This window comes from Euleptes europaea, chromosome 7, assembly GCF_029931775.1.
Source record: "Euleptes europaea isolate rEulEur1 chromosome 7, rEulEur1.hap1, whole genome shotgun sequence".
NCBI classification, from domain to species: domain Eukaryota; kingdom Metazoa; phylum Chordata; class Lepidosauria; order Squamata; family Sphaerodactylidae; genus Euleptes; species Euleptes europaea.
In genome coordinates this window covers 36,740,922-36,795,961 of record NC_079318.1, presented here as the reverse complement: position 1 = coordinate 36,795,961, position 55,040 = coordinate 36,740,922, and the positions used below count along the sequence as shown (strand labels likewise).

Genomic DNA, 55,040 nt, shown 5'->3' with positions numbered 1-55,040 from the left:
ATCCAACTTCATTGGGTTTTCTGGGGAAGGGGTGCATAACCAGTTAGCAAACGTCACTGAACTTCTTGCAAAGTGCACCCCACACACTTCAGCACAATGTTCTCTGAAACAGAGACTACCTGTAAACCTCAGCATGTAATAGTTTAGCAGAAGCTCAGGAGCCTGACGTAAGGGGGAGATGCCTTGATAGCAGGTCACCACTACATCCCACCCCAGTGTGGTGTCAAGTAGTGGTTACAGTGTTGGACTAGGACTGGGGGGCAGCAGAGTTCAAATCCTCACTGTTGCCCCAAGGACCCCCCTGTATCCTCTGGCCTAACACAATCAGAGGCTTGAGGATCTCCATCTTTGATATCAAACCATACATACATTCAAGGTATGTGTCACCTTGGGTACTAGCCAAGGAAGTAGTCTGACTGCCATGAGAACTCTGAAGCACACTAATCAAGGTTCTTTTGCATGACTCTCCAAGAAACCCCACATCCTGGCATTGAGTAATAACCCATGCTTGTAGGACAACAACCTATCTTCCAGAATCACCCTTACAATGCATCTTTTTCAGGAAATAAAATCATATGCTTAGTCAGGACCATCTACTCAAAGAATCAGAGTTGGAAGGGACCACCAGGGTCATCTAGTCCAACCCCCAGCACAATGCAGGAAATTCACAGCTACCTCCTCCCCACATCCCCAGTGACCCCCTACTCCATGCCCAGAAGATGGCAAAAAAAACCCAAATCCTCCAGGATCCCTGGCCAATCTGGCCTGGAGGAAAATTGCTTCCTGACCCTGAAGTGGCAATCAGCACTACCCTGGGCATGCAAGAAAGGGCCATGAGAGCCAAACACTGATGCAAACCTTCCCGCCCTCCCTCTCATGATCTGCCTAAGGTCATAGAATGAGCCTTGCTGACAGATGGCCATCTAGCCTCTGCTTAAAAACCTCCTGGGAAGGAGAACCCACCACCTACCAAGGAAGCCTGTTCCACTGAGGAACTGTTCTGTTAGAAAGTTCTTCCTAACGTTTAGACGGAAACTCTTTTGATTTAAGTTCAACCCGTTGGTTCTGGTCCGACCTTCTGGGGCAACAGAAAACAACTCAGCACCATCCTCTATATGACAGCCTTTCAAATACTTGAAGATGGTTACTAATGGGATAATTCAAAACCAGTGCTTGAAAGAAAGGAGGGCCTATGTGCCATGCCCCCCCACCCAGCAAACTAGCTTCTCCTGCCTTTGGCTCAGATTAACTGTAGCACGCTGCAGCCTAAATTCCTGCTCCCCGCCCCAGCAAATCCAGAAGGCCCTGCTTCAGGGAAAGTAGAATGATTGTATTGGAGGGAGGTGGCTCTTCATCTCACTGCACTAGTTATGCATTAAAGCCTAGGTTAGCTAATTTAAATAGGTAGCACTCTTTCCGTGCCTTTAACAGTTGTGCAGAAGACAAAATTTTAGAAGATGCAGCTTCTCCTAGCATGGGAGTAGTATGACAGGGCAAACTACACTGGCCGTAAATTTCTTTTCTACCAGAAGTTTAGTGCTGCATAAAGCAACCTTATGGTTCAACCTGGAGAGTTCACAAAACATTCAACACCATAACAAAGAGAGTTTCCTAAGCACATTTCCCCCACCATCACCACCCAGCAGATCAAGTAAACATTGCTAGCTGTAATACAATATCCAACTTGTTTGCGTTCTCCTATACAGACAGACAGACAGACAGACAGGAAGGAAGGAAGGAAGGAAGGAAGGAAGGAAGGAAGGAAGGAAGGAAGGAAGGAAGGAAGGAAGGAAGGAAGGAAGGAAGGAAGGCATATCTGTGACTTTTGAGACTTGCAAGCTTGCTGGCAGTGCATTTGGGAGCTGCATTTGAAAGGAGGCCTTGAGGAGTTAGTGAAGACTTTTGTTGCACCATGCAGCTATTCTATAAGGCATGCGTCCTGCTCCAGCTATTTTACCTCTTCCACATGCTGGTGGGGTGGCCTTTTCTTTCTCTTTAAACTACCCAAAGTATTTCCTAACAGCCCCTGGCAACGTTTCCAAAAGGTTTTATAGGCTGAGGGTTTAGTTTCACAGAGCTGGATTTGAGGAGAGAAAGAGAGAACAACAACAAATAGTGATGGAGCAGCAAGGATAATCCTACAAGCCTGAAGGAAAAGGAAGCAGGGCGTGATGAGGAGAGACAGCAGAAGGTGCTACAGGTACATGTTGCAGCAGTTTATAAAAAGAAGCCCAGGCTGCAGGGGGCTGATGATCTCCATGATCCAGACTGTGCACATCCTGCTGCTTGTTTGGGAGCTTCCAAATTCTCCTCTGGGAAGTCTTGACCAGTAAGTCTGATCATCCCCGACTGAGATCCCTGCTTTGTCCTGCCTGAGCACTTCAGAACTGCTTTGCATCCCTCAGAAAATCTCATCATGGCTCTAAGGGCATACCGCCCTTGTATGGAAGATACCAAGTGGCTCTACCAATGCTCCACCTAGAACATGACAATACCTCACCTTGCGCAAGCCTTCCTCTTCCACTGATGCCGGTAGTACCACTGATGCCGGTACTCCTGCCTTGTCCTCTCCTTTCTTGCCGATGCTCAAGATCAAATTCACGGTCCCTCCCAGGAGCCCAGTGCCTTGTTGTGGCATCAGAAGCACAGGATTCTCTGTGGGTTTTAGGCCCAGTGTTTCCTCGGGGGTGTCCTTCTCAGAGGGCATGCAGTTGACGGTTCCTTCCAAGTTCTGTTTACGCACTGGGAGAACATCGGCAGTAGACAGGACTGCAGCAGAGTCCTCTGCTCTCTCTTGCCCATAGTGTTGTGATGCTGAACCGTCTCGGAGGAAGAGTAGCGGGAACGGAGGCCCTTCAGGGGCACTGGGCCTTGGGATGCCATCTGCATCAGGCGTGTCTACTTCAGGGGCTACTTTCACCTGGGAAGCAAGAAAATATTGTAAAAAAGCCGAGTTGCAGCAATAACAAACTTCAGTACTTCCTTCCATCTAGGATCCCTCTTGTCTTTTCCCTTCCTTCCGAATAGTGATCTTCACTGAATTTGCCCAGGCTGTATAGTCTTATTGTAGCTGGCAAGAACATCACTGGTTAAATTTCAGCATGTTATAGCTGAACTAGACATGAGGTTGGGAAATGTGTGAACAGATCATAACCTTAAAATGTAAATTGGAGTTGCTGGGGTGGGGGGAGAGAATGGGAATTCAGATTGGGGCTGCAGTGCACCAATTTCCCATCCTGAAATTGCACCTCCTTCCCAGATCCAAATCAAGCCCCTTCTCAGTTGCTAGATTTAGTTTTAAAACAACAATATAATAACAATGGAGATCCTTTCACAATTCTCTTAACATCACATCTAGTTTGTCTCCCAGGCGGCTGCTAAAGGAGGAAGGGGACTTTTTTGTTTTAAGTGGCAGAGTTAGAAGCCATATGAAACAGGCCCGAGAGGCCGGGTGTCAGGAAACCCAGGAAGTGGCCAGATTAACAGAATTTCTGCATGGAAAGGATTTGGAAGAATTTAAGCAAACATGGTCTAAGGCCACCTCATATTGGGATAAGTTGGCAAAAATGGATTTTACTTTGTTATTTAGTGAGTTATAGAAAAATATGTTTTAAGTAGTATTATATTTTAGATAACTATTAATAAAGCTACCGGACACTTCTTCGGAAGTCATGGTGATGGGTCACTTTTGGTGGGTGGGGGGAAAGGGTATTTTTTGATGACTGTATTAAAAAAAATGAAATGTATTGAATATGTTATGTGAATACCTCTTTATATATATATACTTTCTTTTTTCTTTTCTTTTTTCTTTTTTTTTGTATTGAAAAATTCAATAAAAAATTATATATATAAAAAAAAGGAAACCCAGGAAGTGGAGCAACTAATCTACCGGTACTTTAGAACTTGCACTCTGTTCCTTTGTATCCTGCCCTTCTTTCAAGGAGCTCAGAGCAATGCTTTTATCCTTACAATAACCTTGCGATGTAGGTTAGGCTGACAGGAGGATGATCAGACCCATACTATTGAGAGAGCTTTATAACTGTATTTTAATCCTTGGATTTCCAGAGCTCCTGCATCCCATTTGATGAAGCTGAGGTAACAAGTGAACTCAAACATGACTTCCAATATCTGCATGCTGGGAAAGCAGGACAGAGCAGGGAAGCGCGCCCAGTGTAGCTAGCTGGGCGACTTGTTGTGATTTCATGGAGATGGAGTGCTAGGCTTGTGCCAAGGCAGGAAGAAAACTCTCTTTCCTCTCTAGAAGAAGCTAGCTGAAGCTATTAGAAATGCATCTGAGGACAACCCAGTGGACACACTCAGTTACGCTTAAAAATTCAAAAGGAGGAAATGTTCTAGTAGTGGAGGACAAAGACTAAAGAGGTAGTGTGCAAATTCAGTCAATTATCAATGGCCGGGTTCAGGGACTTCAGGAAATATCAATCCAAACATGAGCAAAAGGCATCATGGCAAAGACTGTACATGTTTAGTGCTCTGACTTTCATATGAGGAAAATGGGAAGTGAACTGCTGTTCAGGTGCAACCATGGGATGATGCGCAAACTGTACAACGCTGTTGTGCGATTTCCCATGATGATGAAGAAGAAGAGTTGTTTTTTATATGCCGACTTTCTCTACCACTCAAGGGAGACTCAAACCGGTTTTCCCTTCCCCTCCCCACAACAGACACCCTGTAAGGTAGGTGGGGCTGAGAGAACTCTAACAGAGCTGTGACTTGCCCAAGGTCACCCAGCTGGATTCGTGTGTAGGAGTGAGGAAACAAATCCAGTTCACCAGATTAGCCTCCCCCGCTCATGTGGAGGAGTGAGGAATCAAATCTGGCGAATGATAACCATTTGAGGCTGATATTCCCTTCATAGATCCAGCAACACAAGTTTCTGCAGCTTCACACAAAAAAAGACTGGTTAGCATTCTTTTGCAGATCAGAGAAAGGGAGGTTGAACTGGGATAATGACTTTGCTTTATCGACCTTGATGCATGGAAGGGGACTCAGTCGCCAAATGGCACCCCACACTATTAGTCCACCTAGAGCATCCATCCCAGATCATTCTGCTCTACACTGTTCTTGGGGCTGCTTTGTGAAAGGGCTGTTTTGTCATTTCCTCGCTCTGACAAAGCCACCCGACAGCTTCGTACTAACTTGGTAATTCTTGGGCACACTCTGGGTGTCATCTTGACTCTTCCAGCCGCCATTCTTGGTGCCAGGCTCCTTCTGAGAACTCTGTGCTCGCCAACGCACCGTCACCCATCCCAACATGCTCTGCAGCTCCTCCATTCGCTCCTTTATCTAAAGGTGGGTGGGGGGGAGGAAAGGAAAATAAAAAGGTAGAGGCGTCACATGAGAATGTCTTACTGATATTCTGCCCCTTCTCCTCTTCTCATGGATTCCATAACCTCAAGAGGAGGAATAAGGATGCTAGATTCCTTTGAAATGTGGCGTTGGAGGAGAGTTTTACAGATACCATGGACCTCCAAAAAGACAAACCAGTGGGTTCTAGATCAAATCAAGCCTAAACTGTCCCTATAAGCTAAAATGACTAAACTGAGGCTATTGTTGTTTGGTCACATTATGAGAAGACGAGAGTCAATAGAAAAGACAATAACGCTAGGAAAAGTTGAAGGCAGCAGGAAAGGAGGAAGACCCAACATGAGATGGGTTGACTCAGTAAAGGAAGCCATGGCTCTCACTTTGCAAGACCTGAGCAAGGCTGTTAATGATAGGATGTTTTGGAGGACATTAATTCATAGCGTCACCATGAGTCAGAAGTGACTTGACAGCACTTGACAACACAAGCACTGATCCCCTTGGACTTAAACACCGTGGCTGCCACTGAGCAGTGTTGTTTGAGCTTCCTCCACCTCTGGGTCAAACTAACAAGAGTGGTAGCTGATGTGCCTCACTGAATTAATAACTCACTGGTAAAACTGCCTCACAGGAATCCTCTAAGCCACAGATGGCAAACTGATGTCCCAAAGTACTTTATTTGGCCCCTGGCAATGCCCCGTGGCACAGAGTGTTAAGCTGAAGTACTGCAGTCAAAAGCTCTGCTCACGACCTGAGTTCGATCCCAATGGAATTTGGTTTCAGGTAGCCGGCTCAAGGTTGACTCAGCCTTCCATCCTTCAGAGGTCGGTGAAATGAGTACCCAGCTTTCTGGGGGTAAAGGGAAGATGACTGGGGAAGGGACTGGCAAACCTCCCCATAAAACAAAGTCTGCCTAGGAAACGTCGGGATGTGATGTCACCCCATGGGTCAGGAATGACCCGGTGCATGCACAGGGGACCTTTACCTTACTTAATGTCATCGAATAACAATCAAGTGTACCATAAAACATAAGTTGTGAGAGACAGAGGTATTCTACTCTTGATTATCACCACTGTCTTTAGGATTGCCAGTACAACTGTGAAGCTCATACTGTTATTTATTTAGAACCACATTCCTCAAACTTTAGCAACCTGTGGACAGGATTTTTATTTAAATTGTTTGTGGACCCCACCCTCCCCGCTGCTAGCCACCATGCACTGAAACATCCCTTTTAAAAGTGTGCACAACAGGCCGTGTATGTTCCAGAGAGGCCTCTGTCCTCTCACATCCTTAGAACAATGCAAAGTGAATCATATCAGCTACACTTCAAAAGCGCATATGAGAGAAATATTTGCATTGTTTGTACGTAGCCTACACGGCCAGGTCTCAGAGGGTGGTTGATTCCACTGGGGCCCCAATCAAAAGGCCTTGGTCCAAGTTCTCTCCTTCCCTCTCATGACATTCCTTGCATTTGCAAACAGTGAAATCCAGTTAAATTTTGTATCAGATGTAACCATGAGGACTGCATTAGGACTGCCCCTCCTTGGTGTCACTTGGCCAATTAGAATTCCTGAGTCCTAGCAGTTGGTTCCCAGCAACCAATTAATGTGTTTTCCGGCAAATGCTTTGATGTGATTTGGATGCCAGGTGACTGAGAGAGGCAGCAACTCAGTGGGGGCCCAGAAGGTTGAACATATGAAGCTGCCTTATACTGAATCAGACCCTTGGTCCTTCAAAGTCAGTATTGTCTACTCAGACTGGCAGCAGCTCTCCAGGGTCTCAGGCAGAGGTCTTTCACATCACCTACTTGCCTAGTCCCTTTAACTGGAGATGCCGGGGATTGAACCTGGGACCTTCTGCCTGCCAAGCAGAGGCTCTACCACTGAGCCATGGCCCCTCCCCATGGCAGCAGCCTTCCACACTTACCATCTCGCTGAGGTCATGCTCCTCAGCCGACAGTTCACACCCTGCCGCCGCCAACTCTTCAAACTCCTTCAGCTTAGTTTCAATGTTGCTCTCCAGCTCCTCCCACCGATTCTCTGACAGACCCTGAGCGCCGCTCAGACTCTCTGAGAAGATCTGGGCACGGGTGTCTTCTGTCCAGGAGCTAGGGAGCCAAGGAAAGAGAGGCAGGCTGACCACCGAGGGACGGCGAGGGACGTGACCTCACAAAACTGCAGCGGGCAGGAACTTCATACAAGACTTGGAGCGGGGTGTTACAACGGAGGTTAACATTGCTGGGAAGGCCCTGGAGCCCCAGGAGAGACCGCAGTCACCCCCATCACCACACTGCACTGCCACAGTATTGATAGCTGGATTAAACCCCTCAATGGTGTGGGGGCCTCCTCTGGTTTTGACGCATGCACGGCCATCTGTTTCTCTCCCCTTGTTTCTGCAGGTGCCAGACAGCAGAGGGCAAGGCGACAGCAGCTGCTTGCTGACAGTACAGAGCACCAGGGTACCCAAAGGTTGGGTGGGGAATGGCTCAATTATGTATAGAAATACATTTATTTTAAGGCGCTGATTATCTATATTAAAAACATTACAATATTATATTAAAAGAAAGCACAAATGGCAACTAATAAAGGTTGATAAACTAAAACTACAAACCGAACGCGTTTCGGCCCCCTGCCCTTCATCAGTGGTCTAATAACATCACTTATAATGCACACCAATATATAATATCCAATAATAATTGCCCCAGAAGGTCGGACCAGAACCAAAGGGTTGAAATTAAATCAAAAGAGTTTCCATCTAGACATTAGGAAGAATGATCTAACAGTTAGAGCGGTTCCTCAGTGGAACAGGCTTCCTCGGGAGGTGGTAAGCTCTCCTTTCCTGGAGGTTTTTAAGCAGAGGCTAGGTGCCCATCTGACAGCAATGCTGATTCTATGACCTTAAGCAGATGATGAGAGGGAGGATATCTTGGCCATCTTCTGGGCATGGAGTAGGGGTCACTGGGGGAGTGCGGGAGGGAGGTAGTTGTGAATTTCTTGCATTTTGCAGGCGGCTAGACTAGATGACCCTGGTGGTTCTTTCCAACTCTGTGACTCTATGATTCTATTAATACAACCAAAGCTACGTGGTGTGAGTGGTACAACGCTTTATATAGTTGTGATGCATGTGCATACACACGAACACCCACACTGTGGAGCGGTGATACCAAGAATTTTAAAGCATGTTTCAGGCCATCCTTCAACTAAAGATTCCAGAGATACAAAGTGGCTGCTAAGAGACTACTGACTTACATAATGGCCAAATAATCCCTGAAGAATTGTCGCAAACGAACAGCATGCTGTCCACGGACTGCGTTTTCCAACACCAGCTTTCGCAGCTCCTTCCAAGCCTCTAGCATTTCTTGAATCCCCTTGGAGATGCCACACGTCTGAACCAGGGAGGGCTCCTCCAGGTGAGCAGCTGCTCTCTCCAGGTCCTCCACGTCTACTTCCAGGTCAGACATATCGCTCTGTGGAACACAGGACAACAGCAGCCAGAGTGGTAAGAAGAGCCAGCGATAGGGACCTCCTGTCTCCTTCCCTTGCCACAGTCTGAGAACGCAAACTCTGCCAATCCCTTGACATGCTCCCTTCTGCTTTTAAGAGGCCAGGAGCATAACATCTTTACTGAACTGAAAAGCAAGAGCAGAGAAGGGCCGTGGCTCAGTAGTAGAGCATCTGTTTGGCATGCAGAAGGTCCCAGGTTCAATCACCGGCATCTCCAGTTAAAGGGACCAGGCGAGTAGGTGATGTGAAAGACCTCTGCCTGAGACCCTGGAGAGCTGCTGTCAGTCTGAGTAGACAATACTGACTTTGATGGACTAAGGGTCTGATTCAGTAGAAAGCAGCTTCATGTGTTCATGAGAGCCAAGGGCCAAATGTCATGATCTCTGGGTCACGATCTCTGAGTGTATGCGAGGGTCCCTGAGTGGAAGGACAGATGCTCAAAGCTCTCTCTGGCACTAGAGGTTGTAACACTCTCTGGCTGTTCACAACTGTCATGTGGAAATGGAACTTATATGTGATGTGGTGTCAGATCCCCTCCCCCTGATCTCAAAGTCTACAAGCGCCAAACTGATTCTTTTTTGGTTGCTGCCAGCCATTTATCTGTATAAATGGGACCAATACATCTCAATGCCTGGCTTGGATCCAGATGTTGCCAGACAAATGGCACTCAGAATGCACCTAGTTCTTTGAGCTGCTGTCCACCACAAACCATCAAGAATTCCCACTCTGATGGATCCAAACATGCCAGAATGGGATATTCAAATTAGAGGAAACCTTTTCCTTGAGGATAGTGTTCGACGGACAGCGCCGAGTGAGTCTGAATGCATACAACTGGACCAATGTGATGCAAAAGAAGCCTCTCTCATCCCAAACCTAACATATATTTTGAGGTCAGCTCAAACCCAAGTTGGAGCAACAAACAAGAGCAAGTTAACCCGAGGCCAGAGAGATCAAACTGAAGGGTAAAAGCACAAACTGGTCCTCCTTCGGGAGAAGTCAAATCCAGTGCCTCTCTCACCTCTATCTCTTGCTGCCTCCTCAACAAGCCCTGCAGCTCCAGCAGCTCTAGCTCACTCTTCACGGTGGCAAAGCTCCTCTCTGCCTGGAGGAGGTCCTGAGCCAGTGCTTCTGCATTGACCCTCAAGGTCTCCATCTGGGAGGCGATCCAGGACAGCTGGGAAGAGAGCAAGGAAGCTGAAGGGTCACCCGGGCCGCTGGAGGGAGCCTCCTTTAGCCTTTTCCACAACTCAGACATACAAGCCTCTGTTTAGCCACAGGACAGAAGCTGGTGGTTCCTGAGTCCCATCCTTGAACTCCTGCCCCATGCTAAAAGATGGGTTTTGCCTGGTTTGTACATCTCAAAATGCCCCAAGTGGTTTTTAACTGCATGTACTTCACTACTCTAATTTGTACCCTTCTGCAGGAGGAGGAGGAGGAGGCGAAGAATTGTTTTTTACATGCTAACTTTCTCTATCACTTAAGAATCAAACCGTCCTATAATCACCTTTCCTTTTCCTCCCCACAACAGACACCCTGTGAGGTAGGTGAGGCTGAGAGAGCTGTGACTAGCCCAAGGTTCCCCAGCTGGCTTCATGTGTAGGAGTCAGGAAACCAACCCGGTTCTCCAGATTAGAGTCCACCGCTCCTAACCACTACACTGTGCTGCTAAACCAGCTGGAATATGCTTCATGCTATTCAAGGAACATCTGGTGCAGAGTTTGCATCTCAGCCTAGAGGCCACTCCTGATTGGGTGCTGTTGCACAGTTTGTTGCAGGGCATCAATGCTTCATTAAGGAAGGCAGTTTCCCTTGAAATGCCAGTACAAAGAAAGTGCAAAGAATACCGGGCCCTGCAATTCTTACTCCACAACATAGATCTACTTGGGTAAGCATGCCAGGCTGCTCCTTGTTCCAACACAGTGGGGTGTTTGCTCATGATCAGTTTTTGTGCTGCTACTCTTTGCATGCATGGAAAGCTTGCCAAGATAGTGTATTGAAACAGAGAGGAGCAAACAAAACTAAACAGGAACAACAGGTGGAGTGCTAGTACAGATATAGCCTCAGCACCATATTAAGCACCTAGTAGCTTCGCCCCAGGACTTGTTTTGGCTGGATGAGATGTTCTCTCATGTCCTCCATTTATTGTCCAGTGGCCAATCCCTTCTCCTTCACTATCACACTTCCTTTAAAAACAACAACACATTAATCCAAGTGTACATGTCACACTCTTTCCAGTACTCCTTGCTCACAGAGACTCTGGCTTATTTCAGGGAATGGAGTTCTTCCTGATCTTGCACGACCCAAACAACTACATTCCTTTCAAGACCTCCCCTATTGCCTCATTTGAAGGACAGAGCAGGGACAAACCAAAGCAAAACCAGAAGAGCAGCAACAGGGGAATGCTGGTGTATTATGAACCCTGCGAGAGACAGAGTTCATCCCTGTGAAGCAGGAACAAAATCCACCTCCCAGTTCCTTGCTCCAATAATTACTCCCCTCACCGCTGCAGAAAGGCAGGAACACCTCTAGCTACTAGAAGACACTGCCTTCATAGCACATGGCTTCTGTTAACCCTCTCTTACCCTTGTTTCCTCCCCATCTTTCAAAGCCTGTGCAAAGCAATCCAGGTTATCTGTCTCCACTGCTGCCTCCACAGCCCGCTCCCGTTCTTTCACCACGTCATTCAGCATCTCGACTGCCTCTTGGAGCTCCTCCAGTGGTTTGCACAGGTCCTTGCTGCTCAGCTGCTGCCCACCATGGGCTATGAGGAAGGGCAAAGATTCCTGTGAGCCTGGCTGGTTAGCCTCTGCCTAAACCAAAGCAATGCGCAAACAATATGGTTAGAGATCTGTCTTATGTAATTTTTTAATTCATATTTTATCTTCTTTGTGACTGACTGTAGTGGCCTTTGGCTATATGCAATAAATGCTATCCTACTTTATACAACCCGCGAGATTTATACATATAACCCATGTCCCTGGCTTTATATATTCCCAGAGCAATCTTGAGAAGAAGATTACCATTACTCCCAGGTGGGGGATTCAACATTGAAAACCTCTGATTTTCCCAAGGGGAAACAGGGAGACTTAAATGGGATTTCTACCAGTATCTTTGCAATGAGCTTTAGGCAGATACTTCCATAAGCAACAGTAGCCCTATAGTCGTCCATAGTCTAAACTAAACCTACCCTGCCCCATTATATGAAAAAAACCTTAAGAACAAAACAAGAGTCTTGATGGATCAGATCAGTGGCCCAGCTAGTCCAGCAAGTTCTGCAGAGGTCAAGGCCTTCCCCAGACATTACCTCCTAGTTCTGGGTCTCAGAGGTTTACTGCCTCTGCATATGGAGGTCACTATGACTCTGACAGAAAATCCCTCCTCGGATTTTCCCCACCATCTCACTCTTTCTCCTTCTCACCAGGGTGCGGTTCCTCTGACTTCGCATCTCTTCCAGCTGCACGTTCTGTAAGAATTCAGTTAGAACCAGGGAATCACGCAGCTCTGAGGCCCGGCGCTGGAGGGCTTCCTGAACGCAGGTTAACCTGGTAGGAAAAATATATGGATCTGGGTAGCAATCTGTTCCACAGCACAGGAGAAAGTGTCATCTAAGACTGCTGATTCCATAAAACAGGAAATCTGTCAGGGATGGAGGATAAATATTCAACCATAAGTGTAGCCTTATTAAAATCACCCTGATTCTCAACTTAAACTTCTCTTTCCTGGCTGCCCCCATCCCATTCTTTCCAAACTATGCATCCCTGAGAAACACTGTCACGTTTTTTTTTACAATCTCCTTTATTGGCATAAAATTGAAACATGGAATGTCTGCATAGTAACATAGAATTGTTGCAGTTGAGCATTTCTGACAAGGATAAAGCATAATAAAGGGATGGCGGAATTAATAAAAGTCCTCTACTTAACTTGCTGACGAACGTTCATAGCAAGTCTCAGAAATTGTGCTACTTTCTCCAGTATAGCAGGAGAGTGATTATTCAGCAAGAAAAGAGCATTAAGACAATCAGGTAAGTTTGACTTTTTTGTCAAAATAGGGCCTAAACGTTTGCTGCGAATTTCTGCATAAAATCTGCAGTGGAATAGGACATGTACAATTGATTCAGTGCAATTATTACCACAGGGGCAAAGTCTCTCTGATAGGGGGATTTTACAAAATCTTCCTTTCAAAATCGCAGATGGCATGACCTTGAATCTGGCCAGGGAGAAGGCTCTGCGTTGCTGAGGGTCATAAAGGTGGTACAAATACGGTGTAGGCTCATATATTTCAAAGGGAATCCCTAGACTTAATGGAGAGCAAGTCCTGTTAGCAGCACTATTAAGATTTTGAAATCCAATCTCTAATAGTCTGCGTTTAATTGTTTGAAATGCTTCTGTATCTGAGAGCATAAGCAGCGAGTCCAATGGAAGGCCAATGGATTGGATTTCACTCCCAATGTGAGCACTGTCACATCCTCCACTGCTGGGACCCCCTGCCTTCTTAATCTGATTCCTATGATCCATGCAGAAGCCCCCCTCCTTGGATCTTAGAACTCACTTTTCCTTCACTCTTTCCATTTTTCTCTGAATCATTGCAGCTGCCGTGTGTCCCGGGGAGGGTTCCATCTGTACTTCCTCCTGCAGGGCTCGAAGCTTAATGCTCCAGGCCCTAACCTGGTTCCCCAGACTGTCAATCTTCTGCAGGTCCTCATGAAGGTTATCAAGGCTCTTCACCGCTGTTGGCTCCGAGATCAAGCCTGTCACAGTTCCAAGCCAACACTCAGCCTCTTCTAACTCCCCAACCAGCCGCAGGGCCTACAAACAGTAAGGTGTAATTTAGGCAAAGCAGTCATACACGGCCTGAGCATTGCCCCCGAGACTGAAGACGCTCTGCGGGAGGAAGAGAGGGTACCCCTAAACACGAGGGTTAAGTTTCTTTGTGGAAGAAAAATGGAACTCTCACATCAGAACCAAGCTGGTTCTGGTTTTTCTAAACCTTATACTGAATGCCACACAAGAGCCTCGTCTGACTACAGTGAATAGAGCAGAAGTCCCCAACTTTTTTGAGCTGTAGGCACCTTTGGAATTCTGACACAACGTGATGGGTGCAACCACAAAATGGCTGCCACAAAATGGCTGCCTCAGGAGGCAGAGCCAGCCATAAAATGGTTGCCGCAGCTTACCTTCAGTCACAAAGTGAAGATCCTTTTGCTGCGGTAGAAGCTGCTGCCAAAACAACATTCTTAAAAATGTGCAGTCAATCAAATCTCTGATGGCCAATCAGAAACCTTCCTGGGCAAAAGCCCACCTGGCCCCATACACTGTCTAAAAACACTTGGTGGGCATCAGGAAAGGTGTCAGTGAGTGCCATGGTGCCCACAGGCCTCACGTTGGGCACCCTTTGAATATAGGTTTCCTCAAAAGACACCTCATGAGCAATGTGGTGCAAAGCTTTAAAAACGTTAGCACCTTTTGCTAGTGCATGGAACTACACATTAGATGAAACACAAAGCTTCTGTCAAAAATAGAAGCTGCATGACCTCCCTTTGTAACATCTAGTATAACTCAGCTCGTGGCGTAACAACAAAACACTGTGTGTTTTTCTTTGCCGTGCTCCCCATCACTGTTTGCTTCTGGTAGAGTGGGGAAACACAATGTCATGCCATCGCAGTACATGGCATGTTATACTTCATATATAGAAGAGAAGAGAAAAAGGAAGTCACTGCTTTCAACAGCAACTCATACTCACTGTATCAATCTCCCTCAGGGCCACGCCATTCTCCCGATGCCTTCTTTTCAGCTCTGCCCAGAGATCCTCCAGCTCCTCAAGGGCATCTTCCATTTGTGGACTCCACTTACGGCCAGTATGCAGCAACTGCTGTAGTTCCTAAGAAATACACACAGGTACCATCAAGCCATGTGAACATACGATGTAACTATGTATTGAGCCCATCTAGCCCCATCTACACTAACTGGCTCTTCAGCAGAAACTTCTCCCAGTGCCCTGTTAACCAAGATCCTTTTAACTAAACATGCCATAAATTGAGCATTAGATCTTCTACATGTAAACCACGCACCCCATGACTGAGCTACAGCTTCCAGCAACCTGTTTCTCTCTTAGACATATCCTAAGAGTTGAGCTGATTGTCACTGATGGGGAGCTGCCCTTATCCAACTGAAAAGGGTTGATTTATTTAGATATTTATACTCCATTTTCCTCCCCAATAAGGACCCCCCAATAAGCAGCTTCCAACATAATCTCTTCTCCTCCATTTTATCCTCACAACAGCAGCTCTTTGAGGTAGGTTAGGCAGAGAGAAAAAGAGACTGGCCCTAGTGAGTTTCCATGGCAGAGTGGAGATTTGAATCTTAGTTTACCAGATCATCATCTGCCACTCTAACCACGACACCACACTGGCTCTAACCACTACACCACACTGATATGCCGCTTACAGATATTCACAAGAAGGCTCTCTTCATTCACCTAATCTTTCCTGTTATTCATAACAGCCCTCCTTCCATGAACAATGCAAACTGAAAAACCTATTTAATTCTATTATCTTGGCTCAGATATTTGGGTGCTTAAATCTTAAGAATCCCTATTAACATAAGATTAAAACTAATTAACTGAATATTTTCAGTTAATTCACTGATTAAAACTAATTCATTGAATATAAGAGACTTACAGTTGCAATCCTATCCTTACTCTTGTCTAAGTCTACTGAATTAAATCGCTTTAGACTGGAGAAACTCTGCACAGGATTGAACTTTCAGAATTCCATAAAGTTTGCGCAGGGACATTACCACATCAGCAGTCTGGCAGAAGCCCTGAAAGTGTGCTTTTTGCTGGGGTGGGTCCTTCAATGTGTTTGGCTGTTTGAGAAGCTTCCTGCTCCTGCAGCAGACAGAGAATTAGGGGAAGGTGGTACATTTCGGCTCATCAGTCAACAACGGCAAGATGAAGACCTTTTCCACACACTGGAGTTACACCTAATTTTCTTGGAAGTCAAGCAACAAGCATTAGAATCGGTTTGGGCAGGGTTCTTCTGCACATCTCCCCCCCCCCCCCCCATTGCATTTTTATAGTTGTTGAGTCAGTTTATTTTCTTCCACATGTGGCTTCAATAATGAGGATTTTCAAGGAAGGGTGCTGTCGTCATCAGTGGTGTTACTGGTGGAGTCAGAGTACCTCCCTTTAAAAAAAAACCATCTTAAAATAGCAATATAATGCTGCAGTGTTACAATGATAGTTTAAGCAGGTTCCGTAAATTCCCAGCTTTCATTTTTAAAAAAGTAAGTTTCTGTTCCCTTCCCTTGCGGAGATATACCTTTTCCCTTGTATCTCCAAAAGGAAGGATGCTAGAGACTTACTTAAAAAAAAATGAAACCTGGGAATTCAGAGAACCTGCTTGAATTATCATTGTAACACGGTAGCATTATATCCCTCTTTTAGGACTGTTAAAAAAATGGAAATCACAGCTGGGGGGAGGGAGTGGTTTACCAATGACGACAGTCTGATCATTGAAAAGTGGGCTGGAGATGGGTGGAACAAATAAAACTGACAGAAATATTACACACCAGGAAAAAGCTGTAAGAAAAAGCTAAGTGAGAAGTCCAGTGATCCATGTAGCTATTAATATAAACAAGGTACTGCAGCCCCAGGAGTCAACTGAGAGGAAGGAAACGTGGGAAACATCATGAATGTCAGTCCCGTCCGCTGATGGATCACTGGCTCCAACCCACAGCCTCTTAGGCTCTACCATAAAGCACCACTTTTTTTTTTATTGGGATTTGCAGAATGCAGCCAAAGGGGTTGGGTTCCTTGGTGATACCCAGTTCTGACCTATCTCTTAGGAGCAGCCCCTTTGATGGGAGCTAGGCTGAAACTGTAGCCTACATGAACTTGTTGCTAAGCATTGAAGCAGATCCCAGGAAGGTACCTGGACTGCCCCATAGCCACTTCCCACACTATTCTTTTTGCTTTAGAGCTCTTCTCCTAAGACAGTGTTCTGTGTGTCGATACCTCTTGCTGTCATTGTGAATGGACTCTCTTCCTGCTGAAGCTGGCTTGCCTTCCAGGCCTCTTGCACGTTCTGCCACCCTTCCTAAGACGTCCTTCTGCACCTAGGGCAAGACAGTCATCGCTCAGAATGCTGCTATTAAGGTGAGTGAAATTTGCTGGGATGAGGCAGGACCAACTCCCGACCTTACTGAGTCAATTTCTGGAAATTTTCCTTAGTCCACCACTACCGTCACACACAGACTCTGCAAACAGTTTATCAGTAGCTTGTTCCAGATCATATAAACATTTTATTGTAGCATGAAATTTTTTTAAAATGGGAGGGGTGAATGACACTCTGGACAACTCTGACCACTTGGAACGAAGGTCTTGATTGTGTTCTTGTCACTCCAGGATCCCACAACCAGAATGCGTCAGTATTTATGTTATGGTGATTGAAAAAGAAGACAGGCTTGGTGCCAAGCGTTCGGAGCCATGGTAAGAATATTTTGCATTCTGACCAGGCACTACCTGGTAAGGGTACGGTATGCGGGAGGTAGGAGATTATCACTTCCCGCCCTCAGCTCTTCTCTCCATACCGTTTCATGCTGCAAGCTTATTATGTGAGGCTGAGACCTGGATAAAAGGCCCAGGCTGGCCCTGAAGTCTGTTCTGGGAGGCGAGCAAAGCAGCCAGGCAAGCTAAATGGGCCATTGCCTAGCAACCCTCCAGCCCTTTTCTTCTCTACTGCGTACAGGTGACTCAACCACAGTGCAAGGACAATGTGGCATTTATACTCATTTACTCAACGGCTAAGCTATTATGCTGGTTTAGGGCTTGTTAACCTCACCAAACTGTAAGCAGAAGGCTGCAGCAACAGATGCTCATTTCTTCCCCTGCAGCACCCTGGCTACTGTATCTGGTCCAACAAGACAAAGGCCCCTTCCACATAGGGATCATTCTCTGTGTAGCTCTCATTGTCACTGCAAAATGCAGAGTCTTTCACAGTACCAAAACAGCATCCACACAATAGTTTTCCCCACAAATTTTCTTCCTCAGGCCATTTCCTCCCTGCTTCTACCATATAACTTCAGGGCTTTTCAGGCTTAAAACCAAACAAAACGCCCCAAAAGATAATTCCTTGATCACTACAGTGCAATAATGACCAGTTGCCACCATCAACTAGCTCCTCAGAACTCACCATTTTCATTAATTTTTCAAAAATGGAAATCTCTAGCTGTTTGCATGATGGAGATATAACCGGCATACTTTCTCCCTTATATCTTCACAAGAAAAAGGGCTAGAGACCTTTTATTTCAAAAATGAAAGTTGGAAGTTCACAAGATCTTCGCCATAAATGGTGGAAGCATGGGCTGAGGGAAGGGAAAAGGTGCCATTGTGGGTGAAACCTTCAAAATCCACACAGCATACAAAGATGGTTTTGACTGCAATCTTTCCAAAAAGATCATATCAAACCAGGTTTGGAAAAGACTGCATCAAAGCAGGGAACAACCCAGAAAGTGGATAGTTAGATGACAATGTCATACTGATGCTCCCAAAAAAACTGCTGCAGTTTAGATGTCAAACGGGAGAAAAACCTCCATATGGAAGCAACTGCAGGATTATTATCTTACTGCTCAACTATCCAAGATGTTAGGGATCTATGATTGGGTCTCCAGCTTCTCTAAAGTTCCATTAACAGGGTGCTTTCAATGGAGGCCACAGAGTCAAGAAAGAAACTGAACACATTTTTTTAACCTTTTCACCCATGTCATTTCTCCAACGCAACGTCATTTCTCTTCCTGTGATAAGGTACGACTTACTCTCTCGCAGATTACCACATACACAGTTACTATCAGTTGACCTTTAAAAGAGAGGGAGATCCAGTCATGTAACTGAGCCCTGAGATCAATTAAGTCTGCTACCATGGATTCACAGTAACACCAGCATTGTGCTTCTGCATAAACTGGGCCTTGCAAAGAAGTAATGCAGATTTAATTAGGCTGATGATTAATATGCGGATCTGACACACAACAGAGGTATTTGCTTACCCCCCATCCTGAGACTATCCTTGGTTTTTCTTCAGCTTCTCTCCCTGCACCGTTTGTAGCGATGGCCTTCGCCTTCTCGGGACCTAGAGCAGTCATTTGTCTTGTCAAAGCCACTGAGGGGGGCTTTTCACTCCTATTAAGTAAGTGACAACAAAAACGAAGGAGAAAAGTGGCTGTGATAAGGTGTGGGAAAGGGATGTTAAATGAAGGAGAGGGATCTCTTCCATTCCCATGTGACTTTTGCCCAACTGGCAGAGAGGAAGCTACTGTCTGCACTCATTATACACACACATAGAGCAAATGAACACACATGAAGCTGCCTTGTACTGAATCAGGGCCATCAAAGTCAGTATTTTCTACTCAGACTGGCAGTGGCACTCCAGGGTCTCAGGCAGAGGTCTTTCACATCACCCTACTGCATGGTCCTTTCAACTGGAGATGCCGGGCATTGGACCTGGGACCTTCTGCGTGCAAAGCAGAGGCTCTTCCACTGAGCCACAGCCTCTCCCCAGTCCCTTTAAAAACCACAGTACTTTTAGAAAACCCACACTCAGAGGAAAATTTATGTTAATCTTTTGTATATTGCGTTCTGAAAGACAGAAGCTTTAACATTTCCCCTATTTTTCTACTGGCTCGGCATTTGTGCCTTTAAATTAACAACAGACTGACTTGCAGAAATCTAGCCATGCTGGCAACACAGGTGAGGCTCTTTTGGCATGACAAAAGTTTCACTTACTTAATTTCTGCATCCAACACTCCTGATAAAAACACAGTTAAAAAAAAGGTAGACAATTGTACATTCAGCAATCCCCCTACTAACAGCAGAGGGAGTTCTTATTCAAACTTTGGGTAAATGGAGTTTATACCCAGCTCAGAATCTACCTCCTGCAGAGAAACAAGTGTGAGACACTCAACAATACCTTAGCAGCTGCTGGAGCTGGGCCCAGCTCTCCTTGACATCTTGGTGCTTGAGAGAGACTCGTGCTATCAGGCTGGGATGCAGGCTAGTGAGCTGGGACACAGTGACATCCAGCATCTGGAATTGCAGAAGAGGCACCCGGTGAGGAGTTCATAAGAACATAAGAAAAGCCCTGCTGGATCAGACCAAGGCCTATCAAGTCCAGCAGTCTGTTCACACAGTGGCCAACCAGGTGCCTCTTAGGAAGCCCACAAGCAAGATGACTGCAGCAGCATTATCCTCCATTCAGCTGGTCATCAAGCCCACCCAGATCAAGTCCGAACAACCTGTGACCACCCAACTAAGCACATCCCACCTGCAATATGTACTGGCATATGCTTGACAATCCTGCCCTGCTTCACAGTCCCAGGCTGCTAGCAAAAACAGGAGGTTTATCCATCCCATGACGGGCTACCACATATAGGCGATTGCCATGCATGTCTGTTTTAGTCTCCAAACAACAGTGTTGGATTAGCCCTTCAGGTACCAATGAATGGCAACACTTTCTTGGAGATCAGCTGTTGCTGCCAAATGCCTGTCTCAGGGGTGTTTAATTCATTTGTGTTGAACTCAATTATTACAAGGGCTGGATATGACATAAATGTCACTTGTTTGGCCTGGACCATGCCTCGCCAGGCCAGACTAGGACTGTGGGAGGTGACTCGCAGGCCCAGACTGGGACTGGGCAGGGGGGCTGCCTCGGCTGGCTTGCAGGCCAGATAAGAGCTCTCAAGGGGCCGGATCTGTATGTTTGACACCCCTGGCCTATCTCCTTCCAGAATACCAGGGTAAACTCTTAACTCTGGATGCAGCTGCTCTTGAAGCCGAGGGCAAGGCACATACCAAATACTGGCACTTTAAATGGATACAAGTTTGACCTCCGGTCATCTCATTTAATTAACAGTTACAGGCCTGAGAATCTGCTGTCTAAACAGATGAACGAGAGGGAGAGGACTCGAGAGAAGGATCTCCAACGATGGCTTCTCACTCTGCTATCTTTATGACACTGCTCCTGGGGGGGGGGTGCCCCCTACTTACCATGACCTGGCTGGCAATATCCCTAACGTCTAGGTCCAGGCCGGGCTCAGGTTTTCTTTGCTTCCCCACTCCACAGTGACTCCTCCACTGCAACAAAGGAAGAGAAACTAAGCTCAAAAAGGCATTTGGGCCACACAGTCTTAGTCTGGAAGCATTTGCCACCTTTGCTTACAACCTACAGTAGCCCCAGACAGAGCATTCTAGGATCACAACAAATGTACAGCTATCATAACATTTATTTCATTTGGCAATAAAAGGAGAAAAGGGGAGAGAGCCAAATGAATGGGTCTAGGAAGGAAGTACCCAAATTTGGGCACCATCACTGAAAAGCCTCTGTTCATAGCTGCCTTCTGCCTTACTTCAGGATGACGGGCCACCTGGATGAGGATCTCAGCAGATGGAAAGGTTCATATGGGAGAAGGCAGCCATTCAGATACCTTGGGAGATTTGGGACTAAAAACTGGCACAAGCATCTTGAATTGTGCTCAGAAATCAGCGAGGAAACCAAGGAAGATCTTTCGGTGGCACAGTGATGAGATCAGATTAGCAAGGTCTGGTGAACAATCTGATTGCTGCATTCTGGACTTCCACTGTGTGTTGATGGCAATCCCCCTCCCCAGTATGAAGCCCACACAGGACAGCAATTTAGAAAATGGCAAAAGTTTTTTAATGCTGAGAAGCTTATTGGGCAATTCTGATATAATTCCACAGTATTCACATTATGCTTTTTAATGGACTGCAAGTGTTCTCAGGCCCTGACCTGGATGGCCCAGGCTAGCCTGATCTCGTCAGATCTCAGAAGCTAAGCAGGGTCAGCCCTGGTTAGTATTTGGATGGGAGACCACCAAGGAATACCAGGGTTGCTGTGCAGAGGAAGGCACTGGCAAACCACCTCTGTTAGTCTCTTGCCATGAAAAACCCAAAAAGGGGTCGAGCGACTTGACAGCACTTTACACACACACACACAAGTGTTCTCAGGCAACTTTATAAGGGATACTTTAAAAAATGGAAACTATGGGCTTTTTACTCTATAGAAAAAAGGAAAAAAACCAGCATAGCCAAAAATGCACATCCATGTAACAATATGTGATTATGATAAAATTAAACAACATTAAACAGGGAGGGGCCGTGGCTCAGTGGTAGGGCATCTGCTTGGCATGCAGAAGGTCTCAGGTTTAATCCCCGGCATCTCCACTTAAAAGGGACTAGGCAAGTAGGTGATGTGAAAGACCCCTGCCTGAGACCCTGGAGAGCCGCTGCTGGTCTGAGTAGACAATACTGACTTCGATGGACCAAGGGTCTGATTCAGTATAAGGCAGCTTCATGTGTTCAACATGTAATTCTGCAATGAGATTAATATGTCACTAAAAAGAAGCACTCTCAGGAATTGGGAGCTACTGAAGGACATTCCACTATGTGATAAAACCTCATACCCTCTGTGAAAAGAACTAAAGAGATTGGCTAGTTACTGTTAACTCAGCTTCACCATCTAAAAGTTACATTCTGAAACCTGCAAGTTTTGCCTGAATCAAGGCTCCCCCTACTGGTCCTTTCCCACTAAACCAAGAACACAATTTTCATTAATACAAGTGACAACATGCTATACAGTCTCAAAGATTCTACCTTACATTCCTCATCCTGTATGTGTTATATAGATAAACAAATCCTACAGGAAAAACCTAGAGGATTCTAAAAGTACAGGTAGGACAACGCAGGAGTAATATTACTGATAGCAAAATAAGAACACCTTTGGTCAAGCATTACTAGAAGACGTTCCTGTTCAATTTTTGCGTAATAAACTAAAGAAAAACTTTTACTTAAAAACTTTTACTATCTGGTTCGGAGACTCAACATTCTAGTGGCAAAAGTGAGCCTAGTACGGTACCCTTTCTATAAGAGGCATTCATTCAGAATAGTGATTCAGCCTGATTCACAGCCATACTTCCAAAATCCTCTGCAGGTGCTAGGTAGGAAAGGGCATTAAATAATAAAATGAAAAGATTGCAGTTTAGGCTCAGCTTTAGCAGAACAGACATTCCATTTACTCTGGAGCCAAACATAGGGCTGTTAAGTAACTGCATTAACCAGCAGGCTTTTAAATGATCTACTTGTTGCAATTCAAATAGTTTAAAATACTGTGGTCCACAAATCCTTATGAAATTTACCTAAACAGTAGCAAGCTGCTGCATTTTTCAATATGAGGGTATATAAAACACATTCTCATAATTTTACATTTTCATAGGAAAAAACCTGCCTGCTTCATATGTTTGCAATTATCAAATTATTATAGCCCACAAATATTTTGAATGGCATTTAGATATACTTACAATACAGATGTTTTCAGTGACTACCTACATAAATGCTTTGATTTTTCTTGACATGAAAGATAGTTTGTCATTAGTTTTGTGCATTTATCTACTGTTTCTATATCCAAGTTTCTTAGCACTTCCCTGCCTGCCCTTTCACAGTATCTTGGCATACATGGCTTCATGCAGTTTTATTCTTATTCATTTTTTTCTTTTTGCCGTCAAGTCACATCTGACTTATGGCAACCCGGTATGGTTTTCAAGGCAAGAGACATTGGGAGGTGGTTTGCCATTGCCTGCCTCCACGTCACAACCCTGGTATTCCTTGGAGGTCTCCCATCCAAATACTTGCCAGGGTCGACCCTACTTAGCTTCTGAGATCTGATGAGATCAGGCTAGCCTGGGGCTATCCAGGTCAGGGTATTCATTCATACCTAAGAGCAAACATAATATTGGCTTCCACACAGCTCTTGGTTTTGTTGGCCCCAGTATACCGGAATGCACAACTCTGAACAATTCAGCATTGCTCTTCCCAGATCAATTAAATGTGGTACGAAGCCACAACAATCTAAATCTTCGGTACCTTAGCATGGATCGCCTCTAGGAGCACATCTGCTTGCTGGAGGAAGGCAGCAGCCTCCAGAGCCAGTTGCAGCATCTCATGATGCTCCTTCAGTGTCCCTTGGAGATGCAGCCACCTGCAAGGAGAAAGGGGGCAATACAAATTTAATAGCTTACAGGTAAGCAGGCAGGCAACCTCAGCAGATCAAACAAAAAAAGGGAACACAGTCACAATATCCCAGTATAACCTGACGCAAGCCATGCACCACATCTCTTCTCCCTGCCAGCTGCAGCTCCGCTCACATTTTATTGATGTGCTTGCGCCGAGCCACGACGTTCCTGCTCTCGCTCTTCCCTTGTTTCTCAAGCTTGTGAGCCAGATTGTTCATTTCCTCATGCAGGACCTGGAATCGCTGCTCCTCCTGGGTCAAATAACACATGAACACATGAAGCTGCCTTATACTGAATCAGACCCTTGGTCCATCAAAGTCAGTATTGTCTACTCGGACTGGCAGCCGCTCTCCAGGGTCTCACGCAGAGGTCTTTCACATCACCTACTTGCCTAGTCCCTTTAACTGGAGATGCCGGGGATTGAACCTGGGACCTTCTGCAGGCCAAGCAGAAGCTCTACCACTGAGTCACAGCCCCTCCCCAAATAAGAAGGGCAAAAATAGAGTTTAAACTTGTTTTCCCTTAGAGCCTGACTAGGTTCCCAAGAGCACCATCACCTGAGCACAACTGGTCAAGGTGAGATCTTTATCAGTTCACATTGTTAGCCTTTATATCCCATCAGCCTTTCTTCCCCCAAGAGGATCACCAACACCCAAATCATGCGAGGTCCATTTGGACATGTCTGCTGCTTCAGCACATGCACATGGACAGACCAAGAGCAAAGGAAGGTCTCCTGCTATTAGGAAGAGCGAGAATGCCTCATGGGGGCATTCTGCAGCCATCACAGCCAAGAGCAGGAAAAGTATTTAGTATAGCTCTAAAAGCGAATGTTAGCCCTGACCTGGATAGCCCTTCTAGCCTGATCTCATCAGATCTCAGAAGCAGGATCATCTCTGGCAAATATTGGATGGGAGACCTCCAAGGAATACCAGGGTCATGACATGGAGGCAGGCAATGGCAAACCACCTCTGAACGTCTCTTGCCCTGAAAACCCCACCAGGGGTTGCAATAAGTCAGATGTGACTTGACGGCAAAAAAAAAAAAAAAAAAAAAGTGAATGTTGGGGAATTCCATACTCAGCATGGAGATGGATGTGAAAACACCTTACGCCCCCCCAGTAAATGCCCCCCACAATACTTCTTTCACCACTTGTGCCCCTGCTTTGTTACTCCTGCTGTCCTCGATCTCCCTTGTTGGTGGTCAAAAAGAGAAGGAGGTGGGACACATGCCGTCCCTTATATGGCCTTTGTCCCCTCCACCCCCAAACACATCACGAAGGAGACAGTGTCAGGGTATCTGGCTCTGCCCTCTGCCTGCTGATGCAAGTCAACTCCTTCCCAACTCTTCCTTGCATTGAGGGTTCAGGAGCTCTCTTCTCAGTCTTCCCTGAACCTCATAGAATCATAGAGTTGGAAGGGACCACCAGGGCCATCAAGTCCAACCCCCTGCACAATGCAGGAAATTCACAACTACCTCCCCCCTCCACACCCCTAGTGACCAAAAGATGGCCAAGATGCCCTCCCTCTCATCATCTGCCTAAGGTCACAGAATCAGCATTGCTGACAGATGGCCATCTAACCTCTTCTTAAAAACCTCCAGGGAAGGAGAGCATACCACCTCCAGAGGAAGCCTGTTCCACTGAGGAACCGCTCTGTTAGAAAATTCTTCCTAATGTCTAGACGGAAACTCTTTTGATTTAATTTCAACCCGTTGGTTCTGGTCCGACCTTCTTGAGCAACAGAAAACAACTCGGAACCCTCCTCTATATGACAGCCCTTCAAGTACTTGAACATGGTTATCATATCCCCTCTCAGTCTTCTCCTCTTCAGGCTAAACATACCCAGCTCCTTCAACCTTTCCTCATAGGACTTGGTCTCCAGACCCCTCACCATCTTTGTTGCCCTTCTCTGGACACGTTCCAGCTTGTCTACATCTTTCTTACTCACCCATAAAGTCAGGGAGGAGGCCTGACTCTTCTGAATCTCACTGCGTCTAGGTTTGGAATAGGGTTTTGGCCTGCAGGAGCTGCAGGTCCCCTTTGATCAACGTAAACAAATCAAATAAATAAAAAGTTGTCCCTTTTTATTACCAAACAAAAGGTGCTGGATCTCCTTATTCCTGGTCTGCATGCAAGAGAGGTCCTGAACCCTTGACACAAGGAAGGCTTGGGAAGGAGCTGATTTGTATCAGCAGGTGGAGGAGAGAGCCGGATATCATAGAATCATAGATCATGACGCTGTCTCCTTTGTGATGCATTTGGGGCGGGGGGGGGGAGGGGATGAGGGCCATATCAGGGATGGCATGTGCCCCACGCCCTTCTCTTTTTGACCACCAACAAGGGAGACACCCACCCTCACTCCCTTCATTTCAGAGGGGGAGCTAGCTGGTCTCCCATTTGAGGGCTGAGTAGGAATTTTTCCCCCTCCAGCGGATTGGCACTAGCCTGGATGGGTTTTTTGCCTACTCTATTCTGAAAATGGCAACAAGACATCCACCGGATTCAGTAATGCCTAGGCATTGGTATGAAGGTGATAGCAGTGAGGGTCAATTTGCTTAAATGGTACGCAGTACAGCTTAGGTGAACACCCTAGGGTATCACTTGGATGGTGAAGGGTCAACCCTTCTGCTGCCATCACATCCAGGAGCAGGAAAAGTATTTAGTATAGCTCTAAAAGTGAATGTTGGGGAATTCCATATGCAGCCTTGTACACCATTCAACTCCCCTTGCAGTTAAGTAGCTGCAGAATGTGATGGGCTGTTCTGGGCTACAGGTTTGTAAGCTTGGATGCCTTGTTGATCCTTCAAGGTAGGCTGTCAAATCAGTTTGCAACTACCCCAGGACAGGCAGCACTATGTAGAAGCATCCTTCAGCACACAGTACAGAGTTCAACAGGCCAGTTCTTCAGTCCTCACCTGTTTTAAATCAAGGATCCGCCGGGTGAGCTGGATCTTGTCTGCATTCTCATGCAGTAGAGCCGCTAGCAGAGGTTTCTCTTCCTAGAAGATACAACAGGCAGGTGGTTTAGAATAAGAGGCCCCAGAAGTCACAGTGGCAGGTTCAGTTGTATTTATTTTGCAGCAAAAATAGAAACAGGAATCTTGCCTATATAACAAGGAGCCCCCCTCAGTAGAAATAATACAAATCGCATAAACTTTGCTTCTAATTTTGTTTTGATTATTTCTTTCAGGATTTAGGATTTCTGAGAATTTGAAATTTTTTAAATCAAGGAACAGCATATAAAAAGGAAGTCACTGATTACCAAGTTAGTCAGGGGAAAAAGCAAACAAAGGGGAGGGGGAGGGATATCAGGGCTCTAGAGGGCACTGAATCTCTGCTCCCTCACTGTTACAAGCCTCGCCTCACTTCCCTGTACTCTCAGAACTTTATCCTTTCAAGCTTCTTCCTATAACCATTCCTTTTCTGCTGGGGTGCCTCAGTTATGGAGTGTTGCCGTCTCTGGAACCCAAACCTAATGTATTTCTGGCGCTGAGTTCCAGCCTTATAGTTTGGCCAGGGATCTTCAGATTATTTCTAATTATACTGCTCCATTAAATATTTTTGTGTGTTTTTCTATTTTGCTTTGTATTGTTATTACTTTCTATGCCTGCCTGTGCTTTTTTAACCACTACTTTTCAATGTAATCCTAAACATAATTCCATTGATGCTAATTGGCTTAGAAGGGTATAACTCTGTTTAGGATTGAAGCATTTTTGGTCAATTTTTACCATTTCCGTCCCACTGCTAGTTTATAGATTATATTTTTAGACTACTGTTGAGATTTTCTTTTGATATTTTTGCCATATTTTATTGTTTGGTGGAAACTTCATCAGGTATTTTTATTGAGATGTGTTTTTTTTAAGGCAGAACCAAATGTTTGCTTTATTTTAAAGTGCAAAAAGTCAGGTTCTATGATGGATATCAGGAACGTGTTGCACAGCTATCCTGAAGACGCATGGAACACAGCCAGATTTCAGGACCCTCAGATACAAGCTAAACACCTGGGTTGGGTTCTCTTTAAGATCTTGGGGGCAAATTCTTCCTTCTCAGTGCTTTGACCAATAGGCCAGATTAGCCATAAAACCAATGGAAATGCCATTGTCTAGTTCTGTACTGGAATTTGTTGTAACTGTCCTAAAGGTCTCAGGGTGTGTGGAACCTCTCTGAAACTTTGATGCAAATGTGACCAAAATGTGACCAGATATCTGGCTGTCCTCAATCAGAACAAAAGCTTTTCCGGCTCTGGCTCTGGACTGGTAGAACTCTCTGCCGAGTGAGACCCAGGCCCTGCGGGTCTTAGCTCAGTTCCGCAGGGCCTGTAAGATGGAGATGTTCTGCCAGGCCTATGGCTGAGAGCAGTGACACACACTCTCTGAGCCACCTGCCCATTTCCTGCATTCTCTGCATTGGTCAATGTTCACCTTTCTACCTGGCTATGACACCACCATTACCAATATTAAAGGCGCAACTTCGGGAGTGATGCACATAGAGGGGTGAGGTAGGTAGGGGACACCCGCCTAGCCAGCCAGATCAGCCAAATCAACCCTGGCAATCAATGGGGTGACAGATGTCGCAGCCAGATCGCCCTCACATCCTCAAGATCTTTGGTCAGATGAGCTTGAAATGAAAGGAAAGGAATATTAAAGGTGTTGTTGGATTCTTTGGCTTAGTTTTTGAACTGTTAAAATGTATTACTGATTTTAATGCTATTTATTTATTGTGTGTTGTATTTTTACTGATGTAAGCTGTCATGAACCCAACCTTAAAAAATACATAACATTAAGTGGCCCACTATGATGACCAGAAGAATACTTCTGTGTATGTTTGTCTTCAGCTATATCTATAGTGAGCACCAGCACATAAGAAAATTAACATGGATCAGTACAGAATCTCAAGTGACCTCAGTATAATAACCTGGTGTCCTTCAACTGAGGGTTTGTTCACGAATGACATACAGAGTACCCACCTAGTGGGGCACAAAAGGGAGCTTTGCACTCATGTATCTTCTCCCACACGCAGCCCCCACCCCTGATATAATCTGTAATGAGAACGGAGGCACACAGGCACAGTTTGCATTGTCATGCTGCACACCAACCCCCAGGTTCATGAGAACTGGGCTGTACTTGTGATGGGGAGGCCACCCCAAGTTCAAGCCTCCTGCCCCGATGGAAAACTTATGTGGCTAAGCCATGCATGAGCCAGCTCTTACCCTTTGGAACAGAGAAGATATTCTCCTTGTTATAACGTATTGTGCTGTCTGGTGAGAAACAGCCAGCTGTGGACAAAAGGTCTGTTCCCTGGGAAAGCACTAGAAGAGACTCGTTGCCATGGCTAAAAGTAACTTTGCCTACCAGTGAACTCTATGTGCTTATCTGTCAATTTATCTTGTCTTAATTCAATGGTGTCCCCCTCTCTCTCTTGAACAATGGATTATAGTTTTAATCTTGTTTTTACCAGTTTTATTGCTGTTGGGTTAAATATGCCATTATTTTTATCAATTATATGTTGTTGGATTTTATATTTGCTGTTTGCCATTCCAGGAATATAATGGTTGTTGGGTGGAACACAAATTCCATCAATCAATCAAACAAACAGCATCTTCAACCCCAGAGCGTTTTCCTTTCTATTTCTGTCATGTCCCCCTCTTGTGCAGCCCTGCAAAAACCTTCTGAACTCTATCTGCCCTTCCCTTTCCAAAGTACTGGCTACTTCAGTTCTTTATACTGAAATTACGTATTCTGGAATTGCCAGAAACTGGTGGAAGAAATGTAAGGGCACCTTGTCTGACTGTCTCCAAAAAGGCAAGATCACCAGCCACTTATGTAAGAGAGATGAACACACATAGAGGTATTCAGGGTTTCTAACATGACTGACCAGGAACAAAGGTCTTCTTCATCTCCTAATACAGTGGTTCCCAAAGTGGGCAGTACCATCCCCTGGGGGGGGGGCGGTGGGGTTACCTAGGGGGGCAATAAGATCTAAGGGGGAAGCATGGGGGCATTAGAGGTGGGCCCCTTCAACTGTGTTGTTGGATAGGGTAGGGGGTGCTGGGGTTTGTGGAACCAAGGGGAGGTGGCCCGAAAAGTTTGAGACCGACTGTCCTAATACAATTATTATTCACACACTGCTGAAAATCAACAGAAACTTGGAGGGGAAGGAGGGGTGCAACCCTATACTATCCCTTACAATATCCCAATAAAGTGAGAAAAGCCAGTCTCATTCTCCAGAAGAAAAACCCTTTCTCATTCCAGTAGGCCATCATTATCACTAAGGGACCAGAATAAAAACCAAGTCTCTAATTTTAGCCAGGCTCAAGAGAAGCCACAATGGATCCCATTATCTCCGGCCCATTTCATCCTGAACATGTACCTTCCGCCTGATCCAAGCTTCCAGTTGCTCAGCTGTGTGGTTGAACTCTTGTAAGGTTCGCAGACCGCCTGTTGCTTTGCTATGATTGGCTGCCATCTGCTTCAGCAAATGCCACTGCTCCCGCAGAGTCTGCAGTTGTCTCCTCATCGTCTCTGCAGTGGGAGAGGACTGGACCAGGAGTTGCTCACCCATCTTCAGCATTGTTGGGAAAGAAACACATTAGAGAAGTTGGATTTGCAACCATTCCACCTTCCCAGAGCACTGACTGCATGAGAAATCCAGGGAATTGCATAAAATGGGGGAAACACAGAGATCTACCCACAGGTAGCCACATGTGACCAGATAGGGACAGAGCTCAGCACTTTCCCTTGGGTTGACTTGAGAGCCAGCATGATGTAATGATTAAGAGTGGTGGACTCTGATTTGGAGAACCGGGTTTGATTCCCCACTCCTCCACATGAGCAGCAGACTCTAATTGGTTTCCCCACTCCTACACATAAGGCCAGCTGGGTGACCTTGGGCTAGCCACAGCTCTCTTAGAGCTCTCTCAGCCTCACCTACCTCACAGGGTGTCTGTTGTGGGGAGGGGAGGGGAAGGTGATTGTAAGCCGGTTTGATTCTATCTTAAGTGGTAGAGAAAGACGGCATATAAAAACCAACTCTTCTTCTTCAACCCAAGAGGCAAGAAAGGGCTTGGGGTTTGTCCAGAGACCTTGAAGTACCTGGTTTAGTTTGATTATTGTGTTCTCAAAGTCCTTCATGTCTCTTTGCAAAGTCTGAGGCACTTGCTCCCATTTCTGAATACTGCAACCGTCCTTCAGGTCCCGGAGTTTCATTTGTACCCACTTCTCAGCCTGCAACACAGAGGAAAAAGGCCTTTACACAGCACAGGTTATCTGCCCTCCATTCGATGCTGTTGGGAAGGTTTTTTTTTCCTGCTTCTCCACACCAGCTTGGTGCATTTGTGCACCTCTCAGGCTTTACCCTGACCTTTCTCAAACCTGCTTTGCTTTGAGGTTTCAAGAAAGACTGTAGCAAAGCTTGGATGGCTGCTGCGTAGGTAGGAAAATTAGGATTATCCCACCCATACGTCTGCAATTTTTCCAGAAGAGCCAGCGTGGTGTAGTGGTTAAGAGCGGTGGTTTGGAGCAGTGGACTCTGATCTGGAGAACTGGGTTTGATTCCCCACTCCTCCACATGAGCGGAGGAGGCTAATCTGGTGAACTGGATTTGTTTCCCCACTCCTACACACGAAGCCAGCTGGATGACCTTGGGCAAGTCACACTCTCTCAGGTTCACCTACCTCACAGGGTGTCTGTTATGGGGAGGGGAAGGCGATTGTAAGCTGGTTTGATTCTCCCTTAAGTGGTAGAGAAAGTTGGCATATAAAAACCAACTCCTTCTTCTTCTTCCTGAACTTGTCCCTGTGGCAGCCATTTTCTCCCCCTCCACGCTACTGTAAGAGGCTTCTTATTTTTAAAAAAGATTGTAACTAGAATATTGTTATACCAATATACCATTGTAACAATAGATGTAACAAGTACTGTGAATTCCCACCTTCATTTAAGAAAAAAATAAATCTTGTCCCTTCCCTTACGGAGATATAAGGGGAAAGGCATATCTTTGTAGTGGAAGGGGCTAGATACTTACTTCTTTTCTTAAATGAAGTTGGGAATTCTCAGAATCTGTTACATCTATTGTTACAATGGTATATCGATAAAACAAAATTCTACTGCTTTTTTAAAGAAAAGAAATTGCAAAAGCCTGGTAGCTGGGGGGAAACTCGCCACGGGGAAGCCCCATTGCTGCAGCACTACATCTGCAGCTGCTGCAGTAGCAAGGAAACCGCACAAGCTCCTCCCTTCAAAGATATGATAGAAATAGGTAAGATACAGCACCCAGCATTCAGCAGCTGTTAAGGAAGGAGGTGACATGCCCAGCCTAGGTTAGTTCAAAGGCCATATCAAAGAGTAATGTAACATAGTGATTAGAGCATCTCTGTTTTATCCTCACAACAATGCTGTGAGCAAGGTTAGGCGAAGAGAGGGCCACTGGCCCAAGGTCACCCAGTAAGCTTCCACAGCAGAGCCTGGATTTGTGATCAGACCCAGCGTGGTGTAGTGGTTAAAAGCGGTGGCTTGGAGTGGTGGAATCTGATCTGGAGCACCGGGTTTGATTCCTCACTCCTCCACATGAGCGGCGGAGGCTAATCTGGTGAACCGGGTTGGTTTCCCCACTCCTACACATGAAGCCAGCTGGGTGATCTTGGGCTAATCACAGCTTTCTTCGAGCTCTCTCAGCCCCACCTACCTCACAGGGTGTCTGTTGTGGGGAGGGGAAGGGAAGGTGATTGTAAGCTAGTTTGAGTCTTCCATAAGTGGTAGAGAAAGTCAGCATATAAAAACCAACTCTTCTTCTTCATGTCCTAAACAGACACTCTTAAACACCATACCACACTGGTGTAAAGCCTTTTGTATTTAAAACACTACACTGAGAACAACTAGCCCTCTTTCATGGGGCCGGGGACCTTATTTTGTGTTCCCTTTCCCTCAAAGAGGGGGGAGGGAGAATATATCAGATATTTCTGTGGACTGTCCCTCTCCTATAGCTTTTTATCCTAGAAAGGGGCTGCCAAGGATGATCTCATACCATAACAACAGCTTCTCTCTTGCCAAAGAACTTAGTCTCCTTCCGTCTGCATGTCCCTCTTGCTCTAACAGAGGAAAGACCTCTGGCTATGAAACACTGCTCTCCCTTTTCTATTTCAGTCCTGGAAATAAGAGCAGGACACGGCCTTTCGCCACAGACCTCTATGACACTGAAGCCAATTTCTTCTTTTGTTGAAGAGGAGGATTTACCTGCAACATGTCACAGCTGAACTGGGCTACAAGAGGGCTACGCTGAGAAAGGTTTGCCAGTCCTGTGTTGCTCTGGATGTAGGGTTTCAGCCCCACTACCTCACTTTCCTCTGTGTTCTTCACAATCTGTTTCCAGGGAGCTGAAGCTGCACATCCTGCAATCTAGGGAAGAAAGAGAAGGGAGGTTAAGCTTGCTCAGATCAAGCCAGAAGCAGAAACGCCTTAACTGATCTTTAGTGCCAACACTGAATCTGGCTTGGGGTATAATGTGCCGGCCCTAAACTTAAGGGTTACTGTGCAGTTGTAAACATTAGCACGGGAACACACAGGTTGCCATATCATGCTAACTCATCTCTATTACATACAGGGAACATTTTACTTTTAACTTGTTCACTGAAAGTGCCAATGCATAGCCCTGCATATGGTTTCCTATGCCCCTAAAATACATTTTAAGATGGTGGCATAAGAATATAAGAAAAGCCATGCTGGATCAGACCAAGGCCCATCAAGTCCAGCAGTCTGCTCACACAGTGGCCAACCAGGTGCCTCTAGGAAGCTTACAAACAAGACGACTGCAGCAGCATCCTGCCTGTGTTCCAAGGCACCTAATATAATAGGCAAAGATGGCATCAAAGTGCATTATTCCAAGTCCTGCCCTCACCTAGTCCACTTTTGGGTGTTGTGAAACACCCCCTTATGGCATCTGATGGTGGCAGCTGTTGATAGTACAGTAATACTGTCTCATTTCGATGCACTGGTGTAAACACACATACGGATATGTTTATATATATAAACATAGCTGAAGGTGGGAGCAACTCATGTTGGTGGGTGGGAAGGAAAGAAGCAAACAGGGAAAGAGGCGGGGGAAAGGAAATAGTGTTGGGAGGAGGGAAAGTGAGATGCCCTGCAACTCCTTGCAGGTTCTCCACTGTATAATTAGCTCCAGTTCAGCCTGGCGGGTGCCACCCAACCAGACCTGGCTGGAACTATGCAACTGGGCCCACCCAAGAACTGGCATCTTGCAACTCAGCCAGAATAGATGTGTGAGCTGTGGGGCACACATGCCACAATACTCTTTTCTGTGTCAAATCTGTGTCAAATCTCTCCTTACTCACCTTGCTCAGCAATCTGCACAATAAGGCAGTAACAACGCCACAGCTTGGAAAGAAGCTTGGAAAGAAGGCGGCTAAGGGGAGACATGATAGAGGTCTATAAAATTATGCATCGTTTGGAAAGAGTGGACAGGGAGCGGTTTTTCTCCCTCTCCCATAACACTAGAACACGGGGTCATCTGCTAATGCTGCAGGGTGAGAGATTCAAAACAGATAAAAGGAAGTATTTTTTCACACAACACATAGTTAAATTGTGGAACTCCCTGCCCCAGGATGTGGTGATGGCTGCCAGCTTGGAGGGCTTTAAGAGGGGAGTGGACATATTCATGGAGGAGAGGGGTATTCATGGCTATTAGTTAGAATGGATACTAGTCATGCTGCATACCTATTCTCTCTAGTATCAGAGGAGCATGCCTATTATTTTGGGTGCGGTGGAACACAGGCAGGATGGTGCTGCTGCAGTCGTCTTGTTTGTGGCTTCCTAGAGGCACCTGGTTGGCCACTGTGTGAACTGACTGCTGGACTTGATGAGCCTTGGTCTGATCCAGCAGGGCCTTTCTTATGTTCACAGCACAATGCCTAGAGCTCAGTCGTCTCAGGTTATTTGTGCTACGTGGTGGGGGTTCTATATTCTTTTATCCCCCGTGAAATTCCTTACGGGCTCCCAACTTGTAGACCTCTGTTGGCTAACAAAGATTAAGTTTTCTGTTGATTAAACCAGCAATCCCTTCCTGTAATAATGTCTTCCATTCAACTGCCCCTACAGAAATAGTGTCTCAAACTAAATGGAATTTCTTTTGGTAATGACCATACATTGATATCAATTGCAACCAAATGTGGCTTAATGCTCTACTAAATGGAATATGATACACAACTTGCATAATCACATGGGGGGAAAAATCATATGAATGCCACAAAGCTGGGCTAATATTCTTTAACTGGTTCAGATAAGTTTGATTAAAAACATCTTTCAAATCAATGTTTATATAACTGTGGCTGTCCTAGTACTGCTAAAAATACAAAAGAGAATCTAGACATATTAATTAAATACTCAATGTTTGGTGGCCAAGAATCCCTCTTCGGGAGGTCATAAAGAATTTACTCTTGGTAACAACACTTAAGCTTCAATCCTAAAAACCACAAGAAGCCCTACTTAGTAATATGGGATTTATTTCTGAATAGAACTGATTAGGGTTGATCTGCCTCCACAGCTTGTATAGTGGCCTAACCTATGATGAAAAGCAGTTGTGTGTGCAATGTTGCCATTCTAGAGAATCTGTTGCCCGGGCAAATGTTACACTGATGTGCTGATGTTGCACATTATGCCACTTTGCATGCATAGCATTGCAATGATCAATGAGACATTAGACATGGGCAAAGTCACATGGGTAAGGTCTTCTACCCCAATAGTGTCACATTTAGTATAACAGTCAGTAAAACAAACATACATATATAGCTCAACTGGGAAAACCCCAGTTTTCAGTCTAAGGAGTATGGGTGGTATATTTTTGGTAATATCCAAAACTCATGTCAGAATCACACTAAAAAAAATTCAGAGTAGTTATGTCATAATGATCCCGTATTTCCATTCCACACAAAATCTGAGGAAGCAATTGAGCCTTGAGAATGTAAATGTCCAGGCGACGTGATTGTCTCTGTTTTACAGGGTCACCAAGAAAGGCAGCCTATCACTGAATAAAAAAGAAATAAACTAAAGGCCTCCAAGAACGTGAGAATATTATTAAAAGTCTGATGAATTTTAAGCCTGGTAGCTTTCATTCAATCCACAAATTTCAACCAGGGCCAAATTAAGAGATGCTGGAGGGCCTCGGCTATAACAACTTTAGGAGGCCCCATAGCATTATCAACAAAAGGTACTTAGTGATTATTTTAATTTGGAGGCTCTTCAGAATCAGAGGCCCTAAAATGTAGCTTACGTACTTAGCTTGGGTATAAGTCCAGCTCTGATTTGAGCAAAATTAACTGTTTACTAACCAAAATACTTGTTCATACATGATCACAGACTATCAACATAGATTTCTTGCTGTAATTTACAACTATTTTGGTGCATTCCTATGCAGAGATACTCCAGTCTAAATCAATTCAAGTTTATGCACTGTCAGTCACTTTCATGACAATTTGAGTATACCAGCATCAAACTGTCATAAGAACCTCCCTGGGCTTGGCAAAGCAAAACCATGTTGTCTGTATACAGATACGTCAATGATCTTCAGACCAACTTAGATGATGGGGGAAGCTCCCATTCCTCAGGACTGAAAAACTGCTAATATCAAAATTAAAAAGAAAAGTTGCTTAAAACAATCCCTTTTTGTGTCCTCTAGCAATTGCAATAGTAGTGAGTCCCAAAGCCTTGCAACATATGAATGAATACTCAGGGGACGTGGTATCCATGCTGCTGGTTCAGACCCTGACCCCGCTGAGTTTGACTAAAGAGGAGAATCTATGCACCCTGCCTCTGTATGCATGATCAGGGATGCAACAAAATGCAGGAGAGAGAATATGCACATACAACCGCTATGCCCATAGGCTCTCTTTATATCTGACAAATGTATGAAGATCAAGGGGTCAATCCCCCTCCAAGCATTCATATCCATGTCTATGTCATGGCAACAGAGCTCAGAATATTAGTGCAGCTTGAAGTCTAACTCGGCATTTAAGAAATCAGACCATAGTTTATCCCTATTTATTAAATCAGCTCAGCCTCCAGATTCAAGAAGGCATAGTACAATGCTTCTTTTTAGGAATGGAACATTTAACAATTAAAAGGCTGACAAACATACAAATACCAGTTGTCTATAGTCAAGAAGCCCAAAAGCCAGTATGTCCTTCAGAAAACACAATATTTGCTTCAGCCCTAAACCTACGGTTGCTAGTTCCTCCCTGGTTACTGGCGGGGGATGTGGGGGTAGGGTTGCCGAATTCAGGTTGGGAAACTCCTGGAGATTTGGGGATGGAGCCTGGGGATGCCATAGAGTCCACCCTCCAAAGCATCCATTTTCTCCATGGAAACTGATTTCTGTAGTCTAGAGACGAGCTGTAATTCCAGGAGATCCCCAGGTCCCACCTGGAGGTTGGCAACCTACCTAAGCCTCCAGCTTCCCCACCCCACCCACTGGCACACACTAGCAAAAATGTTAAGTAAGGCCTATGATTTCTGGGTTGCTCTTTTGTTGCCTTTTTGCAAACAGGATACTGTTGATGTGTAGCCATAAGTAAAATACCCTATAAAATGTGTTAGCTGTATCACAGGTAGCCCCCAGTCCAGGTGGTACTTCCAAAATCCTGTAAGGGTACGATCTTTGCCTTATTTCTAGCCAGGGATGTTTAAAAGTTCTTGATCCAATCACCATCGATGCCCACATTTTCTCTTAAATGTATTATGGTATTAAAACTAAATGAAATTGTTTTCCCAAGTGGAAGGTGAAAGTTACTAAATTTGTTTCCAATGACTTCACAGTTGACTAACATCCAAAATACCCCATAAGTCTTATGTTTGTATTTGAGGATAAAAGTTCACCTCAAATATGATTCTGAAACTTAAAACAGTCCTTTTACAAACTCCTTTTACATACTCTCTTCTTAACTCACAGAATTTCAACTGTATCAACCAAACCATTTTGTTTAACACTTGTGTTTAGTGATCATTTTGCATTCCTTGTTATGTGGATCATATCATTTTGCACTCTTCCCATTAGTTATCGGTATATAAAAAGAGGCTTAATGTTATCAACTATTTGTTGATAGATCTCAGTTCATTTATTGTGGATTTGTACCAGTTGCCAAAAAATAACCTGCATATAAGCTAAATATGAAGCGCATACCGGTAGCTTATCCTGAATATCAGTTGCTACTTTACCATTCCATATAGGCTTTTTGCATTCTAACTGATGATACTGAAAGATTGTCTATACATTTTGTAAATAAATAATAAAATGTTTCAACACAAAAAGGCACGTTGTGTTAGTGGAGAAATCAAATTAACTGGTAAAAAGTCATTACTGTATAAAACTTCAAAGTCTCCATCAACTCCCTACTTCTGTTGCTCACCTGTTATTACAGCCCCAGGGCCACCAGGGCCGGTAAAACTGAGCTGTTCCGCCAGGCATATGGTTGAGGACAGCCTCTCCCCTCCTCCTCTTTTCCCTCCTTTCTTCTGCCTCTGCTGTTTCCCGCTAATAGTAAAAACTATTATTGCTGCTTAAGTTATATTGTTATTATTACAGGTGTGCTGCTGCTGTGACAGTAAGGGCACCTGGTTTTATTGTTATATATTTTATGTAATTATGGACTGAATTTAGATTGTTTTTAAAACATTGTGGAGCCACTCTGAGCCTGGCTTAGCCAGAAAAGGGTGGCCTAAAAATCAAATACATCTAAATCATTTAGAATCACCATAATAATTCTTGGACAGTATGTAGATATTAATGATACTTTATAACCTGCTATCACAACAACATTCTGCAATATAAAACAAAGTTGAAGGAATCCAAGTTATCACACTCTAAATTTAATTTTAGATTCACCAGAGTCATCAGACCACCAGATGGTCTACCTCTGGCTGCAGAACTGCCAAATTATACCATGTTTTATAACATAAAACAGATTTTATCAATATCTGTTTCCCATATTTCTTATAAAAACATGATCTAAAAATTACTGACAGACATAAAGATAGTCTATAGTACAGTATTTGGGGTAAACCAACAAACCCAAAGCCAACTGAAATAAGGAAAGCTTGAGATTTTGAGAAGGAAGTTGGATGGTTTATAAAAACTGTAATGGGCTTTATGACTCAAATACTGTTACTTGCCCTGAGCCTTTGGGATGGGTTGGACTGTAAATCAAATTTTAAAATAAACAAAGTTAGCTGGGGGAAGCATCAGGCCTGAATTCCTATTACCCTATTTTGGTGAAGACTGCCTCACATTCCTAGAACATAATTAATCTATGACAAGCATCCTGACATATTTCCATACATTCTGGCACTCAGCAGGTCACAGCCAAATAGGGCTGCCAACCTCCAGGTACTAGCTGGAGATCTCCTGCTATTACAACTGATCTCCAGCCAATAGAGCTCAGTTCCCTTAGAGAAACTGGCCGCTTGGGCAATCGGTCTCTATGACTTTGAAGCCCTTCCCCTCCCCAAACCCCGCCCTCCTCAGGCTCTGCCCCAAAAACCTCCTACCCGCTGTGGTGAAGAGGGACTTGGCAACCCTACAGCCAAACCAGACATGACAGGAGAAGCCAAGTTTGCTGTTCACACATCAGCCTCACTCACATATAAAAGTGGCAAATGAGTGAAGGTTTAATGTTTGCCTCAAAAGGAGAGCACAGGCGAAGGGATCTGAAACTTCTACCCCTCTTTTGCTTCAAGCCTGGCTCCAATACTGAAGTGAGCCAGGCTATGAAGAAGGCAGTGGTCTACGGGGAGGCAGAGATGTAGAGTTCAGCACACACCACTCACATGCCTCTCTTGATATTCCAAGCAGGCTTTGCCCCACTGTAAAAGACAGACGCACACGTCTAAAACATGAATGCCCACATTATATCTAGTTCTGCCTCACTGCCATGGAGCTCCTAGCCACTGACACCTCTTAGCAAGAGACTCTTCCAAGACAGTGTGCCATCTCCTACATCATGGCACAGGAATGTGCCCCAAAGGATATAATAAGCTGCCTGCACAAGCCTGAATCAATTTATTCTGCCATCACATTTGTCTGTTCAGCTGTGGGGTTGTCTATTGCACAGAACTCCCTCAATGTTTTTCACTGTTAATTCCTACAAGGATCTGGCTAGTAATGAGCTAATGGGCCACCACGCTCAGCACATACGGGCATGGCTGGTGAGAGCAGGTTACAGATACAACTCTCCAGAAGTCCTTTCCCATCGCTGCCACACAAAATGCTGGAAATCAAACCCGAGGCGTTACACAAGCAAAACACGCACACCAGAAACAGAGAGGCTCCATCTTCATCTCATGCAGCTATCCTGCCCCTCCATCCTCCTGCAGGCACATGAGAAAACAAACCTATTGTTCCTTCCAAATGAACTTTCGGCCCTTCTACAAGAGGGTTCACAAAACAAAAGGCTGACTTTTTTGCCTTTGAAAAGCAGGGTCTGTGTGCTGGTTTGTAAGGGAGACAGGCAAGCAAACAATCTAGAGACACTTATTTTAAGCAACTCATCAAATGAGAGAAATGCTGAATTTCCTCCAAGCTTTGTTTTTGTGGTCAGCAATGATGAAATGTTCTGTCACTGATCCAAATCAGTTACAGAAGTGGCCCCTTTCCAAGCGCAGCCCAAGGCCCAGCTGCAAACTACCACGGAGGGCTAAATTTATAAACTGCATCTCATATCCCACTGCAGGAAGGGAGGTCAAAACTGGCTGCACCTAAATTATGCAGCAAAGATCAAGAAGTTTAACACTGCTACATGTGGAACAAGAATAGCACATAAGACTTAAGACCCTCAAGTGAAGGAGATGCGGGTCAGGAAAAACACACAGTAATGAAATAAACTGAACACAGCTCAGAAGTATAATGGGTTTCACAATAAAGTTTGGGTGCAAAAGGGTTGTGACTCTGAGAACAAAAGTTCACGCTACAGCATTTGTACACTACGAGTTTAAGCTTGTTTTAATACATTTTAATGGTCTGTTTCACCTCTCCCAAGGATCCCTGGAAACTGCAGTTCTCTGAAAATGTGTGGGAGTTTGGGGAAGGATAGAGCACCAGGCAGAGATTTCTCAGCACAGAAACTACAGTGTGATTCCTCTGAGGAAGTCCAAATCAATTTCAGCTTGCAGTATAGAGACGTCCACAGAAGCCTTGACACGGGGAGTGCCAGAAAGTGGCCCCGTGCCGGACCTGTTGGATGAAAACAGTTTCACCCAGGACAGCAAGTTGCATAGGGTTGCCAGCGAGGTTGTATCTCTACAAAATCAAGGTGGCTCCTTCTCAAAATAGGCAACTGCTAAGTCCAACATGTCTGCATTACACATACTGCAGAAGGCAATGACAGTCCCATGTATAATCAAAATGCAGCAAAAGCCCATATGAAGGCATTAAGGACAAAACATGTCAAGACAGGAGCCTGGACCGCACACATTTGTTCACAACCAAGGCCGGCACTCCTCCATGCTATGTCCTATTCAATTTTGCACTGAGATAAGCTTCTGGACTCAACTCAGGCATAACCTCACTTCCTCCTGTGATACTTTCCCCAGAAGTTTCTCATTTACCTTCTGTCTGGCAAGATGGGATGGAATGGGGGATGGAAATGAACAAGAATGGCACTTTGCTAGGAGATAAAAAAGACACCCAAACAATTCACCAACTTATAGATATTTAGAATGACAAAAGTATATGTGGGTCTGTCTTTTAGCAATATTGCCACACAATATTTTACTGAAAGATACCGCTATCTAAGGAACTTACTGCAAGAGTAGCATTTGCACATAATATATATGCCCTTTCCCCCATCTATTATTTAGATATTGATACCCCAGTGCTTTTCTTCCAGTGAGGATGCAAAGCTGCTTACAACATTGTTTTTACCTCTTTCAATTTAGCCTCACAACCAACCCTGTGAAGTAGGTTAGTCTGAAAGAGAGCAAACACATCAAGCTGCCTTATACTGAATCAGACCCTCGGTCCATCAAGATCAGTATCGCCTGCTCAGATTGGCAGCAGCTCTCCAGGGTCACAAAATAAAGTCTTTCAGATTATCTACTACCTGATCCTTTTATCTGAAGATGTCAGAGATTGAATCTGGGGCCTAACGCATGCCAAGCAGATGTTCTAACACTGAGCCATGGCCCTTCCCCTAACTGACTGACTGACCCAAGGTCACCCAGCAAGATTCTTTGGCAGCATTAAGGATTTGAACCTGGGTCCGAGACTTTATCCACTACACCATTCTGGCTTTCATCTGTTGTGAGATCCCTACCTGCTGTGGTTGTGTATGGCTACACACACAAGCAACTCAATTCTTCCACTCAAGCTTGCCATCATTTTTTTAAATTCATTTTTAGAGGATACAGAAAAAAGTAGGAAGACATATTGGGGATAAAATAACATTTCATTTCTTTCCATGTCCATGCCCATAGTGACACGCTTTCACGTTCTTACCCCCAACCATAATCTCTTATAGAAATACAAGGTATAAATAAAAGGTCTTAACTCATGTTACTTCATTTACATTCTATGCACTGTCATTAATCAGCCACTTTACCTAGAAGCTATCATTTACTTAAAATCTATTCAGTATTTGTTGTGTTTAAACTTCAGCTAGTAAGCTTGCCATCATTTGAGGAACCTTTCATTTATTTGTTCATATTAATTCTCTGCAGATAGTGAATTCCCTTCCTGTATAACTTCTGTATGACAGTTCTCCTCTGATACTGGAGAGAAGCACGTGTATTATATTAGGTGCTGTGAAAAACAGGCAGGACGCTGCTGGACTAAACAGAGAGCCCCCAACATTAGAAGGAGCCACAAAATTGCTTAAGGCATGGTTTCTTCAAGAGCACAGACTTTGGGGTCCATACATTTCTACAGAAAACAAGCATCTTTCTGTCACGATTTATCCCACCACTCTTCCAAGGGTCTTAAGGTGGCATACATGATTTCCCGCCCCCCCTTCCATTTTGATCCCACAACAACCCGGTGTGGTACATTAGGATGAGAGAAAGCGACTGGCCCAAGATCACCCAGTGTTTTTAATTGAATTATGTACTTATTTTCACTCACTTATTATGTACCAGTCATTTTTACACATAGCCTGGTAAAAGGTCTGTAAAATGTGTCAGGATTTGGATATGCTGGGAATAGCCTAACCACCTTTTCTTTCCTGGCTAGAACAGAACTTCCAACTTCTCCTTCCCTCCCCTTTAATATTGTGACCCACCATAGTGTGGAAATTCACTGGTAAAGTCAAGACTACAGAGGCCAAAAGCTTTGCATTTCCAAAGGCCAATAGAACTTTTAAAAAATAATCAGAAGATATCGAATAGGGAAAAAAGCTCACTGTTATGTAAATAATTTATTTGGAGAAAGATAAAAAGTGTGTTCTTACTAAACACTTCCTAGCAAGTTGCTGGTTGGTATAACAAGCAGAAGTGCCTTATTTAGTATCATCACTGACAGCATCAACTAGAGTATGCCTATGTAGTGAGAAGTCAACGTTTATTGCCCCCAAGCTAAGACATGTTAATACTACACATTTGTAACTGCACAGTTAAATCACGAAAACAGTCTAGGAGTGGAATCTGTTTAAATCAAACAACAAGTAGATATTGGAAGAGCTACCGCTGTATTTAGCAGACATGGAAATCCAAGTCTGCAGCTGGTGCCAGCAACAAAATAGTACAAGCCACTGCATGGGTTCTGTGGATATTTGGCCCACCAAAACAAATTTAGATCGAAGAGTAGGGTTAGGAAATTCTTGGAGATTTGGGAATGGAGCCTGGGGAGGGTGGTGTCTGTGGAAGGAAGCTCAGCAAGGATGTGATGCCATAGAGTCCATCCTCTGAAGCTTCCATTTTCTCCAGGGGAACCTGATCTCTGTTGTCGGGAGATCAGCTGTAATTCTGGGAGAACTCCAGTTCCCACCTGGTGGTTGACAACTCTACTGCGGAGCAATCTCTAATACACGTTTCTAGTATTTGGGAGACTGGCAAGGAATATGCAGGTTGATGAAATGTCCATGAAGACAGTTGCATTCACGTGCCATCAAACAAACCAAAAATATCCCACTGCAATTCACGATTCATAAACAGGCCTTATTAGCTAGAGGAACAATGGGGCATAGCATGTGGAGAGGAGCAACTCTGGCTGTGGAAGAACGTCAACCACCAGGTTGGGGCCTTCTTGCTTCCTGCTTTTCTTCTCTATTTCTAGTGGTAGCAGTTAAGAGCAGTGGTTTGGGGCGGTGGACTCTAATCTGAAGAACCAGGTTTGATTCCCTACTCTTCCACATGAAGCCAGCTAGGTGACCTTGGGCTAGTCACGGTTCTCTCCGTACTTTCTTTCAGCCCCACCTAACTCACAAGGTATCTGTTGTGGGGAGGGGAAGGTGATTGTAAGCTGGTTTGATTCTTCTTTAAGTAGTAGAGAACGTTAACATATAAAAACCAACTCTTCTTCTTCTTTCTAAGAAAGACCTAAATGGGAACATTAAGTAACCATAGAAGACATTGCCTTGTCTGACTATGAAGAGTGATGGAGGCAGAATGCGCTGGCAGAACAAAGAAGAGAAGAGACTTTCCAAGTATAGACTTGGCCATGTTTGCCCAATTGCTGCACACAGCAAGATGTTATCCACATTCCCCACTGAGGTCAGCGGCACTCTGCTGCACTAGCCAATAAGTCATGCTTTTAGCAGGAGCTCCCCACTATTTGCTGCCGTGCAGCAAACCCAAAGGCAGTAATTTTAGGGGAAGCTGAAGCAAAGGTAACATCTGCTCACAACCTAAATTCATTTTTTAATTTATTGTGCTCTGTTGTTTCTTATCTTATGCATTGTTGCAAAACTAAGAGATACAGGTTAAAGTTATTCCCAATTTACATATGAAGAACAAAAGCTAAGGAAACTTTTCAAAACCACTCAGTGACTAGACAACTTATGGTATGCCAATAAAGGTATTGAAATTTGACTGGACGACTGAGGTAGGATTTGAACCCACATCCAGGTCCACTGCTCTGGCCAATGGACCATATTGTCCCTCTTTTACATATTATTCACTACCAGATGGAAGATGGAGGTGATACAATTCAAACAGTACCTGCTAAGAGCCAGATAATAATCTTGAGGGCTAGCACTACCACTTCCCACAATCTAGAACTGCATCTATAGCCAAAATTACCTCTCCCTGCTGTTTCTCTAAAGAGCCTGAAATGTAGGATTAACTGATTTGAAGAACGCCTTTTTGAGAAGTCCCATTTTATCAGGGAAACGAAAATGAGCAGATGCAACACACTGACAAACATTCAGGCTTAACTGGGAAGGATAAGGAATCTATTATCACATAACACTTTATTCTCTATGATATTTACCTTCCATTACAAGCACAGCACTTTGGGACGCAACACCTTTTTAATGTACTCATTCGCCTATTAGGTTCACACAAGTAACAGCTCTAAGAACAGGAGCTTCATTAGACAATAATGGGACACGGTTCTAGATAAAGTGCTACACATACCTATGGAAAATTTGTAAACACCATCTTCCCCCATTTGTGTGGCATATTTTGACACACACTTTGGGTACAGACCATTTACTAGCCTGCCCATTACTATGGCAATGTGCTCTACATGGAAATGTCATAGAATCATAGAGTTGAAAGGGACCACCAGGGTCATCGAGTCCAACCCCCTGCACAATGCAGGAATTTCACAACTACCTCCCCCACACACACCCAGCGACCCCCTACTCCATGCCCAGAAGATGGCCAAGATGCCCTCCCTCTCATGAACTGCCTAAGGTCATAGAATCAGCATTGCTGACAGATGGCCATCTAGCCTCTGCTTAAAAACCTCCAGGTCTTTAAGGAAGGTCACTTGCTCAGGATACAGCAGCCAACAAAAGGGGTCCACTAAAATGAGCCTACAGTGCTGCTGCTACAGCAACTGAACTTGTTCCCAGGTGTTGTTTTTTTTTCCTAGCCCGTTCAAAATGCTGGTTTTGATCTGTATAGCTCTAAATGGCTTGTGTCTGAGAGCATTCCGGGGGGGGGGGGTTGCTGCAGGAGACCCTGCTTTCAGAGGTATGCCTGGTGGGGGCTTTCTCAGCTACCACCTGTAATGGAGCTTCTTCCACATGTATGTCTGGCATCATTTTTGGAGTGGCTGAAGCTCAATGGTAGGGTTGCCAACTTCCAGGTACTAGCTGGAGATCTCCTGGAATTACAACTGATCTCCAGCCAATAGAGATCAGCTCACCTGGACAAAATGGCCACTTTGGCAATTGGACTCTATGGCACTGAATTCCCTCCCCTCCCCAAATCCCGCCTTCCTCAGGCTCTGCCCCAAAAACCTTCCTCCAGTGGCAAAGAAGGAACTGCCAACCCTAATGGTAGAGCATCTGCTTGGCATGCAGAAGGACCCAGGTTCAATCCTTGGCATCTTCAGTTAAAGGAACTAGGCAAGTAGGTGATGTGAAAGACCTCTGCCTGAGACCCTGGAGAGCCGCTGCCGGTCTGAGTAGACAATACTGACTTTGATGGACCAAGGGACTGATTCAGTACAAGGCAGCTTCATACGTTCATCATGCTTACATGCCTTCCAGCAATACCTAAAGGCACATTTGTTGTAGAATGCCTTTGAGGAAATTTTTAAGTTTTATCTGAGAGTATTTATAGTAATACAGTATGTCATGTTCTGCTTTGAAGCAACTTTGGGTTTCATAGAATAGATAGGTAACAAAAATATACTAATAAATAAATGGCAAAAAGACAGGTAGGCTTACCATGCAAGTGACAGAATTCAATCAGATGGGAGAAAGACTGAACTGGGGAACTTTCTATTGAAAGGCACAAAGGGATGACGTCACCCATAGAAGGGAGTATAGGCAGAGGACAGAACCTCTTGGCCAAAGTCTGGGACTCAGAACAAAGAAGAGAAGCTATTATTATGGCAGGGTGTCCCATGAAAATTGAACCATAAACTGATGCACAAAAACACAGATCCCATGATTGGTTATGTAAGGAAATTCATTCTATATTTACATTTCGTTTTGCTTTTTTCTACTTTATCAGAATTGCACCACGTTCTTGCTTCCTTTATTGCTGTTTTTTTTAAAGTGTTATTTCCTTTGTGAGTGTGCTTCAACAGGACAAAGTAAGTAGTTCCCACATATCCCTAAGATTTCTGGAAGTCTTTATAGGTTCGCTGCTCAGAATACATTAAAAAACTGGTGATTCCAAGTGACCTGTTTGCAGAGGGTTAGTAGAGGGTTATCTTTTCCCCTTTATTGTCATTTCGCAGTTTCTTTGAAGAATATGCACTTTCCTCTGGCTGGTGAAGAAGTATATACCTGAGATTTTCAGGGGAGGGAGGTTTAAAAAATGTCCTAGAAATTGGTTAGCTAGCACCCCCCCGCATAGCAAGACTCTCCCCTCCCAATTACATGCGAATGACGTTATTGTAGGACTGTCCTGGGACTACAGATAGCAGCCATGTACCTTGCAGGGAAATCTGGGACTTCTTATTAACTGGATAAGAATGAAAAGCCTTGAGCTGCCTTAGCATGGAGAGATATGTGCATTGCCGAGAGAGAAACCTAGCTAAATATATATAGGAACGAAGGGCGATGTTTTGTGCCTATCCTGTTTATGGAATGGCTGGTTGTTAGAAACAGTGAATAGCTGTTACGGACAGTGCCGGGCACAGTGCCCCAGGGAGATGCTCACCGTTAAATTTGCCCATGATGTATTCCCTACCACAGACCACTTGGCTGTTCCCCAGGAACTACTCAGTAATGGGAGATAAGCATGCAGGTGACACAAGCGCTTTATTTACATACGGAGCCCCCTCAATCCATCAGTTGCAGGAAAACAAGACTGCCGGCGCATGATGATCTCATCCTTCCTGCAGAGCCGCTCTGCTTGGCTTGCGGAGGCAGCGTTCCCTCCCCCCCCCCCCATCATCTCATCTCATCCCATCCAGCCAGCAGCAGCAGGGAGCACATGTGAAAACAAGAAAACGAGTTAAGACTTTGCATCGCTTTGGAAAGCGGAAGGCTGCCTTTGAGAAGCGACTGGTTGAAATCTGGTTGAAATCTTCACTCGGTGGTGCGCGCAAAAAGGGAGCACGAACGAATCTGCCCTGAGGAAGAACCGGCCTGGGTCCCACAGGGCTCAATGCCAGGGAAACACACAAGGACTTACAGATTCTTGGCCGAGATTTCAAGGTCAATTTGGAGGACACTTTCCCTGGAGGCTATGAGATAGCCCAGTGAGGTAATGCATCTGCCAGACACGACAGAGAAACGAACCAAATCTTGACTTCATCCACAACTGAAGCGAATTATGAGGCCTCCATTTATGACACTGGAGCATGTTTCATAGATTCACAGAGCTGTACATTAACATGGTATCACAGAACTGTCCCCAATATGATCCCCCCCACTTCCTTCCTTCCTTACGGCACATGTAAGAGTTATTTATGGCTAGAAAACAGCTGGTTCCATCTTAATAACACGAAAATAGTTTGATGGGAGTCTTGAGACACAAAAATTAACTTCTAGGAAACCTTCCCGGCTTGTCTCAGCCAGCATTGCCTCTGATCATTTGCACGTTATAAAGAGGCATCTTTTCAGAGATTTGCCAGCTTCTTTCCTATTTGGGCTTTTAAAACACGCAGGTAGGCAGGAAGAATTCAGGAGCAAGCTCTCCACTGGGACTCGTAAAAGGAATCATGAGCAATCACAGGGTCATGCATATAAGAAACCCAGAGCAAGACGTCAACAGGGGTTTTTGGATACAGATTAGGGGCAGTGACACAGTCTTGGGTGAACAACTACACCTTTGTGCAGACCTTCTTCACGTCCAAGCCCAACTGCCACTCCAGCATACCATACACATTCTTTCAATTATCCTGCCTCCAAGACCTTATCAGCAACACTCTACACACTCCTCTTTTATGGTGCCCAGCACCAACATGCCTCTATGCAAAGCATGTTGGAAGCCAGAAATTTACTAATCATTACTTAAAACACCAGCAGCATTTGTCCCACCAAACTTGGCTGTTGCTCCCTCCCTACAGGGTGGTATAAGGAAGTCAAGATAATTAAAATTGCCTACCAGTTACATGCCTTGCGCTCCTGCTTTCTGTCCACCATGCTCAAAAAGTATAATGAGGAACACAGAATCACAGAGTTGGAAGGGACCACCAGAGTCATCTAGTCCAACCCCCTGCACAATGCAGGAAATTCACAATTACCTCCCCACCCCACACCCCCAGTGACCCCTACTCCATGCCCAGAAGATGGCTAAGACGCCCTCCCTCTCATCATCTGCTTAAGGTCAGCATTGCTGACAGATGGCCATCTAACCTCTTCTTAAAAACCTCCATGGAAGACACCATGACAGTAAATAAAAGTTTGGTGCTGGTTAGAGTCGGCAGCCTTACTTCTGCAGCAAAACACAACTCATTGTTTCCTATTCCCCCTCGCTCAGAGTTCCTTCTACCAAGAGGCAGGTGGTGATAAAACCACCTTGGTCTTACACGATTAAAAGTCTCAAGAGGCTTGGCTACCCCTCCTGCCAGCTGTTTTGGTGTTTCGCCACATGGTACGGGACACAGGGGATCCTGAAGCCAGAGGAAAGGATGGGTCTAGCTAGCCTAGATGTCATGCAAAGAAGTGGACTGCAGCACATAACAATGGAAGAGTGGAAAACCTTACCTTGAACTGTGCTTCCCCTGTTCTGCAGTTGTTGTTGTTGAAGTTCCTCTCGCAGCTGGCATGAGCAGGGTCCCTGAGCATCCCTTCCTCCCCTAAACAAGGTTCCCCATGTTGTCCCCAGTTGGACAGGGTGATCTTCTTGATGGAACGGGACAGCGAGTTGCGGTTGACATGGTCTTCATGGGTGGCCCCCTCCTCCGTAGGGCTTGCGCTGTCGAATCTCCCCTCAGGGGGCTCTGGGGAAGCCTGAGCCAAATACAGAGACACCCGCTCGTTGAGGTTCTGGTGCAAGACACGGTTGTCCAGAGCAGCTACGGGGATGCCAGGACAGCTGTCGCCTGGGAAGTCCGAGGAACACTTTGGAAGGGAAAGCTTGGTGCTAATGGTGAACGGCTGGATCTTCCTCGCTGTGCCGCCAGACATATTTCATTGGCCCTGCAGGGTCCACGGGAGACTGTGGGGGGGCCCCACCAGTCTTGATGAGCCACTCCACTGGCTCTGAGAGGCAACAGATAAGAGAAAGAAGAACCCAGCCGTGGACGCTAAAACCCAAGGCAAAGGCACATGCCCAAAAAAGGGAGATTTTGATCCAGCCTCTTCCGCCCCTTGCCAGGATCCCACAGATGCAGAAGTCCTCCCAGCGGTCCAAGTCTCACCCTCTCCTCAAGAGAGGATGTCCTGAATCCCTTAGCCGCGAAGCTTGCATTGCACTGTTCAAAGGTAAAGGACTTCCAACATTCTTGGTTTTCTGGGAGAAGTCACACTGCTGCCACCATCCCAGGCCTCTGGGCAGTGCCGGGGTGGGGATGGGGGGCGGAGGTGGGAGGGCTGTCCATCCACCGGGGACCCCAGAAAACGAAGGCGGGGAGAGCAGGAGCGCGGGTGGGAAAGCTGGGTCCTGGCTCGAGAGCAAAGGCAAGGGAATAATTGGGAGGGAACGGAGCTGGAAGCGCTGGTCCGGGGGCGGATCCGGAGAAATGAGATCAGGAATTCAATCTTCTCCTCGGGAGGGTGGACGGCGGCGGAGGGTGGACGGCTCCCCCCTCCCCTCCCCTCCCTCGGCAAGGCAGAGCGCCCCCTTCCGCCACGCGCCAGGAACTACCAGTCCACGCCCCAAAGTCCCATCCTCCTGCTGGCTCTCCTCAGCCGTCGACCTTCTTGCGCAGGTTGAGGACGCAGAGCAGGCAGGTGAGCAGGGCCTGGCGGGACTGCGGCGAGGTCAGGCGGGCCCCCAGGCGCCGGAGCAACGGCAGGAGGCGCTGGCGGGCCACCAGCAGCAGGCGGGTCAGGAGGGCGCGCAGCAGCAGCAGGGCGAGCAGCGGGGCGGGCATGCTGCGCTCAGGGCGCGCGGGGGCTGGCACCTGCGGGGGGAGGGAGGCACACACACACACACACGCAACAGCGGGGTCAGAAGGCAGGCCGGGTGTAAACGGGCAAAAATGGCTTCTAAGCCGGCAAAAATGGATTTTATTACTTTCATTAGTGAGTTGTAGAAACTTTTAATTTTATAGTAGATGTTTTTAAAACGGTTAGGACACGTCTTCGGAAGTCGGGTGATGGGTCACATTTTTAAAGGTGGGTGGTGGGTATCTTTTTGGTCTTAAGAAGTTTGTACGAACTTACTAATAACTCTATATAGATAATATTTTGTATTATCTTTTGTTTATTTTTTGTATTATTCATTTGTTTTTTTTTGTTTTATGTTATAAAAATTAATTAAAAATATATATTAAAAAAAGGCAGGCCGGGCCAGGCCCTGCTCCCTCCCCCTTCCCGCTTGCCTTTCCCTCCCCTTTGCACAGTCCGAACTCTCCCCGCTCCCGCTCCCGGCTCCAGTCCCGAAATTGAGGCCAGCCCTGCAGGCGGAGAGTTCTTTCGCATGAGGTCATGCGGCTTGGGCAAGGGGGGGGGGAAGTCGGCTTCCAAAACCACGGCCAGCCTTCCATCTCCGGGGGGGGGGGGCTTTCTCCGTCTCCGGGGCTTTCAGCCACCTGCTGGAGTTCGGGGTTGTTGGAGAGGGGAAAGAGGCGAGGCGGACGCGGGGTGAGAAGGTCGGGCGTGCAGCGCTTGCCAGGGGCGCTCGCGGCTGGAATCGCGGCCGCCCGGGTTGGTTCTGGCCGGACTCGTGCGCCTTTGCCAGTTGCGTGCCAGAAACTCAACAGGTGAAGCGGGCTTTTCCTATTCTGCGGATGTTGCAGTTTTCTATGCCGAGCCACGCCTTTTCGGTTGGATTTTTTTTTTTGCTGTCAAGCTATTGCCGTTAAAGGAGCTTTGCCGTAGAACCAAACATCCCGGCAGTTCTCCTCGCTGTCCTTTGGGCAAGCCGAAAGCTGCCTGGGGAAGTTTTAGGCGGGTCAAAAGCAGCAAGAGAAAGGGCGGGATTTTTGTTTGGTCACAGTCTTAACGTGAGTGCTGTCGCTAAGGGGAGATGTTTTAAAAGGGGTGGTGGTGGTGGTAGGGAATATCCCATTTACGCACGGGAGGTTTTGCCTTGCATTTCCCGCTCCGTAGATGCAAATTTTCCCCATCCGAATTCTCAGAACTCAAAAATAAACCCCCCATGCAGAGTTTTGAGAACGCGGATTGGGAAAATGTGCATCTAGAAAGCGGCAAATCCAAGACAAAGGCCATTTATGCATGGGAGGTTTTGCCGCTCTCTAGTTGCACATTTTCCCCAGTCCGAGTTCTCAAATCTCTGCAGGGGGGGGGGGTATTTTTGAGCTCTGAGAATTCGGAAGGGGGAAATGTGCATCTAGAGAGCGGCAAACCCAAGGCAAAACCTCCCGTGCATAAATACTACAAAACTCATGTAATTGCAGAGAAATATTGTGGTAACGCTTCCAACCCTCCGCTCGCTGCAGAGGACGGAGCTCTACGGGTAGGCAAGGACTGGGCGTTCTCCGCTTCCCCCCCCCCCCACTGAGCATCCCCGGACAGAGTTCCAAGCTCGCGCTCCCCTGAAGGCTCGGGAAGGAAGGCTGCGGGTGGGCGGAGGGTGGAACGTTGCCCGGGGTTGTCCTGGCAACAGAGCGCGTCGGAGGCGATGATGCAATTGAATTCCACAAGGATAGGCTCCAAGCGTGGGGACTCGGAAAGAAAACTTCCCCGGGCGCTATGGCAACGGAGAACACTGACTTTAGAGCGTTACCTGGATGGCCCAGGCTAGCCCGATCTCGTCAGATCTCAGAAGCTAAGCAGGGTCGGCCCTGGTTAGTATTTGGATGGGAGACCACCGAGGAAGTCCAGGGTTGCTGTGCAGAGGAAGGCACTGGCAAAACCACCTCTGTTAGTCTCTTGCCTTGAAAACCCCCAAAAGGGGTCGCCATAAGTCGGCTGCGACTTGACAGCACTTTACACATAGGGTTAGAAGCCGGGGACCGGACTCATGTTCCCTATCAGCAACCGAATGCAGATGGCGTGATGCTTTAATAGCGAGTAGTTCATCTCCGGACACACGCCTCGCTGTTTCACACGTTACAAAATAGGAGGAGCGACCACTTTCGGACAAGGGACGTGTGGAAGGAGAGCAGCGGAACGGAATGGCACAGCAGACTCCGCCCCGCGCATGCCTGTTCGGGGTCTTGTTTAGGCATTGGTAGGGCCGGCGCCAGTCATTTTTGCGCCCTAGGCAAGGCTAACTACTTGTGCCCCCCCATTGCTAACCAATTTTCAAAAACAGATGTCTTGTGGGGGGAAATAAAAGCACCAAACTTTTTATAAGACGTTGTAATTAATTATATTCCACAGCACTGTTGTGGTACTTATCTTAAAATAAAAAAATATATAAATTGTCAGTTGCGTTTTTTTCCAAGACACTAATATTTTTAAAACTGCCCCCCTCAGGCCAGTTCTGCACCCCTCTGAGGTCTGCGCCCTAGGCGACCGCCTAGTTTGCCTAATGGTAGCACCGGGCCTGGGCATTGGTTCGTGTGCATTGAGGCTCTCCACTGGAAAGGGTGGCCTGCAAAAGTGACCTTGAGCGCACAGGAAGTTAACATGGACCAGGAACAAGCTAACCTGAAGTGGGGCGTCAAAGATGGGATGGGTGGGTTCATATGGGAGGAGATGGTCCTACACTTTGGTTGTAGGATGCCTGAAGATATATCGGTAGTAAAATCAGCATTTATTAAAATATTTATATCCTGCCTTTTCCTCTAAAGAAACATGCTCAGAGTGGCTCATTGCATTTTTATTTACTATTAAGTTTATTATAGGGAATGGGCTTTTAATTCATTTTTCACACACCATAGCAGCAAAAATGTTGTTTATTTAGATATTTATGCCTTGCTTTTCTCCCAAAACTAGCTTGCAACAGTATTTTCCTTTCCTCCTTTTTATTCTCATGTAACAACCCAGTGAGGTAGGTTAGCTGAGAGAGGGTGACTAGCTAAGGTCACCCAGCAAGCTTCCTTGGCAAAGCAGGGATATGAACTTGGGTCTTCCAGAGAAATCTGCTTACCAACTAAGCTGGGAAAATAATCTTTGTGTGTCTTTACCCAATATCTGGAGACATATTTTGGGGGGAAATTAACTAGTAATTAGATTAATTAGATTGGTTTTTGCAGAACACTGAAAATCTTCAGACATTCCTAAGCTAACTTTAGGATTTTAGCATTCACAGGTTTGCCTTTTATATCCAAGTACAGAATGGTTATCAACTGATACGTTTAAAGATGTCATTTAAAAAAATCTTTTGTAATGTTATTAACCCGAGGCAGGAATTAAATATACCTTTAATCTTGCAGAGCACTTAAAAACACATTAAAAACAAAACAGGCTTCTAGGCCATACATGTCGCAAACTGTGCAATACACTATACCCTTATTGTAGTTATTTAAAGTACCACAGATTTATCCAGTGAAACAATATACATGAACCAGACATATTTCAGTCAAAAAGGCCTTCCTCAGTGGTCACAGTCACGCACTAGATGAAGGATAAAATGGTGTTGTAAGCAGTGTGAGGTCATATGGTTGCATTCCCAAATGTATACTAAAGTAAAAATAACTTTCAGATTTTTACATCTGGTTCATGTTCTTAGCAGCCATCCCAACGGGAATGTAAAGGTGTGCTTATTCTGGACACTGCAGTAGCAGTTGACACACACACGAGAGTGAAGGAATTGCTGTTGTTCCTATTCTCTCAAAACCTGTCGATATGTCAGATCTCCAATATTTTGCCTGCTTCAATAGCCACGTAAGAGTCATTCCCCATCCTTTAACCCTCCTGATTGGGAGTACAAAAAAGGGGTCAAATTGTGGGAAGAAGAGGAGGAGGTTTTTATATGCCGACTTTCTCTGCCGCTTAAGACAGAATTAAACCGGCTTACAATCCCCTTCCCATCCCCTCAACAGACACCCTGTGAGGTAGGTGGGGCTGA

General features: G+C 45.5%; 2 protein-coding genes across 2 annotated transcripts; both read right to left on the bottom strand.

Annotated features, from left to right (window-relative positions):
• Positions 1–17,725: 17,725 nt before the first annotated feature.
• On the bottom strand, positions 17,726–50,083 carry LOC130480732 (spectrin alpha chain, non-erythrocytic 1-like). The gene is made up of 9 exons (XM_056853355.1): positions 49,661–50,083; positions 30,990–31,121; positions 30,268–30,459; positions 26,814–26,897; positions 24,033–24,151; positions 23,752–23,866; positions 20,863–20,949; positions 19,787–19,902; positions 17,726–17,798 (listed from the first exon to the last, which is right to left on the bottom strand). The coding sequence occupies exons 1-9, from the start codon at positions 50,081–50,083 to the stop codon at positions 17,726–17,728; spliced, it is 1,341 nt and encodes a 446-aa protein (XP_056709333.1).
• Positions 50,084–50,802: 719 nt separating this feature from the next.
• Positions 50,803–50,991, bottom strand: MYMX (myomixer, myoblast fusion factor). The gene has a single exon (XM_056853354.1). The coding sequence runs from the start codon at positions 50,989–50,991 to the stop codon at positions 50,803–50,805; it is 189 nt and encodes a 62-aa protein (XP_056709332.1).
• Between the last annotated feature and the right edge of the window lie 4,049 nt (positions 50,992–55,040).

Excerpts from the sequence above, each read along its gene's own strand:
- LOC130480732 (XM_056853355.1), bottom strand. The coding sequence starts at position 50,083 with ATGTCTGGCGGCACAGCGAGGAAGATCCAGCCGTTCACCATTAGCACC. Across the intron at positions 26,898-30,267 it reads AAGCTTGGATCAGGCGGAAG|GAAGAGAAACCTCTGCTAGC; the intron begins GTACATGTTCAG and ends TGTATCTTCTAG. Across the intron at positions 20,950-23,751 it reads TAGAGGCGATCCATGCTAAG|TGGAGGAGTCACTGTGGAGT; the intron begins GTACCGAAGATT and ends CCTTTGTTGCAG.
- MYMX (XM_056853354.1), bottom strand. The coding sequence starts at position 50,991 with ATGCCCGCCCCGCTGCTCGCCCTGCTGCTGCTGCGCGCCCTCCTGACC.